Here is a 69,874-nt window from a genome sequence, read left to right on the forward strand (position 1 = left end):
TTTGAATATATATACCTCGAATGAAACATGAAAACGAACCATACATCATGTATTGTTAGATTGCCCATCAGCGATGCGTGTGCACAAACTTATTGTAGCTAGGCACCCTTTGATTCATTGAGCATTCATTCATAGACACAGTTGTCTGATCTGCAGGTGATTCCTATCGTGGTTCTTTGAGAAAAGCAATCGAAGCGATCAAGGTATGCCGCATGTAAATGCGTTTGGCATTGCACAGCATTTTGCAAGGAAGTGAAATAGGAAAGTCTTTTCTATCTTTATATATGTAGGTGAGGTCAGGCATTGGAGAGCGGTCGGTGCTTGGAGCTGATGGTTCCAACAGCGAGCAAGTAGGAAGTAACACGACCGCCGTGTACACCGCCGAAACCCTAGTAGCCATGGACTACCTAGATGCGCACCCGGCACCGGCTGTTCACAACAGGTAGCAGCAGCGGTGCATCTTCAGGCAGACAAGCCACAACAACAGGGGGATTTTGAAGAACTGCTGGGATATCCTAGTCAACGTTGATATACAGCATTGTTAGCAGTTCGGCAACTGCCTGAACTCAGCATATCTTGTGTTGTTGTATAGGAAGATCGAGAACCGAGGATCATGTTCCATTGTTCCATGCTCATAAGAGCAATGGAGGGGGGATTTCAAGTTAATGCAGAGTACAAGTTCACAGCAGCTCTAATTCTTTAATTTCATTCCCCTCTCATATGTAGTTGCGCTTTTGATTGCTCTTTTGTCGCGCACAGAGTATGCATGATCTTGGTATATCATTTGATGTGATGAAATAACAGTGGAGAATTAGTGTCGGCAGCGCTTCCAGATAAATTACCATGACCGAACCATGTAACTCTTTGCTACAACAACCGAGTAACCACTGTTAATTTTAGGCACAAACTACAAAGCGTATTATTATATGCCTGGTTGTGGCAAATATCTCAATCTTCCCAAGAATGTCCCCTCCACCACATCAATCTAACAACAATCAGCTGTAAATAATGTGTCGCGAGCAACTGAGCAGGAATAGCCTGTTCCAAAAAAGACAGACATCCAAACCCCAGATCCAAGCAAACCTACTTGTATTGTGGTGTAACTCCATGTGATGGGTGGACTGGAGGCTCGGTAGAAATAAATGAATCAGAAGCTTCTCTTGGGTTGTACGACTATCATCGATCAGCTGCATTTCACCACGAATGGACTAAAGGCACTTAAGAATTGTGAGGTTCGCATCCCGAGCTTGAGGTCAACTTCTCCACCACCCAGCCAGAAGAAATCCTCATCCAATTTGGTGATAGCTTCATCTATGATAACCTGCGGAGGAAACTTTTTGCATCAGGTACCTTTGTAACTTTGTGAGTTCACTCATAAGGCATAAAGCCGTGCATTTTAAGCAAGTTACATAAGAATATCCGAAAGCATCGGTTTGAAAAGATGTTTTCTCCATACTCACAGCTGAGTGTTCAAGCCTTCTAACTAGTGGTTATTGGTTATTGATATTATGCATCACTTACTCTTATGTAACTGGAGTAGGACCATCTATCTATTAGCTGCTGCTACCATTCATTTACTCTTATGTAATTGGATTGGAATAGGATAGTAGCTGTAGGATTGGAAAAGCTAAAGAGATGTTTACTACAGAATGTCATGCATGGATATGCAACATACACAGTTTGTCACACATAAATATATCAATTTTAATCTAAACCTAATAGCTGTATCTTTGCAATGTACATGCTTCAATAGCTGCAATGTAAATATAAATTTACATTACCGGTATGTTTGTTTCCATCCCAATGCAAGTGACAGCGTTATGCACAAACCCAGTAAGTTTGTGTGACTCCTCTTCTGGTGCCAACCTCACTGCATCAAACAAAAGTAAACAGCAAGGCTGGTTTCAGATGACAGAAATAGTAGGCCTGCAGCCATTCAAATTGCCTAAACTATGGTAAGAGCCACTGCTCATTAGTAGCACTGAAAATGTTTAAATAGAAAAAGAAGAAGCAGAATTACAATGGCATAATGAAGAAAACAGTTAGCGCCAAGGAATTTTCTTTCAGTGCCTATTACAAAATATGCCATGCACCAATGTTTCAGAAATCAGTAGTGAACCAGTTTACTTGTTCCCCGGCGGCAGGTTTAGGTCAGTTCCTCATAGTACCAACAGCGATAAAGTAAAGGGCACAAGAAATAGCCTGCAATTTGGCCAGGAATAGAGACACACAACGCCTATTGTGGAAGTTGTAAAAGCTAAAACTTTACTGAAATGTGTTAGTAGCAAATTCAACATCTTTTCATTGTCAATGTTAAGACTCTAAATCCATCAGGAATATCACTGTAATCAGCTCGTTGCAATTTGTACATGATTTTAGTGCATTCATTATTTTTTATGATGACAATTTCTGTTTATAAGAATTCCTCATATATGAACCAAACAGTTCTACTTAGAGACCATCATCCACATAGAAAAAGTGCTTGCCCTAGCAGCAGTCAGACATAAAAAAGAGATACACCACCTGAGAGTGCACTGATAAAAAGCCGAGGGATCATTGTACACATATCAGCTTAACCCCCCCCCCCCCCCCCCCCCCCCCCCCCCCACACACACACACACCACCCACCAAAAAAAAGGAACTTCAAATACATTGTAAAAGAATCTTACTGTTAAATCTCTTTTTGGGTATTTGCTTCTCATTTAGTTCATACAGGAAGTTCTTGATGTTTTCAGCGTTAAGCCGTGCATTATACTACAGGAATATACATTACGTCAGTATAAATACGAGGTATATAAATTTTAAATGGTACATTGCATATCTTAAAGCTTACCTGAACAACAACGACATAGTATTTTGAATTCTTTGGATTACTGCAATCAACAACATCTGCAGCAGCTTGGGTGTTCACCTAATAAAAGATGGACAGAATTCATCACAACTAATGTTAAAGATAGATTATTAACAGATTTTGAGGCAGAATCTTCTTAATGAAATGGCGTGCAGCTCTCCTGTGTTGTTCGAGAAAAAAGATTTTGAGGCAGGATCATAAAACTGTAGTTCTATGCTTCAATGTTAAGTAAATCAATGCATGTCCTTCCCAAGATAAAACAGTACTCGTTTTGTGTTCAACCACTCCATTAAAGCTGATAAGCAGTGATGCCCCACTGCTTCTCAGATTGCATCTCTGATTCTCAAAGAACTGTAGAATTTAAATAAGCCCAATGCAATTAAAAAAAGTTCCGGTTCCGCAAATACTTTAAGTAGGCGAAAATTCTAAAAGAATCTCATGAAGCACACAAGCATGTTGGTCTGTCCTTAATATTCAAAGTAGGAAGTTTTTCAACACAAACTTTGAGGCGTTTGCAGATAATGGCCTCTATCTCTTATCCATGCCATATAGCAATCAAATCTGATCAACAAATTAGCAAACAGCTACTTGCACCAAAAATCAAGGGAAATAGACTCAGGTAATATAAGCATGTTATAAACAATGCTAGTTATTTTGGAGAAAAAAAAACTGCTTCTGATAAACTTAGCGCTGATTATCTCTGATATAAGCTAGAAATGCCATAACAGTTTTTGTTGCAACTTGTCATAGCTCATAACATAGTAGCATATAAAACAACAAACTCTACTATGCATCAGCCTACATGCAATGAAATCATGAGAAACAGCAGCTATGTACTTATTTTGAATCTTCAACAGGATACCACAGTACTGCTAAATCAAATCACTTGCCAAGTTATAATGCCATGACAACAACTAGCATAACTCATGATCTTTACTCAGCCACCAACTAACTATAGCAATTGCGCCCATGGTACTATTTATACAAACAAATTCAACACAACTATTTGCAACCTTCAGAGAGTACGTGATTCATTGTTCAATAATCAATAGCAACAATCATCAGTAAATTATGCTATTCAAGCTATCCTATGCGCACAAAAATGGCTATAAAAATACTACATTAACGTAATTGTATTCAACCTAGCAGTTAGGCAGGCCCAGTGCTCGACGAAACAGCCACAAGGAAATGGAAAGGGGGCGAACCATACCATGACGATGCTCTTGCAGAGCTGGGCGACTGAGTCGGCTCGGAGCAGGCCGCGGCGCTCCTCGAGGGAGCGGTCGTAGTAGTCGGCGGGAACGCGACGTAAGGCGAAGTCACGCACGCCGCGCGCGGCCAGGAGTGCCGAGAGCCTCGCCTCGGTGGCCCCCGCGTCGGCCTCACCGTTCTCCGAGGGCGCGGCGGAGATGGAGAGCGCCCCGAGGCGGTGCTGCTGCGCGGCGAGCTCGAGGTCAGCAATACGGCCGAGGATGCGGAGCTGACGCGCCTCGAGGTCGGCCGCCGCGGCGCCCATGGTTTGCCGGACCTGGCGTCGTCGGAGGGAGTCGTCCACTCGTCCTTTTTTTTTTTTTGAGGGGAGTCCACTCGTCCTGCTGCGGTATGTAGAAACCGGATGCAGGCCGACCTGCCTTCTGACGGGCCCAATTGAAGCCATTTTGTAAAAAGGGCCTGATAAAAGACTGGTTGGTCCACGGATTGAGAATTCATCAGTAGTACCAGTATGTCCTTTTTTTAATCAAAAAAAGAATGTTCTTTTTTGTTCCCTACATCCCAAATTGGAAGTCATTTCAATTTTCTTAAAAAGACAAAGCATCTCAAATTTGATCAAATTTATATAATAAAATAATAATATTATGACACCAAATAAGTATCATTAGATTTTTTATTAATTATATTTTCAGTATACCTATTTGATGTCACAAATATTTCTAATTCTCTCTATATTTTTTCATCTCCAAAAATGTATTTTTGGGTCTCTTGACTTGTCTTGAGGTGTCATATTAGATCCAAAACTCTAAAAATACCATTTCCAGGTCCTAAACTTATCTAGCGTGTTATGAAGGTCTTAACAAGGCCCAACTCGCCTAAGCATTGGTGGTTTGTATGTTCATGGTTATTATGTTAGTAGACGGAAAAAAAAAACTAAACCAGCCCTTGTGATCAACAGCAGAGCTTGACTGAACAAATGGGGGAGGGGGCCGGGTGGGGCTAACTAAGCTCCGCCCCTACTTGTGATGTTAGTAATATGATATACTCCCTCCATCCCTAAATAACTGTTGTTTTCACTTTCTGAGAAACAACTTTGACTAAATATATATGAAAATAATAATAATATTTATGGTATAAAATTAATATCATTAGATAGATCGCGGAATCTATTTTTATAATAAATTTATTTGAAGATACAAATATTACATGTATTTTCTACAAATCTAGTCAAACTTACGGCACGGAAACAAAAGACATCATGGAGGGAGTACTCTCTCTGTCCCTAAATAAGTGTCGTTCTCATTTTTCGATGAGTCAAATACTTTTTACTTGACCAAATATATACAAGAAAATATTAATAGTTATAGTATATAATTAGTATCATTAGATAGATAGATTATTGAATCTATTTTTATAATAAACTTATTTAAAAATACAAATGTTGATAATATTTTTTTACAAATCTAATCAAACTTACAAAAAAAAAAGTTTAATCAGCATATACTCCGTATATCATAGCAGCCCTTGTCTTGCACGGAGAGACGTGAAAACCACACGGACCCGCACACGGTCACGGGCACCAAACTAGCGACGTGACCAGCGAAGTCTGGGCTAGCTGGAGTGGAGCCTGCAGGCTGCAGATGCAGTGCAGGGTAGGATTCAAGCATCGAGGTCTGCCTTGCAGGGACCTGCTGGCACACCGGCTGCGTGCCGGCGCGCTCTCGGATAGGTCGGGGCTCGTGTTTGTTGTCTGAGCTGTGTGGGGGTGGTGAGCTCCCACATGGGCACATGGCAACATCCTACTGCGGCTGCGCGCGCGCGCCAGTGCGCTGTACGCCGCCGCCCCCTGGTCCCGCTGCCAGGACGAGCTAGAGCCTAGAGGTTGGTGTGGTGTGGTGCGCATGATGGGCTGTGTCACGTCGGGCTTGTCACATGATATGCATGATCGTCGTCATGCCATGCCAACACACGTGAACGCTTCTAGCAAGTTCCTCAATCAGCCCGGCATTCTCTGTGTATATAGGTGCACATTTTAACGTTAATTTGTTCGTTCGTCAAATTACTGGCATGTCAATCGACGGAGAATTGCGCTACATGGCGCCATACAATAGTAGTCGAACCTTTCGGCCGGCAAATACGTATGGGCAATGTCCCATGCATCATCTCTATAATAAAAACGGTCAAACTCGGAGGGGTTCGACGACTTAAGTACACTAGTATAATGTCCGTGTTAACGCAACGGATTTATCTTGGAGACGCACATAAAAACAACCAATGATTTTTTCTATAGTTCAACTTTTACACAATATCTTTGAGCATGTATACAATCCAGGAAACTAAGAAGTTATAGTAAAGTTTTTTCTCATATAACCATTTAAGTTACATTATGTCTAAGTTACATTCTCACGACAACAGATAATCTCAACTGTGTTACCTTCGAGCCTGCACATCCTTGTCGGTGTACAGAACGCGGGTCACGGACGTCGCAGGCGAATCGAAGAACGAGGCCAGCTCATCAATCTGCGAAAAGAAGCACACGCCATTGGAAACCAACACCTCACTTCACAACCATAGCTTGCACATCACGAACACACCTGACACTGCAGGCCCTCGGAGTCGACACGGAAGTCACTGAAGGGCCCTCGCCATCGTTGTAGCCAGGGAAGCCGGCGAGCTCCTCCATCGTTTGCCGTGCCACGTCATTTTGGCCCTCGGTGACGCTAATGACGCCCATGGGCTTATTTTTCATGCTTCCGTTTGGCTTTCCCTCCATCAGCTAGTTGCTGCAACATGGAGAAAAAAGTTAGGAACTTGAATCAATCTAAGAAATCTAGAAAACAAGTGTGCATTGAAATGCAAGTTCATGACAATAGGAATTACTCCTCTTGAACCATATAAATACGCAAGCTTAGTTGATGGCAGACAAAATAAAAAAAATCATTTATACACATCTTAAATTCAAAGAAGGGGACAGTTGATGGCCATATAAAAAAAAAACTATCACCAATCTATGAAAGCTGATTTCTCCAAAATTTTGGTGACTCCTCCATGACCATGAAGACATGAAAAGGACAAGTGTAAAGATGATCCGCATTCGGTCATGAAACAGTCATGCTTAGATTGCCGAATGTGTTTGCAAAACATAGATTCTCTTGTCAAATATACATCATATTGTAAGTGATATATCTGACAAGAAAAGTGATAAGAGAAACCTCGCAATGCCCAAAGTTCATATAGATAAGTTGCTGCGCGATGCATATATGCCCAAAGTTCTCATTATATAGCTACTACGTTGTATCCAAATTGCCTGTCTTTCCTTTACAGCTAGAAGCATTTCTTCTTCCTTCTTCCTTCCTAGCAATACAATTTACTGCATGCTGGCACAGAGCTTCCAGATTCCTCACCCAGCCATCTCCAATTAGTAGACTAACCAATCAAGATGCATGAACAAACACATACTTTTCGGTGTCTAGTCGAGGGCCCTCGACTGTGGAACCGATCAAAAATTTCTATTATGCTAACTATTTTCTATCACACTACCATCTTTTATTGAATTTATTACTAATAATTTGACATTTGCATTGGTAAAAGGGAAACCATTTACAATGACATGAACTACAAACAACTGACCTGATCAACCTAGAACCAGCAATCCTGCTCCTTCAGTAATAGCACCATGGCCTTGCAACCACAACCAAAACAAAAAAATATTCATAGTGCAAACACATGAGAAGAGTCATCAGAGAAAGCAAGACACTGTTTCCCACTGGCTAAGGCATCATTCTCATTTGATGTTGGCTGCCTTTTCTCTGCAATTTTCGAATTTCGACCCTACCACTTTCTTGAGCAGAGATGTCTGAAACAGTAAGGCAACATCATACGGTGAGGCAAACGAAATCTAAAAAAGGACAATTAGGCAGCATATTCGTCGGCACCATGCCACCATGCCTTCAGTACCTGATCGAATCCATCAAAAGCAAGGATTATTGGGAACGAAAGTAAGAACCCGTGTCAAATAAGGGAGGCTGAATTTTCATGCGGTGTCAAATAGGGAATTGTCTCCAATAAAATGGTGACTTAACACTGGCAATATTAATGCAAGTATTAGAAATATAAACAAGTAAGCACCTTTGTTGCAATTCTAAACACAAGGATATTTTTCAGCAGCACAACTGAAGTTACATGATATCACAAGGATCCTCACAGACCTAATATCAATCAGGTCATTAGGTGATCTAGCTATCACTATTGCATCTATCTTCGGAAAGTAGTACTCCCCAATTGGGCACAAATCTAGCCGCAATGCACAGAACTCAAACAGGGAGTAGCAAATCTCACCCTCTTCCTCGGGACCTTTGAATAGCGCGGAATGCAGTTTGACCACTTGCATGAAGGGGATGCAGATCAGCAGCTGCTCGTCCGATTTGCTGGCGAGGTACAACCCCTCGTCGTCCCTCAAACTCTACAACCACCAAACAAGCACCACAATGCAATCGCTATTAGAGTTCGCAGTAGAGCCATGAGCGATCAGGAAGCCCACGCCAAAAAATCGTAGGAGAAGTTCCGGGGGAATACGAAAACCAAACGAACTGCCCCCACCGAAATCGCCAGCAGAGAAGAGTCTAAAAATCTATTGGAATCCTAGGGAGGGGCTAGTCAAGCTAGGGTTCAGGTTGAGGGGGAACATGGCTACCTGCTTGGGTTCGCTTTCGAAAGCTCCTAGAAGGGTGAGGCGGGTAGGAGGGGGAGGGCGTCGCGGCTGACCATGCCACAGATCTCATTCCTCCTCGTCGCGCTCCACACCCTTCCACGTCGTGCCGCCCTGCGGCTGTGTCGCTCCGACGCCGGCGGTTGCTCCTCCACAGCCCAGTCGAGCCAGCACTTCGCGTAGGGCGCCCAGCTCCTCACCCGTGCCCGCTGCGGGCCCCAAGCCCTGGCCGGCTCGCATTGGGAGAGAGGGGGACAGAGATGCGCGTAGGGCGCGGGTAAAGGGCTAGCAGCCACCAAGGCCCATCCGCGTCGGAGGGCGGCCACTACGGGAGCCTGGCGCCACCGCCGCCGCATGCAACCCTAGAGCCCCGCAGCCAGGCGGCGTAGCCTGTCCGCGCATGCCTTGTGTTTTTTTCGGAAAAAGGAATAAGATTGGGGGAGGTGGGAATTGAACACAGCATTTCATTTTTTCGATGTTCCCAGGCTTCGATCTCTGGTCACGACGTGCGTGCGTGGGATGGAGGACGCGGGGTGGGAAGCTCGGGGTGAGATGCCTATCCCACATCGAATCGCGGCGATCCGATTTGTCTAGGTGTTTTATTAGCCTTTAATTTTAATAGAGACGAATTCCTATATACATTTTTCTAGATGCACAATAGTTGGAGGCTCTCAGCAGAGGACTTTTTTCTGGGGGAACCTAGTATAATTTTGATTGATCCATTATAGTAGAGATACCTAAAACACCTTACATTTTGGAACTTGGAGAGGTACTACATTGTTGCATAGCTAATTTGAACTTTAATTATTGGCATACATATGGTCTCTCACCCTCTATGGCTATCTGTGTCGTCTGCTCAAACTTTCTTTTATCATTGTAAGATATTTTATTTTGCACTTCTATATTTTAGGTGCCTAGATTTTAAGATAAACTAGGTAGTGTGTCTGTGCGTTGCTACGAGACAACTAAATCTTTTGTACTAAAAACACATGGATCGCACGATAAGATAACAATACTGTTAAATTAAATACCGACGTCAAAGTGACATTTAATCTAAAAAGCAAAGTTCATGAAATTAACACGGTCATGGAGAGCGCGACGTCGTAGGCTCACAAACTCTAATGTATAGACTTTTTCCGTAATACAGCTAAGATAATATTTTATATCGGCAAAAAGAATTCTACGATATCCATTTCTTTCATGCGCTAATAATTTCATGAATAAGTTCCGCTGCATCTCCATATAATCATGTACACACAGGTTTGAGTATATATACAAATAGGTTCATGCCCGTGCGTTGCTACGGGACAGCTAAACTTTTGTACTAAAAACACACGGATCGCACGATAAGATAACAATATTGTAAAAGTATATGACCGACGTTAAAGTGATATTTAATCCAAAAGGCTAAGTTCGTAAAATTTACACAGTCACAGAGAGCGTGGCATCGCGGCTCACAAACTCTACTGTATAGATCTTTCCGTGATGCGGCTAAGATCATTTTTTACAGGCAGGAAGAGATTTCTGATATCTATTTCTTTCGTACGCCAACAAATCCACGAATAAGTTCCACCACATCTCCATACCATCCTGTACACGGCGCTGGCAAGTGAATTAGCCACAACTTATGTAATTAGTTTTATAATTAGCTCATATTTAGTGCTCCTAATTGATATCTAAAAAATCAATGTGACAGGGACTAAAGTTTCGTCCTAGGATCCAAACACCTCTGACTCTCGACTCCTGCTGGCTGCTCACTTGCACCACCATACCTATGTGTCTCCACGTATATACTCTAATGTCAGAACGTCTAAGATAGTCTTTATTGTCCACCCTTTGAAAATATCATAACTTTAAGGTTGCTATTTGTGTATGCTGTAGGATTGGGATGCTTTGCACCGATCCATGATGGTGTCTATGAGAGTCAAAATTTTTTATACCATTATGATGTCTAAGCTTACCAATCAGACATATACGAACTTGATTGTTAAAATATTTTCAACACTGCTTTCATATACTTCCTCTGTCCCAAAATAGAATTCATTCTCGCTTTCCGAGAAGTTAACTTTTTTTTAACTTTGACCAATTATATATAAAAAGAATATTAATATTTATAATACATAATTAATATCATTACATAGAACATTGAATATATTTTCATAATAAACTTATTTAAAGATATAAATGTTGCACGTATTTTTTACAAACCTAGTAAAAGTTGAGAAAGTTTGACCTGCGCGCATCTCATAACGACTTATATTTTGGGGGTAGAGAAAGTATATGCTAATGGGAGTAGTCAACTGAAAGTGGTGATGAACACAACAATACTTTCATATTATATGCTAATGGGAGCACGAAGAAACGCAGAGAATGGACCTATATACTAATGATGGGAATATTCGTTTAGGAAATTGCAGAAGGTTCACCAGTCTCATCATATATAACCTACACATCTTTTATTTGGCACCACTGATGTTTCCTTTCTTTGCATGATTATTGTTTCCTTCGATGATTATTGTTTCCTTCCATGCATGTAGTCTCAGGTGATCGATTTGTTTCCTTCAAAACAGGCGGAGATCGCAGGGATGACAGTTTCTTTTTCTATCGCACCTTTCCTTTTCTTGCTCGCCCGTTGGACAGCGTGGGAGGTGGGATCGATCGCATGGGGTGGCAGACGGACGAACCAAGACAATTGTCGCACCAAAACGGTGTTCACACTTTGTTCTTTTTAGTTGTAGAAGATTTCAGGCAACACTGTTGTACAACAAACTAGTATAAGTAAATTGTTAATTTTTTTATTTATTATTTGTCTCTGTACGTATTAAATTTTTAATCCTTATCTAACTATATAAACAATTATAAATTGTCAATTGTCTTTATGCCAGCATAGATTAGAGTTTATCGAGTTTGTGGTGTTGTCTAACAGGTTTTTATTCTTGAAATAAAAATTTGCAAATTATGCCTACATAAATTGCAACAAACTAAAGCTGTGATTTTAGTATAAAATATATGCAATAACCGTCGCATGAAAAAAGCTAAAATTTAGGTGAAGTCTCTTTATTTTGGTAGGGACTAAGAAAAATATGACACGCAGGACGAGAGAATATGGCATGCGTATTCTTGTTTTCTGTTTTATGACGTTGATTAAGGCTGAAAAATGGAGCCTCCGTCAAATTACAAGAGGTACTGAATATGACGATTGATAATAAGAAGAAAATGTTTTATAGACGAAGGACATTATTACAACACGAATATCAGATGACGATACTGCCAATAATAGCACAACCTTTTGTACAACAAAGATATTATCGATCCCCGACTTCTAAAGAAGACATTATTATTAAGAGCATGTTTAGAACGCGAAAAAAATTCTAGTTCTTATGCTTTTCTATAAATAAATTAAACTGATTTCTATGAAATTTTTGCATAATTCTTGTAAAATTATTCGTTTCAAACAAACTCCAAATATTAAAGTAATTAAAAGCGAGGTCGTACAGTTCCCTTGGAATCGAGGGTTACAAGCAGTAACTAAACAATGTATAGGAAACATACACCAATAGCACTGCATGCAGTTCCTAGCCTAGACCTTGGAGAATAATCTCCATATTTAATAGGCACACTTCACTCAAAAAAAAAAAAAAACCAAGCACGCATGATCAATCAAAACAAAAAAAGGAGATATGCAGTAGTAAAACACACACATTTGACCCACACTTGATTGTCTAGAGTAGTTCTACATTCAGAACCAACATAACAAAGCAAAGCAGACAAAAGAAAAAGGTAGGAGAAAGCCAGTGCATGCACGAAGTACGTCATCACGGGCAGGTATCAGAGTATATCAGGGCCATCAGGCGCATATGAAGCCACTGGGGAGGTTCTTGCCACAGTAGTTGACAATGAGGCTGAGCTTGACAGGGATGTCGATGGTGATGCCGAGCACGTTGGCCTTGATAGCGGTGCAGAGGCAGACGGCGGCCTCCAGGTCCGCGAGGCCGCCGAGGATGCTGCAGCACGGCTCGGCGGGCGGGTGGCCGACCTCGGCGCTGACGAGGCCCAGCACGTTGGCGCACGCCGCGAACTTGAGCGCGTGCTTGGGGCACTTGCCGCCGGTTGAAGGTGACGGCGGCGTCGGAGTTGGTGGCGTTGGCGTCGGGCAGCCGCCGCCGCAGGCGTTGGCCACTGCGAAGAGGAGCAGGATGAGGGCCACGAGGAACAAGGCCTTGGACGATGCCATGGCGGCTGAAAACCCCAACAGCTAGCTAGCGCAGGGATGCTTGTTGTGAGGAGCTAGCGCTGGGTGCAACTGGATGGGAATGAGCTCAGGAGGAGGGTATTCATAGGGAAGAACCGGAGGTTCTCGGGAAATCCTATTTACTTCGTTGTAACTACACATAGCACTTAGCTGCTTGCCGGACTAGAACAATATACACAACCGGCCGCAAACAAAAGTACAACACTACAGCAACGCATGCATGTCTCTTAATGATTTAGAATTGTGCTCATATGCACACATGCATGTTTGCAAATTTCTAGTTAGGTTTCGCTGGCGTTTTGGCAATACAACGTAGTACGTAATTTAGTTTGACCTGAAAGAAACTTTATATACTACAAAATGTGCATAAAAATGTTAATCGCTCAATGGTAACTGTACAGCAACGTACAGTAGAAGACCGACAGCACGCAGGTAACCAATGCAATGCAACTTGCAAACGCAGGGACACCCATGTCGTGTGGAGAGGTAATGAGCTGGTTCATGGGTATTGGGCGGGCGGTGAAACGTTGTGTTTGGAGTTTTGATGCATGTGGCAACTGGCAAGCCAGAATGGCAGTCACAAGCAGGCTCCAGTGGGACGCAGCTCGCCCGGCTGTGCTGCCTGCCAAAGTGGCAATGGGCCATCTCCCCAATCCCCATGCCGGCCAGTCTTCTGGCCCCAGCTGTGCCCCTGACCCGCTAGAGGCAGGATCGCAGGCATCAACGTCGCCACCTCGCTGGATCACTTTCGTCAGGGATCTATGAACGCGGTGGCTGGTGTGGCTGGCGCGGCGGCTGCATGCTCTGCCTCCCCGTGATTCACTGCTCATGACACCGGAGTGTGGGAGACTGGCCGGGAGAGATCGAGACGTACGTGATGGCGGAGGCGGAGAGTATACATGAGTACGACCGCATGGACCAAGCGACGACCACCCATGCTAGCTCCTAGCTGCACATGTAGGTTCACCACTACACACAGCACCTCATCAACGTTAGCTTTTGACTCTTTATCGTGTCGATTTATTTTTGAAATAAGTAGTAATATAAGAGCAACGACATGGCACTACGTAAAAAATGATTTTTAGCAACGGTTCGATTTTTTTTTGTAGGGGCGGCTGGTGATGGAGCCGCCCCTACAGTGGCGTGCTCGGGTCCCCAGACACCAGCCGCCCCTACAAATGGAACAGCAGAGGCGGCTAGTGTTACGAGCCGCCTCTACAAATGTGGTCTGATTTGTAGGGGCGGCTTAATCACCAGCCGCCCCTGGAAATGCTATTTGTAGGGGCGGTTGGTGATTGAGCCGCCCCTACAAATGGCCCCATATTTATAACACCGATTTGTAGGGGCGGCTCAATCACCAGCCGCCCCTACAAATGCCTCCCATATAAAACAGATGCAGCACCTTCTTCCTCCTCGGGTCACTCATTCCAACCCGTGAAAAAAAGATGGAGAGGCCTTGGGCACCTCCCAAAAATTGCTCTACTAAGGGGGAAAGGTTTTGGTCTCAAATCCTTTGGTGGAGAGATTGTAGAAGGTAAGAAAATGCTATTCCATACTTTTTTTAAGTTTTAATGGTTGGTTAGTGAGTAATTAGAGTTTTGTTTTTCTCTCTCTTCTATGGTGCTTGAGCTATTTATAAAGCAAATTAGAACCAACTTTTGAATGTACTAGGGTAAATTAGGGAGGTGAACAAGATCATACCCTTATTTGGTTCATGTTTCTTAATTTTATTGAACAATTAGTTAGTTTTATGGATATTTCATGTGCATATGGATCTAGATCTAGGGTTTAGTTTTTTTATTAATTTCGTTTTTGTAAATTTATGTTTGATGAAATTGGACTAGGGTTTGTATGAAAGATATTGGGTAAAGTATAATTCTTGCTAATTGTTGTCTTTGAAATTATTTATTGTAATCAATAAATATGTATTTTAATTATTTATGGATAAATGGGCCGTTAATTAATTTTCTTTTACCATGGTGTGTTTGTATGCTTTATGTAATTATATTAGATTTATATTCATATATATCTGAAGTATATACAATTATTCTCAAGTAATTATTAATTTGTTTTATTTTTATATATATCTGAATAAGTAGTCCTTTAATGTTTGTTTTGTTATTGTTGTAAAAGATGAAGTTGCCATTTAGTGAAATTCAAAATTTCAACTATTAAAATTTGGTCAAATAAAAATATGATCAAAATAAAAGTTGTACATATTGATGAGTTCTACAACTTTGGTATTCATAAGTTTTTCATCTGAAATCATTTACTCTTTCAAAATATTGTTTCAAGTTTAAATTGTTTGAATTTCAAAATTTGAATCGTTCAAACAAAGTCACATGACAAGATGACCAAAATAAAAGTTGTACATGTTGATGAGTTATACAACTTTTATTTTTACAACATTTTCATTTTATTTCATTTAATGTCATAAAATTATAGTCGAAGTTTTAAAATTCAAATTTTTAATTTTTGTTTTTTTTTGTTTTCTATATTGTTTTGACTACAATTATTTATATATATATTTCTTCATATATATAATAATACAAAATATTATATTTGTGCATATACACAATTATTTTTATATTACTTTGTGTTTTTATGATATAAAAAATACAGAATTAATAATTAAAAAAAATAGAAATGCATTTGTATAGGCGGCTGGATCAGGAACCGCCCCTAGAAATGCATTTGTAGGGGCGGCTGGATCAGGAACCGCCCCTAGAAATGTATTTATAGGGGCGGCTAGATCAGGAACCGCTCCTAGAAATCGTCTCGAGTATAAATTGAAGGGCGCACGGGTGTTAGCCTGTTGGGCGCTCTCTTCTTCCTCCGACGCCGTCAGGCTGCCCCATCTCCGCACCCGTGCGCCTGCTCCCCGCCCTAGGGTTTCTGACCGGCCGGCGGTGTCCCGACGCCGCCCGCGCCCCCTCCCCACACCCGCACGCCCCATCTCCGCACCCGCGCGCCCCATCTCCGCACCCACGCGCCTGCTCCCCGCCCTAGGGTTTCCGACCGGCCGGCGACGCTAGGGTTTCCGACCGGCCAACGGCGCGAAGACGAGGGCCACGTCCCCATGCTCGGCCACGGCCACGGCGCGACTCCGCCGCCTGGGTACGACCGCGGTACTGGAGGAGAGCGGCCGTGGTACTGGTGGAGAGCGGCTCGGCCAATAGCTAAATAATCTTGCCGAGGTACATCTCCTGCTACCCACCTCTGTAGTTTCGCCATGGTCTACTAAATCCATGCCGCTGTCTGGTCCAATTTGGTTGTATATATTTTGTGTTGTAGCTTTGCCTCTATCAAAACTGATGGTTTGATATGTGTATATACTTGATTTACTGGTTGACAAACTAAACTAACAGTTTCTACTTATAGTCAATCATGTGTATATTTTTATGATGTGTATATACTTGCTTTACTGGTTAACAAAGATAGATAATGCACACTAGCTTAATTATCTATGAATTACTGTGGGAAACCTACACTTGCCAAAGAACTAAAGAAACTATCACTTAGACATGAGCCACAAAACAGGAACCCGCTTTGATTTCCACAAGGAGTACTTCTGATGGAAAAAAGAATTAGTCCTGATTTCTTTAGTACTAGAATATACAGAAAAAATCACAAATTTTGCATAGAAGCAAACTGATCCTCCTCACAATATGTCCTATGTTTTCAGACAGCCATTGGTTACTACAGATATACACGTATAGATCATAGCTATTCATTGTATGCTAAGCATACAAGAGACTAAGGCCAACAATCTGAATGCATATCATTCAATTAACTGGTTGTGTTTACTTGATTACTAATAGTGGCGTTGTACAGAAATCATATATGATCATTCTTCATTTATGCCTCAACTGTTGAAGCAACTAGCATGCTGGGACTAATATGAATTAGGTTAGACAGTTTGGAGGCAGATATGAAACACTGTGTCATATGAAAATATACCAAGAATCAGTACTTGTTATTATTAACTAATAATCACATACAGTTTACCATGAGTTAATGTACAATACATCTACTATATATATTATATTTAAAGCTAGAACAAACAAAACTTAGTCGCAGAGAACAGCGAATCTATGGACTTGATTAATCAAGAGAAAAATGACTTGTTCAAGAAAAAGCAAATGGTGGAAACTGTCTGGTTTCTGGAATCGAGTCAAAATGCCACTACAATATGGAGGGCTTGGTATTCATGATCTGGAGTATTTAGGAGATGTCCATATATAAGCTAGTGTGCATTATCTATCCGGTGAGTGTGCTGATGCTTTCTTCCAGCTCTTTGCACTGTTTTTTTCCTTCAATTGCTCAATTAGCAGCAGTGACCTCTCATCATCATGGCCAGTGAGCTCTTTGCACTCTTTGTATATGAGTGCTACGGCAAGTTGCATTGGCTAGTGTTTTGGATCAGTTGCATTTGTGAAATCAAATTGTTGTAGTGTGCTTAAAACCCAATTCTACCAATGTTTAATTGAAAACCCATTGCACAGCATCTGATTTCATGATTTGTAGTAGCTAGCTGAGTTTAGTGTGGTTTTCATTTCCTGTGCAATGTCATTTTCATGATACAACAATCTACCTTTATAATTTGTTCCATGCTTAGCTGTTGTGTTTTTTTGTAGCTGTTTGTTTCTTATATTAGTCTCTTTTTAGCTTGAACTGCATGGATGCTTGGCCCGTTGGTGGATGGTTAGTTGTAGGTTAGTTTCATATCAATGTTTGAGTGGTTAGTAATTGAGCCTTTCAATTTTAAATATTTGAGAAGTGAATAAAATAAGTTTCTAAATAGGCCATTTGACATTGCTAACAACATTGCAAGTGAATCATACATATTCAAATCAGATTGTTATATGGCATTAAAATAAGCTCATATTTATCAAGTGCAAGCAGTCGATTCTTACTACATATTCAAATTAGTAGTAGCTAGCCATTTCAGGTTCCAGATCTTGACTGTAGCATTTCACTTATATGATTGGTTGTAGCATTTCACTACATACCTATTACTGCTATACTACTATCCTACTGTACTACTCTCTACTATACTGAACTACTACTACTCTACTTGCTACTGCTAGCTACTCCTACTCCTACTAGCTGGCTGCTACTCTACTCTCTTCCCTTGCTGCTGGCTGCTACTCTACTACTATAGTGTCCTCCTGCTCTTCTCCTACTACTCTACCACTCCTCTTCTACTACTACTCTCCTCTACTCCACTCTACTCCTCTCCTCTCCTAAGCAATTGTTGCTTTTTTTTCTACTTCTACTACTTCCTTACTACTACTGTTTACTACTTCTACTTCTATCTTCTATCAACTACTTGTACTTCTGTCAACTACTTATACTACTTCCCTACTACTACTGTCTACTACTTCTGATTTTCCGATCTATCTATTAGGTTCGGAAGATATTAAGCATATGATGTTAAGTCAGTATGGCAGCTGTTGCTTTTTTTGGAAGCAGCGCCTGCTTTTTTTGTCAAATCTCCCCTCTCCTCTATTTTTGTCACCTTTTCTATCCTCTATGTTTGGGAAGCAGCAGCTGCTTTTTTTACACCTTTTCCTCTCTATGTTTGTTAAGCAGCTGTTGCTTTTTTGCCAAATCTCCCCTCTCCTCTCCTCTCCTTTGTTTTGCCGATGATGAAATTGTCCAAGTCCATACATTATATGGAATATGAGCTGATGATCAAGAACTTGTGAGGAACTTGGCATCATTAGCAGCCGCCCCTACATTACCTTCTCCTCTCTTCTCTGTTATGATGCCTTGATGCTCCAAGTTCAAGATCAGATGATGTTTGACATGTTTCTGAGGCCTCTACCACTGCTACTTCTCGTTTTTTTATATATTGTTGTTTTATTGGACTACTTTGGTTTATAGACCTTTTTGATTTTTTATACCTTCTCGCGTACCTAAAGCACACTTTATTGCATCTATTAGAACAAAACACGAAATAATGTCACGAACACCAGACAGTGCAGCCCGATGCCCCGAGCATGATGAGCAGCCAACCCTTGAGGAGCAAGCACTAGAGGACCAGCTTACTCAGGAACAGTTCAATAAGGAGGTACAAAATGATCTAGAAGTGATGCTTACTCAGGAGCAGTGTGACGAGGAGGAAGGCCCCGAAGGAGAGGCTGCTGAAGGCGAAGAAGAAGAGGATGATGCTGATGATGACTCAGAAGAGGGATATGTAAGTCCCGAGGATCCTTTCCCACGTGAAGCCAGAAGGAGGCTAACGGAGGAAGATTTGGACAAAGACTTTGACCCAAACGAGGAGGTAGAGAGAAAGCCTTAGCTTGTAAATTTTGCTAAAGCTTTGGCTGTGTTACCTCTGCTAACACTTTGACCTGTCGTATATACAGGTCCCTCCTGAAACTTGGAAAAGACAACATCGACATCCGCGACATCTCGCTGGACAAGACGGAGTAGAGGAAAGGAGAGTAGAGGCAACAGCCACAGAGACGGGTCACGATGCCTCTGCTCCACAACCTGAAGACACAACCATGACTACCAAGCCTAAGAGGAAATGAGGGGATAGAAAAGGAAATCTATATCTAGATAAGGCATGCTATGTGATAACGGAGGTCAGGCCAGCAGGGGAGGTCCTTGAGCCGAAGGAATTAAGAGGACGATTCCGTAATGCGGTCGGGGCCCTAATAAGAGATAAATTGAACCCAGCAATCTCTAACTGGAAAGAGGCACCAGAGAACAAAAAGAATGAACTATGGGATATGCACCTGAGGGTCAATTTTAGATTTCCAGAGGGTAAGCATGAACTGGTAAAAAAAATGCTTTCAGGATGATGGGAGAGGTATTCTGATGTTGGAGGTCGGAGCTCAATACGAAGTATATCCAAAAGGGGTTAACTCCCTTCAAAGAGTTCAGCAAAATAATTACTAGTCAATGGGAGGAGCTCGTGGCTCAGAAGACTTCACCGGAGGCATTGGAGCTCAGAGCCCGTAACACCGAGCTGGCGAAGAGGAACAAACACCACAATCATCTAGGCCCCGGTGGCTACTATGCCAAGGAAGAGCAGTTTAGGAAGATGAATGAAGAGGCCACAGCTACTGGGAATATCGATGTGATGAATCTGAAGGTACACTCAAGGAACTGGATATATGCGAGGAGTACAGAAACATCCGGTAGTAATCTTAAGTTTGATAAGCCGGAGACCTAAGAGGCGGTATCAAGGATACTGAAATATGTTGAAGACAAGGAGAAGGGCTCCTTCAATCCTTCCAGAGAGAGGGACGAGCTTAGCCTTGGCTTGGGAAACAAGGAGCACACATGCCACACCGGGGGGCTAGGGAAAAGGATGACCTGGAAGCAAGGATTCGAAGAGGATAGGCACATGTACAAGAAACATGGCCAAGACCGGGAGACTAGTCTTGAGCTTCAAGTGAAGGCTCTAGTTGCGAAGGCGCTGGAGGAGCAAGGACTGTCTACGGAGCCACGGATGTTAGTGACGCCGCCAGGAGAACTGGCATTAGTTGGCAGCCCTCTGAAAGTTCCTAGCAGCCAAGGTTCCACTACAGCCTCAACCCCCGTCGATCGCATACGGGAACCAACTAGTTGCACCTTGGTGTTTCTAAGCGGCCGACAGAACACTGTGATGGAGGTGGCAATGGGTGTGGCACATCCTCCCGGTGGCTTACACCACAATAATAAGATACCGCTGGACTACACTAGGGTCGAGGTGCATACCGTGAAGCCTAAGTTCATGCAGTGGAGGATAGACTACGCAACTCCCGAGGGGCTGGTGTTACTCGAAGACATTATTGGGCAGTTCATCCTCTGGCACAAACAGGACATTATATTGACTGCTTCTTCGCCGCCTCCCCCTCTCCCAAATTTGGAGCGAGTTGTTGAGGTTAGGGAGATATTTTCACCGTCTTGTGACCACCACGTACCAGAGATGCCACATTCTTCCCTGCCTTCTAGCGAGCATGTGCCTGATGAGATGCCACAACCTTCTCTAGCTCGTACCAAGCAAGTGCATGATGAGATGCCACAGTCTTCCCAACAAGCACAACAGATACATGAACAACGAGTGCCTCCTGAAAAAGGTGATGCACAAGAAGACGAGGACGTGCCTGAATGGGAACTTTGAAAGAAGATTCCAATCAACATAAGGCCAGTTTATGTTTCGGTGAAATACGTCTCGTCGGTGTCCAAGTGGTATTCACATGACCAGTTCAAGCCTGAGAACCAAGTTAAACAAGTCCCAGAACGGGGTTCTGAGGAGACCATAACTAGCAAACTCCACCAAATTGCAAAGCAGTATCCAAATGTTGATGACATCAAATGGTCAAAGGATTGCCCAAAAACATATGAAAGAGGCAAGCCCTTTATACCAAACCGGGACATCCAGCGCCTACCACTTGGAATGAGAAGGTTCCATGATTGGTACTTGCGTGTTCTCCCAATGAGCATAGATCTTGTACAAGCATGCTTTCCCACCGGCACATTTGGAAGCCCAGCCGAGAAAATTGTCTTTGACTTCAATGACATGCACACATGCTTTCACCTGGGAGAAATGGAGATGAATCTAATTCGCATGTGGTGCTTGTAAGTCCTTGTCCTCCCGATATGATATGAATATAATCTTTGAATTTTGTTGTAACTAACCAACACCGTGATTTGTAGAATGCAAGTGCACATTGTCAAACAAATGCCAAGTCTGAAAGCCGGGTATGTAGACCCTCAAGCTATAGCCCAACCAAATTTTAATTACCCTAACCAGTGGACATTGGATGCCAAAGAGCTAGCTGTTGCAAAGACTCTTCGGGAGAAAGAGCGCATCCGTACAGCGAAACTAAAGGAAGAGTCCCTTAAGGTTGCGGCATACATTGCTCTGGCTTTCAAAAATCTACAACAACACTCTACTATATGGCTACCATACAACTTCGAGTAAGTTCAACTATATACTTAAAGCTTTGTTCGATATATTTTATTCGATGCAAAAGAGCTTATCTAGTTCTATGATTAAATCCATGCAGCAACCACTGGATTTGTATAGCCGTCGATGTCGGGAGGAGCATGGCATGGGTCTTTGATTCAATAGATAAGGACCCGGTGACATACAAAGACTTCATATCGATTCTCAAGACGTATACATATCGACAATCCTCATTAGCTTATATGTTTGTATACATACTTGTAACGTTCACTTATGGATACTAACAAGTTATATTTGCTAAAATAATTCAAACAGGGCATTTAGGTTCTATGTCACTCATCATCACGGAAGGCATGATCCAGCGAGGAAGGAAAAGCTGGCTATAAAAACACTATGTGCGGTAAGTGTAACTTATTTCTTCAGTACTCCGTTACATGGCTATCAAAAGCATTACCTAACATTTTCATATGCAAAACACACAGTGCCCCAAGCAGAGGCCTGGGAGTGTACATTGTGGATACTATATATGTTCTATGATGAGTAACACCAGTGTCTACAGGAGACACCCCTTAAGGGTAAGTTTGAACCTCTTCATCAGTAGTATAAAAACTTCGTACATGGTATGAAATATTAAACCGAAACTTGTTCTCTTGTAGTGGAGAGAAGAGAAAGGAATGAAAAAAGACCCATACAAGGATGACCAACTCTTAGAGCTCGTCGATGACCTTTGCAACTTCATATTGGACCAGATTGTACACGTCAAAGGCGCCTACCATGACCGAGAGTCTGACTTAGGTACAAATCCTCAGTACCAACACCTTCGTGAGACTGAAAGGCTAGCTCTAGGACGTTGATAACAATGTTTATGAAATTTGTATATTAAATGATGGATTGTATATATCCTTACGAATTGGACTTGTAATTGTAGTTTATATAATACTATTGTGCTGGTAGTCGCGTTCGGAACGTTGGTCGCGGGGTGTTCGGCAACACGAACGCTGTTCGGAACGTTGGTCGCGGAGCGTTCGGCAACGCGAACGCTGGATGGAATACGCGGAAACAAACAGTTCTGGTCGAATTTGAATTGTAAATTTAATTTTTTTTTGCGGGAAAACGTACTGTAGGGGCGGTTCTAGATTGAACCGCCCCTACAAACAGGTATTATAGAGGCGGCTGGCACTACAGCCGCCCCTACAAATAGATTTGTAGGGGCGGTTGATGATTGAGCCGCCCCTACAAATAGATTTGTAGGGGCGGTTCGTCATGCCAGCCGCCCCTACAAATCGATTTTTAGGGGCGGCTCAATCACCGACCGCCCTTACAAATAGATTTGTAAGGGCGGCCTGAGAACCGCCTCTACAAATGCATGATTTGTAGAGACGGTTCGGTAGGGGCGGCTGGCCAAACCGCCCCTATAAAGGGTTACCAGCCGCCCCTAAAAATGCTTTGTGTAGTAGTGTGGATTCTCACGGCTATCGGTGCTGGATGCACAGACGGCATGATGAAAACGATGTCTGTGTTGGCTCATAGTACAAGCCGGCATGGAGATATTCAAATAAAAAGTTAGTAAAAACTGTGAGACCAGCCGCCACCACACGATCGAAGCATATGACAATTTGAAAACTTTATTATAACTTAATCATCCCTACTCGTCCATTTGTTCCAAATTTTGTAGGTCATTTTAGTTTTGTGTCCTAAGACAAACTTCTCTAACTTTACAAAAATTATACACAAATAGATTAACATTTACAAAACGAATAAATGAACTAAAATACATGTTGCAAGTTAATTTAATGAAATAAATTTGATGCGCTAGATATTGATCTATTTTCTACTAAAATTGGTCAAGGTTAGACTAGTTTGATTTAGAATAAAGATAGAATAACCTATAGTTTAGAACAATGGGAGTAATATATATAACACACCACGGGCGATCTCTCGCCAGAGCAGGAGAGGGAGGTGGACCAAAAATATGAGAATTGCCTTCACCGCCACTAGCATATCGAGGCAAAGGACAAGCTAACGGGTTCAAATGTTCAATTTAATTAAACCCTGAAAACCTACCCCTTCATCCCAATCTATAGATCCTTTTAGTTTTATTCTTGGTAAAAAAAATTCTAAAAAACAAATATATTAATATTTTTAATATCAAACAAATGTATTATCAATACATAACTTTGATTTTATAAAACTAATTTATTGTGCTAGCTTTTCATCCATTTTTCATTTAACTTAGTTAAAATTAAACTAGTTTAACTGAGAACAAAATTAGAATTATCTATATCAAGGTTAACAATCAGTTAGGTTCATACTTTCAAAAAAAGAAAGGGCTCCAACAAGGTGATCCTCTATTCCCCATTCTATTTAACATATATTGTGGTGGATATGTTGGCAATCATCATTGCTAGAGCCAAAGCGGATGGACAATTTAAAGGGGCAACGCCTCACTTGGTTGATAATGGTTTATCTATCATACAATATATGCAGATGCATTGTGTTATTTTTAGACCATGATATTGAACAAGCAAAAAACATGAAGTTACTTCTATGTACTTTTGAGCAAATATCAAGTCTTAAAATCAATTTCCACAACACTAAGATCTTTTTTTCGCTGATGCAAAAAATTGTGAACATCTCCATTCACACTTATTTGGTTGAAAGTTAGGTACTTACCCTTTTTTGTTACGTTGGTCTCCGATGACTTATCGCAAGTTAAGTAACAAAGGCTGGAAGAACCCTAAACCCTAGACTAAACCCTAAGAAATTGTCTAGAGTTCCATTGCAATAGTGGTGCGAGGATCACGAAGAGCTTGTGCCTGAGGCATACCGTAAGTTGAAGATTATGGCAAAGCATTTTTATTCTCGCATGGATGGCCATTTATTTCTATATAATTCAGATACGAGTCATGTTTATTTTGTAAAGTCCATCCAGTCGTATGGAGTGCTAAGTTGTAATACTGTGATCTGATTATTTCTCCTTTGGGTGCGTGAAGCCGAATGTTTTTTCATTATCTAAGAATAACAATATAAAAAGAAATATATGTAATGTAATTTAAAATGAAGAGTACATTGTACACGAGAGATGGATGGACCAAAGAAACAGGCTGCGGTGGCACTAGCTAGGTTATAATATAGGGCCTGCTGGCGGCACTAGGGACTAGGCCGAGATGTGGACGAGTCGTCTACCGACGAAGAAAGTGTTCGGCTGGCGCTGCTACAGCAGCTTAAAAACACTGTTTATGTTAAAATTTAATAAAAGAAAAACACTACTCCGGTTGTAAAAAAAGGCAGCCAGCCAACCGAAGCTGACCAGCCGAAGGCAGCCAGCCAACCGGAACATTTTTGCTATAGCCAGAGCCCGATCACTTGTGGTGGTGGGAATTCTTCTGGAACCTTCCCAACATATTGATTTGAAACCGACGAACACTCATCAGCACAGTTATTGGTTTCCCTAGCTGCCGATAACAACAACGACCCGTGACATTGTGTGCTGTGTGCAACTGTACATTATTGCTGCAAAAATAAAAAAAGGCAAAGTCATATACGACGCGTGGGTTTAATTAGCTAAGTGTTCATCGTCAGATATTTTTGCATGCATATACGTGTGTGGCTCATATCGATTCTTGATTTCTTTCGCGCTGCATGGTGGGTCCGGCACAAAAAGTTTACTGTCCTATATGTGTCATCGCGTAGCTAGTCGCGTTGCAGTTGTTAGACAGTGAGGCTGAATGAGTTCATCGCCCGCTGGTTTTTCGTCTTTTGCTGATTGCCGCCATAGAGTGTGCTTCATCAACTATTGTCACAGAGAGAGAGTTCATTTTGAATTGCCATGGACCCAAACCTGGAATCATGGACCACCAATGGATTATTTACAATTATACTGTTAGCATTAGGATAGCTGTGTGTAGATGCCTGATATTTAATTATATTAGTGCACACCCCAGAGACTGTATTTTCTATCTAAATAATTGAACAATTTTGAGCATGGTTGCAACTCGCAAGCACCTCCTAATATACTCGCTTAATTTTGTCTTTTTATTGGCTTATGCCCTCTGTTACATCTTAAAACATTACTTTATTTCATGCATGGATCAGTCATCCAACATTGGTAAGGTTTGTCTAAATAATCAAAGGTTAGCTTCAGAAATCTGCTCAATCACAAAAATAATGTAAGTATGATCACATATTGACGCAAGTATTCAACTAAAACAAGTTATATAAACAGAAGTACATAGGACCTTTGTTGATTGCCCATAGAAGCAGCTCATTGGAGAACTACACATGAAGCTCTCTTTAGGTCAGTCTCGATGGGGTTTCATGAGCAGCTGATGTGGCATAGTATTGATGAAGAGAGATATAATAAAAGTTTCATGGGATGAAATGACTTCTATATGGGGATAAAACTTGTCTACACTGTTTTCAACATATGGATGTCTTGCGAATTGATCATAGATCAGTTGGTTAGGTTACACGGAAGTCCTGAAAACAGTGAGATGAAACCCCACTGAGACTGGCCTTAATAAAAAGCTACATGTTTGGCGGGTCTTAATGTTTTTTACCTTTACATTGGCATTGATATATGGGAGTGTAACCCCACATGTCAACTCTGGTTGAATAGGCGTAGAAGGTACGCCGGGGCAACTCTTCACTGAATGAGATTCATTCTCAACGACGAGGAGTTGTGCAGTTTGGATTGATCCACTATATGCTTCCCTTCTTCTTTGATGTCGTGCCAGCATATTTGGGACAAACGGTGTCTTAGGTGGAGACTGGAGAAGGTGGTACGTGGAGGAGATATTAGGTAGAGGCGATCTCTCGAGCAGACATGCTGGAGGAAGAATGAACCACGAGTAGTGCAGATCTTGGGTGCAGGAGAGGGAGATGGTGGAGGAATGACGCTTGTTAGCTCATGGGGAAAGGATAGAGGTGGCAAAGCAGTGCAAGCATGGATGGGGCAGAGAGGCGGCGAAGAGGCGTGTAGTGTGCATGGGGGAGAGTGACGCATTAGCTGCTCATTATATTCATGGATTAGGAAGAGAGGAGGCGGTTGAGTGGCTCTTAGCTTGTACACCACTTAACTTAGAGTCTGGTTCAGCCGTGAACTGTTAACTGTGAAAAAACTTAGGTGACCTATGTGTTGTGGAAAACTATAAGTTGTATGAAACCTACCAGGGTTGGATCTAGAACCGGGTCGATCGAGGTCGAGCCCTTCCTATCTGCCACCGAAAGTATGGAGCCCTCCTACAAGTTTATAGCCATTAAAGTTTAAAAAGAAAAGTCTAAATGTTTCTTTTTCTCAAATACGCAAAAGATTTGTGTATCATTGTGTATTAATAAGAAGAGTTTAAACATACAGACAATGCGCCTCTATCGAGCGATGGAGGAGGTCGACCTAAAATAGTCGTAGCTGCACCATCCTAGCAAAAGACCTCTGGTTTCGATATTACATAAATAGAAAATAATCAAAACCGACGCAGCGGTACGACCTAGGAGGTGGCCTTGCATCTTCGCGGATGCCTGGATGAGCCCTTTCCATCGTCTAGGAAGAGCGCTTCCAACGCTTCAACGTTGGACGCAATCAGGTTGCTGTCGAAGATCTTGTCAAAGGCCTCCAGCTCCAACTCGGGTGGCGTTGATGGACCCTTGGTTCGACCCATACGCTATATGATCAGCACCTCACCTCGCTTGGAAGCAGGTACTGAGAGAGGCTCCGAGCCGCCAACCACCTGCTCCGCCACGGCAACACCAGCTTAGCAGGAGGCTGCTTGATAGGCTCACGAATAAGCGGAGAGTCATGCTTTAGCACGCGCCTGGTGAAGCTCTTGAGATGGCATGCAGCGAAGCTGTCGCTGACATCTACCGCACGGTCCTCCCGAGGTGACGTACTGAACATGTCTGCAACCGCCTTGGGCTCGGTCAGACCAAAGTCAGGTGGACCACCAACCTCGTCATGCACAGGCGCGTCAGCTCCTGAGGTGGTCTATGTGTCCTGAGGTGGCGTGACCTAAGACTGATCGTCGTGAAGTGGCAGTGGAACCAAGTCCGCTGCCAACTAAGCCGGGTGGGAGACCATCATCGAATTGGCGCAGGTGCTGGCACTAGTGGCTGTGAACGAGGCTACAACCTCCTCCAGCATCGGGTCCTTCGAAACTTCACGCGTGGCGTGTGTGGAGTCTAGGTATGGTGAGAGCAACAACGGATCAAGCTCGGAGAGGCCCCATATATGGCACGTCTCACTAGTCGGCTCGTCGTGACCTTCCCGGATAGCACGGTCGATGGCGGCAACAGAGGTTATTGTCGTAGCATTGCCATCCCTCCTCGATCGTCGTCAACGTCTCTGGCGTCTCCGACATCGACGCCCTCCGCCGCTGCCCCTAGCCGCACTCGACGTAGCTCCAACCGTGTGGGGCACATGCTGGGAGGCTGACGGGTTGATGCCACAAGCGGGGTGCCATGGTCGGTTGCCACCCATCATCGCCGATGCCACAACATGCCTAGGCCGCCTACAGTCCCTGGCGACATGGCCAAAACCATGGCAGCACAGGCAACGTTGTAGCAATCGGCAAGTCGCTACCCGGTGCGAGTAGGAAAGGCAGTTGAAGCATTTGCCGTGAAGCTCCGGGGGTACCTTCTGGGTCTCTAGAGGATGCTTTGCGTCGTGGCAAGGCTCAGCCGAAGCGGTTGTAGGTTTCGCCTCCTGCCGAGGGAGGATCTCTCACCACCCATCGGCGTTGGGGGTGGAGACCCGCCCACGATGGCCAAGGCACTGGCATGCTGGGATGTGGACATCAACTGGCCGAGTAGGCAGGCCACACACCAGTTGTGGGCACGGCCGACTACATTTTCCCTACCTTGGCCCATGACCCTATCGACCCGCCTCCGCTTTGCCACGGCCTAGAATCACGATTGGATGAGTCTGGGTGTGCGGCAGGGACGCAGTGACTGGCTTCGCCAGGCAACGAGCAGCGTCTAGGTAGCTGGTAGGGTGGTCATCGTATGACTCGTCACCATCGGTGTTCGCCCACCGGCGGTGCTTTGGGTGCCCACCTATGGGGCCACTCGGGTAGAACGGAGCTGCGTCTAGAGAGAGGGTGGGTGAGCTGGGGGCATCGGTAGCATCTCGACCATAGCACAGAGACATGGGTGGTGGCGGTGGAGTCACAGACCGTGGCGGCTGCTGCTATTGCCGTGTGGTGGCCTCGCCACCATCGGCGTTTGTGGAACCATCTACCCAGGGCCTGCCCCCATAGGAGCCAACTTCCTCTATGAGCTGTGGTGCGCCAGCGTCGGCTCTGATGAGTTGGGAGGCCATGGCGGCGGTGCCAGGCTCTAGCGGCGGAGGGAGGTGCGAAGGCGCCTACCGTGGCCGGGGCAGTAGCCTACGCCAGCGAGGTTGGTGAGGAGCCGCATGGCTGGGAGATGGTGGCTCATGGGGAGGGAGGGGTAGGGGTGGGGTAGGGGAGGGGACGGCGGGGGAGGTGGAGCTAGCCGTGGCTGCCTGCGCCAGTGAGGTCAGAGAGGGAGGAGTGGATTTGGGAGGTTGATGTGTTGGGGAGATGTGGTCCCAAGTGGAGCTTGCGAGGGAAGAGGAGGAGGGGGTGGGTGAGGGAAGGGGGCGGCGGACGCCGGCACTGCCGGCGGCGGTGGGGGTAAAGGCGGTGCCAGGGGCTAGTGTTAGGTAGGTTTGGGATGGGTCAGGCTACCCTCTCTCATTTCCCTTGAAACGCCTATTTGGAGCAGCAGAAAGCAAAAGGCAGCGAGGGTTTAAGGTGTTGTGAAAATTATATTATGTGAAAGCGCCACTTATGAAAATGTAGCTTCAGGTTCCATCAGTTTGGTTTGACATTCTACTTTTTAGCAACAGAGACACTTTCTAGCTTAACCAAACACAACCTTAGTTTCTAGAATCTGGAGAAGTGCTTTGGTGGCCGTGGCACATGGTAGAGAAGTTTGGTGTTTAGCTGCTTTGTGCTGTTTGTGGCTTTTTATTTATAGCTCAAGTGGAAGCAGCTCTAAACACGGATCCATATTTTTGCATGCAACACGTGTGACTCATATGGATTCTTGATTTCTTTCACACTGCATGGTGGGGCTAGCATAAAAAGTTTACTGTCCTATGCTGTCGGGGCAAAAAGTGACCAACACGTAAATATTTATAGTTTTGCCATACGTTGTGATCGGATGTGGCCTAGCACTCAATGACATAAGGTTTATACTAGTTCAGGCAACGTGTCCTACATTCAGTTTGAGTCGGTCAGTGACTTTATTCCTAAGCCTAGGTGCTCGAAGTTTGTTGTGGGGTTACAAATGAGAGGGAGAAAGATGGAGGGTGTAAGAGGCCTGGTCGGACTCTGGACTGAAGGGTCGAGAGTGATGGGAGCTCCTATATGCGCTAAGTATTCGAGCATGCGCTCTATGTGATTGATCATCCTTTTGTTGGGAGAGAGCGTATCCCCTTTTATAGATGAAGGGGATGGCCTTACAAGTGAGAGAGAGAGAGAGTATGTATTCTACTAAGTCTTGTTGCACACGCTGTCGGGTATGAGATGATGGTAGGTGCTCACAATGTTGTTTATGTCAGACGCATGTGGGAGGTTTCTACCGCATTCACCATGTATGGCAAATGATGGCGCCCATAACACCATTGATGCCTAGAGGCATGTGGGGGGTCTTACCGTGTTTACCTATTATCGGGATTGATGGCTCCCATAACACTGTAGGGTAAAGCGTCGGTGCCCACAACACTGCTTGGGTTCTAACATGCCTGGAAGGTTGCAGGGCACCCTTTTGACATGTCATGTCGGTACTGTAGGTGTACATGGTACGGTCCTTGGCATTGCGGTTGACTTGAGCGTCCTGCCTTACTTGCTCTGTCTGTTTCCTAGGTCCTCACTGAGCGAGTGTCCCCAGTTGGTTGGTCCCAGTCGGCTCCAACTATGCCAGTTGGAGCCGAGCTATAAGCATAGGTTCAATACATCCTCGGTCAGAGAGGCGGGTCAGAGTCAGAAGCGGCATTTAGCTAGGCCTTTCGGTCAGAGAGGTGGGTCAGAGTCGAAAGCGAGCAACGTTCCTCTTTGGCTAGGCCTTCCGGTTGAAGAGGTGGGCCAGAGTTAGAAGCGAGCGTTGTTCCTTCTCGGCTAGGCCTTTTGGTCGGAGAGGCGGGCCGAAGTCAGAAGTGGGTGCCGTTCCTCTTGGCCAGGCCTTCTGGTCGGAGATTGGATCACCCTTCTAGCATATCGTTAGGTATTTGGGCCGACCCAGGAGTTACGCATCATTCGCAATGTCGTCTACTAGGCTGAGCTTTTGTTGGGAAGCAGGTCCATGAGGGACCCTGGGTTTATGAACCCGATAGGAGCCCCCGAGCCCCTAGGCTATTCGGGTATAATCGTCTAGGGGATTTTTGTCTTGACAGCGGGTGCACGCAAATGCACCCACGGGTGTAGCCCCGAGCCCTCGGATGATTCGGGTAGAATCGTCTGGGGTTTTTTTTGTGTTGCTAGTGGGGGAGTTTTTCATTTCAACAGCGGGTGCGCTCACCCGCGAGTGTAGCCCCCGTGCCCCCGGGTGATTTGGGTAGAATCGCCTAGGGGGTTTTGTCAGTGGGCATGTGTGTGTGCACCTTGGTGGGCGTAGCCTCCTCCTTCTAGTTTCTAACCCATCATTTCTAGGAGCACGGACCTAGGCATTTGGTTGCAGCCAAGGGACTAGGCGGGACGGAGTCGTTAACCAGGGCATCAGGCGCGCCAAGGGGTAGCCGAGGGATCGGGCGAGATGAACTCATGGACCTAGGCGTCGGGCGTAGCCAAGGGATAGCTGAGGGCTAGATGGACTCATGGACCTAGGCATTGGGCGCAGCCGAGGGATTGGGCGAGACGGACTCATGGACCCAGGCGTCAGGCATAGCTAAGGGACAGCCGAAGGATTGGGCGAGATGGAGTCATGGACCTAGGCGTCAGGCGTAGCTAAGGGATCGGGCAAGATGGACTCATGGACCCATGCGTTGGGCGTAGCCAAGGGATCGGGTGAGATAGACTCGCGGACCCAGGCGTCGGGCGCAGCGAGGGATCATGTGAGTTCAAGTTATGGATCCAGGCGCTAGGCGCAACGAGGGATCGAGTGAGTCGGACTCGTGGATCTAGGTGCTAGGCACAACGAGGGATCGGGCGAGTCGGAGTCATGGATCTAGGCACTAGGCACAACGAGGGATCAGGTGAGTCAGAGTTGCGGATCCATGCGCTGGGTGCAATGAGGGATCAGGTGAGTCAGAGTCATAGATCCAAGCGCTGGGCGTAGCCGAGGTGTTTGGGCGTCAGAGTCATGGATCCAGGTGCTGGGCGCAACAAGGGATTAGGCGAGTCAGAGTCATGGATCCAGGTGCTGGGCGCAACGAGGGATTAGGCGAGTTAGAGTCGTGGATCTAGGTGCTGGGCGCAATGAGGGATCAGGCGAGTCGGAGTCATGGATCCAGGCACTGGGTGCAATGAGGGATCAGGTGAGTTGGAGTCATGGATCTAGGCGCTAGGCACACCGAGGGATCGGGCGAGTCAGAGTCACCGATCTAGGCGCTGGGTGCAATGAGGGATTAGGTGAGTCGGAGTCATGGATCTAGGCACTGGGCGCAATGAGGGATCGGGTGAGTCAGAGTCATGAATCTAGGCGCTGGGCGTAATGAGGGATCAGGTGAGTCAGAGTCATGGATCCAGGTGCTGGGCACAATGAGGGATTAGGTGAGTCGAAGTTGCGGATCTAGGGACTGGACGCAGCCGAGCTGTTTGGGCGTCCTAAGCCCCTAATCCCCATTGGGCTCAGTAGGGGTTGGTTTGAGTTTTCATGCATTACCCCATCCACGGTTTTTGTAATCGGAGGGGCTGAGCTAACATCGCTTGCCTCGATGGCTCGAGTGACATGCTCGGTGAGCTCGCAAATGGGCATGTTCGAGTGAAATCTAGGTCCGTCGTTCGTGATGGGGTCAGCATAGCCCTCTTGTGGCATTCCATTGCTCCTTAGCCCATGTCCCAATAGATGCCTAGGTCGTTTCGGAGACCGACCTGGGTGGCCCACTGGCCTCCCCTCGATGGAGATTCTATGGGCATGGCTCGATATTAGGATTGAACGAGAAGGTTGAGATGACCCTGTCCGCTTTGGAGTAGACTGGGCAAGGTCCACTGGGGCTCATCTATGTTTTCTTCCCTAGCTCTGTTTGATGCGAGGCAGCCTCGAGCCCTTTGTGGGCTGGCCTTCAAACCTCGATCAGTCGATGCTCATGTTGAATGAGGCAACTGCTGCTTTGTGATGCGACACAGAGCGTTATGATGCATTTAACTACATATGCGATGCTTTGGATGTATGGGATGAATGTGTGAATGTGTGTATGAATGATAGCAGATGAATGAATGATCATATAAAGAAATAGTGGGGGTTTGGTAACGTTACCTTGATGACTCGAGTGACGGGATTTGAGGAGCTCCTATCGGATATGTCCAACCAGGATCCATGCTCATCGTTCATGACAGAGTCGGCATGGCCCACATAGGGCATCCCTATGCTCCCTACCTGTCTCTCGGTGTTTGCCTGAGCTGTCTGATTGACTCAAGAAGCCTGTTGGTCTCTCCTGGGTGGAGATCCCATCGTTGGGCCCTTCCAAGTTTTGCCTAGGAAGGCAGAGGGCCGCCTGTGTGCGGTTGAGCCTTGTTTCCCACGGCCGACGTGTGATAGTGGTGGGCCATGCCTAGGCCATGTCCCATCTGACCAGGCACCATCTCGTTGGGTAGGGAGCGTCCCATCGATCAGGGCATGTCCCGTCGTATCCCATCCGCATTGAATGGGGGAAGGGAGAGGGGTTTTTGCCCTAATCCTTTGCATTTCCCCAACTGCCATGCCTCCACTTTAAATAGGGAAGGGGAGAGGGCTTTTTGCCGTAATCCTTCGCCTTTCTCCAACTGCTGCCTTTCCTCCTTCTTCCTTCTCGCCAAGAGTGCTTGTGTGCCATGGTGGTTCCTAAGTGAGAGGGAGGGTAAGTGAGGGGGAGAACTCATAGATCTATTTGTGAATCCAGAGCGCAATGTTGAGTTGGAGGCCATCTGAAGTGGTGTTGGCCGCCTTCGCCGAGAAGGGGCTGCTTCCACCGAAGGAAGTGGCGCACTAGATCCTGCGTGGGCTCCTTAATGAGTGGGGCCTAGAGCTATAGCACCTCAATCCAACTGGGGTGCTGCACATCACTGGCTTCGCCACCGTCTGCAAGGCCTTCATCGGGATGGAGCCGCTCGTGGATTTTTTCTGGCAGATCTTCACCAGGCGAGATTTGTCGGAGGGGAAGCCACCTAGGACCACGCCGATGGGGGGTTTTGCCCCTATAGTTGCTCAGGTCGGCCAGTTCATAAAGTTTGATGAGATGTTAGAGACATCCTACAGCTGTGGTGGCCATACTTCGGTAGGCAGCGTCCCTGTCCAGGAGCTGCTCCATTTGTATGGGAAAGTCTAGAGCTCCATGCTCTTTTGCTGAGCATCTATGGTTGCGACGCCCTTGAGGTACCCATTGCGCTCACCGAAGTTGAGGGAGTAGAACTAGGTGGGGCCCTTGCAAGTCTCTGAGTTGTGGGTGATGGAGGCTCGCCGTGCGAGCATGGCTAAAGGCATGCATCAAGAAGACATCACCCAACCTGCGGATGGAGCGTTGCCCCATCGGAGGGCGAACAACCTTTATCTTCGCTGGTCATGTTGTTAGCCAATGCCGCCGAGCGGCCACAGTAGAAGTAGCTAGCAGATGTAATAGTTTAAGTTCATGGGGGAACCCCGTGTGAACAGTTGTATTGATGAATACATCAATTTTTGTTTTGTGATGAATTACTTTGTTTGGGGAAGCTTGTCTCGTCTGTTCCTTATTTTTACGTTAGCATAGCTTTTTTTATTCTTACTTTTTTGCACCTGCCCGTTCGTTCCATAGGCTACAACCTTAAGAGCCCAGGTGTGGCCCGTGAGGCTCAGCTGCTCATAACCATAGGTAGAGGTGGGGCACGATCGGTCAGAATGTTGAAGCAAAGTTATGTAAGATAATTAAAGGAACGGACTACCCTTTCATTTGGGTAAAAAATGTATTTACCATATGATAGTAAAAAAGAGGTGGTATCGCACCCTCATGGAGCCCCCGAGTGACCTGGGCCAAAAGTGTTTGGGCCAGGGTGCTTTGTAGGAGCAAACATTGAATGTAAAAAAACAGAAAGACCAAATTTTAGGGAAAGAAACGACATAACCATTCGGTGTTCCATGTGTTGGTGAGAACATCACCATGGTCGTCCTTCAGTTGATAGGTGCCTGGTTGGATCACTTCGGTCACCATATAGGGTCCTTCCCATGGCGGAGAGAGTTTGTGCTTCTCCTTAGTCGATTGGGTCCTTCAAAGCATGAGGTCTCTGACCTCGAGGATCCTTCCTCTGATTTTCCTCTTGTGGTACCTATGGAGAGTCTGCTGGTAACGAGCGGAGTAGATGATGGTCATCTCATAGGCCTCCTTGAGTAGGTTGGCTGCATCTTGTTGAGCCTCCGTGGCTCGGTCATGGTCAGAGGCCTTCACTCTTGGGGCACCATGGTCGATGTCGGAGGGCAGCACTGCTTCAGTTCCGTAGGCTAGGAAGAAGGGTGTGAACACTGTGGATCGGCTTGGGGTTGTTCTCAGGCTCCAGAGGATCGCTAGGACCTCTGCAACCCATCGCCCAGCATACTTATTGAGTCGGTCGAAGATGCATGGCTTAAGTCCTTGGAGGACCATACCATTGGCATGCTCGACCTAACCGTTAGTATGTGGATGCCCGACCGAGACCCAGTCGATCCTGATGCCGTATCCATCATTGAAGTCTAGGAACTTTTTCTCGGTGAAGTTAGTTCCGTGGTCAGTGATGATACAGTTAGGAATGTTGAATCGATAGATGATGTCAAGGAAGAATTTGACCGCCTCTTCCGAGCGGATGTTGGTGATGGGCTTCGCCTCTATCCACTTGGTAAATTTGTCCACTGCTATGACTAGGTGAGTGAAGCCACCAGGGCCCTTTTTGAGGGGTCCTACCATGTCAAGGCCCCAGACCGCGAATGGCCGGGTGATGGGGATGGTTTGGAGCTCATGTGCTGGTAAGTGAGTTTGTCGAGCGTAGAACTAGCATCCCTCGCACCTGTGGATGACCTCCTTTGCATCTCATAGTGCGATGAGCTAGTAAAAACCTTAGCGAAAGGCTTTTCTGACCAGCGACATCGAGGCCACATGATGTCTGCAGATTCTAGCAAGGACCTCAAGGAGGAGCTATTTCCCTTGGTTGGTTGGGTTGCACTTCATGAGTACCCTCGATGGACTTCGCTTGTGGAGTTCATCAACGATGGCAATGAACGTCTTGGCGCATCGAGCAATCCATCGAGCTTCAGTCCTTTTGGGTGGGAGAACCTCCTCGAGGAGGTAGGCAAGTAGCGGCGCTCGCTAGTCGGTTTGATCGAGTGCCAACATGGCGGCGTTGGCGGGTGACGTCATCATGGAGGCACTAGGGTCGGAGCCCTCGAGCGCTGGTTTAGCATCAGGGTCGGAGCCCCCGAGTGATGGGTTGGCGTCAGGGTGTGTCTAGATTGGACCTTCCAGGATGCGGGCGGACGGCTCATGGAGATCATTGATGAAGACCCCGCTTGAAGACGGATCCCGCCTGGCGGTCAATTTTCCAAGAAAATTGGTGGCATTGCTGTCCTTTCGGGGGATGTGATGCAGCTCGATCCCCTAGAATTTGTCCTCGACCTTTCGCACCTCTTGGTAGTTTGCTGCCATGAGGGGCTTTTGTAGGGGGACTCCTTCATGACCTGGTCGACGACCAGCTCTAAGTTGTCATGAATGTAGAGTCTTGTAGCACCAAGCTCGATGGCGATGCGCAGTCCATTAATGAGGGCCTCGTATTCTGTGGTGTTGTTTGGGGCTAAAAAATGGAGGTGGATGGCGTAGCGGAGCCTACTCCCATCCCAGGAGATCAGAACCCCCCAACCCCCGAGCCAGGCGCCATTACGGACCCATTGAAGTACATCATCCAGTACTCATGGGTGACGTTCGGGGTCGGTAGCTGGACCTCCATCCATTTGGCGACAAAATCCGCGAGAGCCTGAGGCTTAATAGCGGTACGAGGGATATACCTGATGTCATGGCCCATGAGTTTGAGTGACCACTTGGAGATCCATCCCACGACATTGTGGTTGTGAATGATGTCTCCGAGCGGGTATGAAGTGATGACCGTGACTTCGAGGTCGGTGAAGTAGTGCATGAGCTTCCGGGTCACCATCAGCACGTTGTATAGGAGTTTTTGCACCTGGGGGTACCAGACCTTGGGGTCGATGAGTACCTCTCCAATGAAGTATACGGATCGTTGGACCTTAAGGTGGTGTCTCGGCTCCTCCCTTTCGACAACTAGGGCGGTGCTTACCACGTGGTTGCTTGCCACGATGTAGAGCAGGAGGGGTTCTCCCTGTTCGGGAGCGATGAGGATTGGGGCCGATGTTAGTGACGCTTTCAGGCTCTCCAAAGCCTACCGTGCTTCCTCAGTCCAGACAAACATGTCTGTCCTTTTGAGTAGCTTGTAGAGAGGCATCCCTCGCTCATAGAGCTAGGAGATGAACCGGCTCAGGGAAGCCAGATAGGCGGTGAGCCTTTGTACGCCCTTGACGTTGCGTATAGGGCCCATGTTGGAGATGGCTGTGATTTTTTGGGGGTTGGCCTTGATACCATGTTCGGACATGATGTATCCAAGCAGCTTCCCCTTTGGAACCCTAAAAACACATTTTTTGGGATTCAATTTGATGTTGAACCTTCGAAGGTTTGCGAATGTCTTGGCCAAGTTCTCGATCAGGTCGCAAGCTTGAGCCATTTTGACCACTATGTCATCAACATAGATGGTGATTGTTGTTTTCGGCCGCTCGGCTTGATCAGGCTGATCGAGCGGGTCGATTTGATCGGCGAAGCATTGCTGCATGCACCTTTGGTAGGTGGTGCCAGCGTTCTTTAGACCGAATGGCATGGTTACGTAACAGTATAAACCATACAGGGTGATGAATGAGGTACTAAGCTAATCAGTCTCTTTCATCGTGATCTGGTGATAGCCTGAGTAGGCATCCAGAAAGGAGAGGATCTCACATCCCGAGGTGGAATCAACTATCTGGTCTATGCACGGCAAAGGAAAGTGATCCTTTGGACATGCTTTGTTGAGGCCAGTATAATCAACGCACATTCTCCATTTCCCGGTCTTCTTTTAAACAAGAACAGGATTGGCAAGCCAGTCGAAGTGGAATACATCTCTGATTAATATGGCTGCTAGGAGTTTGGCGACCTCCTCGCCTATGACCCTACGCCTCTCATCATCAAAGCAACATAGGCGTTGCTTGGTGGGCTTCGAGCCTGGGATGAGGCGTAGTGCATGCTCGGTGATGTCCCACGGTATGCTCGGCATGTCAGATGGTTTTCATGTGAAGACATTGCAATTGGCGTGCAGGAAGTCGATGAGCTCGTATTCCTATTTGGTCGAGAGCTGGGTCCCGATCTGCACCATCTTGGTTGGATCAGTGGGGTCGATCCCCACCGTCTTAGCTTCCTTGAGTGGGCAGAAGGCCATCGAGGGGATTGGTTTGTTGCAGTCCATGACTGCGGGGGTCGATGACTCCTCAAGCGGGAGCTCAAATGAGTTGATGACAGCAGTGGAGAGCTCGAAATGCTCATGGTCGCACAGGAAGGCATGTGAGAATGTGCTACCCACAATGATGACGCCATTCGGTCCTAGCATCTCCAGCTTCAGGTAGGTGTAGTTGGGGACTGCCATGAACCTGGCGTAGCATGGCCACCCCAAGATGGCATGGTAAGACCCCGAGAAGTCTACCACCTCAAAGGTGAGCACCTCCGAGCGGAAGTTGGCTCAGTCACCGAACGTGATGGGCAGGTCGATCTGCCCGAGCTGGTATGCCTGTGCTCCTAAGATCACACCATGGAAGGGAGAGCTCGTCGGGCAAAGCTTTGACCAGAGGATATGCATGGTGTCAAGGCTATCGATGTAGAGGATGTTGAGGCCACTGCCTCCATCCATTAGCACCTTGGTCAGGTGCTTCTTGCGAACAATGGGGTCAACGATGAGTGGGTAGCATCCTAGTCTAGCGACGTGGGATGGATGGTCCCTCTGATCAAAAGTGATCAGAGATTCTGACCAGCGAAGCAAGGAGGGGACACCATTTCAGCGACGCACGCCTCTCGGTAGTGCACTTTGTGCTGGCGCTTGGAGTAGATGACATCGGTTCCCCCGAAGATCATGATGCTTTCCTTAGGGTCGAGGAAGCCGTCCCCATCCTTGCCCATTGTGCCTCCATTCTTAGTTGTTGCCTCCACGCCTTTTCCTTCTTTTGGCCCACCGGCCTATCATAGGAAACGCTTGAGGAGCTCACACTCCTTGTAGAGGTGCTTGACGGGGTAAGCGTGGTTGGTACAGGGGCTATCCATGAACTTGTTGAAGTAGTCAGGTAGGCCCTGCTGGGGCTGCTTGCTCGCACGATCAGCTACGACGACCAACGCGGAGTTGGCCGATCAGCGTCGATCCTTCTTGTTCTTTTTGCCCCTTTGTGTGGAGGGGCCCTCATCTTGGTCCTCGCACTTGGCCTTGCCTTTGTCCTAGCCTCCGTTGAAGACCGCTTCGACCACCTCCTCGCCAGAGGCATGGTTTGGGGTGACGTCGAGTAGATCACGAGTGGTATGGAGCTTCAGGCAACCAAACTTGTGGATCATGGATTCACAGGTTGTCCCAAAGAGGAATGCGTTGATGACGTCCACGTTGAGGACATCAAGAAGGGAGTTACACCGCTTTGAGAACCTATGGATGTAATCCCGCATGGACTCATTGGGCTCCTGCTGGTAGCTCTTGAGGTCCTAGGAGTTCCCAGGGCAGACATACGTCCCCTAGAAGTTCCCGACGAAGACCCTCTTGAGGTCCACCCAGTCGCGGATGCTGTCGTGTGGGAGGAATTTGAGCCACACTCGAACATGTTCCCCAACACAGATGGTGAGGTATTGAATGATGAAGTGATCATCATCCACTCCCCTAGCTCAGTAGGTGAGCCAGAAGTCTTTGAGCCATATACCGGGATTTGTCTCCCCGGTATATTTGGTGATGTTGGTCGGCGGTCGGAAGCGCTGTGGGAGCGGTGCTCTTTGGATGTGCCGACCAAAGGCCCGTGGTCTCAGGCCATCTAGGCTAAGACTCTAGTCGTTGGGTCGATGACCACACCTGAGGTGCGTTTCACCAGTCCCCTCGATGGTCCGGCTGGAGCCCGTGTCATCTACTCTCACCGTCACCCGATGGACATCATCATCATGCCGGGCCCGATGCCTATTGCTGATGATGCTGCAAGTGTCTTGGTTTGGCCCGAGGTGTTCGTGCATAGGCGGTCAATGTGGAGTGGATGCTGGGTCAGGCTATGGTGTAGCTGCGCCCTCATGTTCCACGCCCGATGGCTGTAGAGGCGAGCAGATGGAGCGATGCGTCTAGTCCATCCCCGCTCCCCTGGTGGGGAGAGATGTCGTGAGTCGGTGGCGCAATGTAGAGCTTTCTGCCTATTGAACGGTGGCGGTCTCCACCAGTGCCCGGAGGTTCTGGTTGATCGCCTGTTCCTGGGGGTTGTCTAGCTCGAAAAGGTCACGCAGAAGCATCGCTGCGGCTACAATGTTCTGGCCAGCCCGAGCAAACTATGGGGGATCGTTCCCCTCATCCATGATGTTGCGCTGGACCTAGCAGGCGTGACCCGAGGCGCCGCTCGCTGGGTTACATGCACGGGGCGCATTGTGTCGTGCCAAGCGTGCTAGCGTAGGTGGTGGCTGGTTCTGCCGCCTTTATCATAGCTCCTCACCATGCACCTGGGCACACGTGAGGGCATCTGCATGAGGGTCTAGAGGGGTGTGGGTCTATAGAGACTCCACCACCATTGGCGGCTGTCCTGGAGCATCCACCATAGCGCACTCGTGGGACAAAGGGTGGCTTGGTGCCACGACGTCGCCGATGCTGGAGCCATCACTCTCAACATCATCATCCATGAGGTTGTGAAAAGAGGTAGGAGCATAGCTTGCCATTCCCATGAATTTGGATGTGAGAGGGATGGCACCAGCATCCTTTGGAGCCCCCGGACATACGCGTCCATGGGGGACGCGAGGCCGTAGGGGAACCGGTCACATGGTGGTCGCGCTAGGGACAATGGGATCCCTCCAGAGAATCATTGAAAAACAGTAAATAGCGAGTAAATAACGAAGCGTACGTTACTCACAATTGGGTTTGAGCCCTGCGCGGGCTCATAGCGAAGCGCAGGCGCCTCATTGTTGAAGTCGCCGGGAGTCTCGAAGCTGACAAAGGACGTGCCTCCTCCGACGGGCTCCAAAACGAGTGTCTCCTCGCAGAGGTGTAGTACGTCGAGCCGATCAGCGATGAAGTCCAGGCTTTTGATGAGGAAGGCCTAGGATGGCTCAAAGATGGGTGGAACCCACATCCCAACAGGTGGGAGTGTAGGAAACTCTAGTGAGCCGAAGCGAGTCGTATCGCTTGAGCCCGCCATGGCGAAGATGGCAGAAAGGTGGGTCATTTGATGACCAAAAGCATGAACATACAACGGCGTCCCCATGGATGGCGCCAACTGTCGGTGCAGAAAGTGACCAACACGTAAATATCTGTAGTTTTGCCGTACATTGTGGTCGGATGTGGCCTAGCACTCAATGGCATAGGGTTTATACTGGTTCAGGCAACGTGCCCTACATCCAATTTGAGTCGGTTGGTGACTTTATTCCTGAGCTCAGGTGCTCGAAGTTTGCTGTGGGGCTTACAAATGAGAGGGAGAAAGATGGGGGTGCAAGAGGCCCGGTCGTACTCTAGACTGAAGGGCCAAGAGTGATGGGAGCTCCTACATGCGCTAAGTATTCGAGCGTGTGCTCTGTGTATCTGTGTGATTGATTGTCCTTTTGTTGGGAGAGAGCGCATCCCCTTTTATAGATGAAGGGGACGGCCTTACAAGCGAGAGAGAGAGAATACGTATGCTACTAAGTATTGTTGCCCACATTATCGGGTACGAGATGATGGTAGGCGCCCATAATACTGTTTATGTCAGACGCATGTGGAGGTTTTTACCGCATGGCAAATGATGGTGCCCATAACACTATTGATGCCCAGAGGCATGTGGGGTCTTACCGTGTTTGCCTGGTATGGGGATTGATGGCGCCCATAACACTGTAGGGCAAAGCATCGGTGCCCACAACACTGCTTGGGTTCTGACATGCCCGGAAGGTTGCAGGGCACCCTTCTGACATGTCCTATCGGTACTGTAGGTGTACAGGTACGGTCCTTGGTATTGCGGTTGACTTGAGCGCCCTGCCTTACTTGCTCCGTCTGTTTCCTGGGTCCTCACCGAGCGGGCATCCCCGTTCGGTTGGTCCTAGTCGGCTCTGACTGTGCCAGTTGGAGAAGAGCTATAAGCAGAGGTTCGGTGCATCCCTGGTCGGAGAGGCGGGTCGGAGTTGGAAGCGATGTTTGGACAGGCCTTCTGGTCAGAGAGGCGGGTCGAAGTCGAAAGCGAGTGATGTTCCTCCTTGGCCAGGCCTTCCAGTCGGAGAGACAGGCCAGAGTCAGAAGCAAGTGATGTTCCTTCTTGGCCAGGCCTTCCGGTCGGAGAGGCGGGCCGGAGTCGGAAGCGGGTGTTGTTCCTCTTGGCCAGACCTTTCGGTCGGAGATTGGATTGCCCTTCTAGCCTATCGTTAGGTATTTGGGTCGGCCTAGGAGTTACGCATCATTCGCAATGTCATCAGCTGGGCCAAGCTTTTACTGTAAAGCAGGTCCATGAGGGACCCCAGATTTATGAACCCGACATATGCAGTGTCCTCACGGTTGTTTGACCATGAGGCTGAATGAGTTTATCACCCCTAGTTTTTTGTCGTTTGCCGATTGCCCCCACAGAGTGTGCTTCAACTATTTGTCCCTGAGTGAGTGAGTGAGTGAGAGGGAGAGAGAGAGTTCATGTTGAATAGCCATGGACCCAAACCCTTGAGTCCTTGACCACCAATGGATTATTTACCATTTTAAGCATTATCGCAACTCGCAAGCATCTCGTAATATACTTGCTTAATTTTGTTTCTGTTCATCGGCTTATGCCCTCTATTACATCCTAAATCATTAATTCATTTCATGCATGGATCAGTCTCGGGCTAGACCGATTTTACCCGAAAACCGAACCAAACCGGCTGAGCCAAAAAGTCATTTTTTCGGTTGTTTGATTCGGTTTTGGTTTCTGCATCTATCAACTTCAGTGTTTAGATATGACTTCAGTTTTGGGGTGAAACCGAGACAAACAAGCATTGAAATCGAACTCACCACTCCTGCCTCCCAACCCAACCTCACCTCCAAGCCCAACACAAGCAGTGGCATAAGCCGTATAAGCCCTGTCCCTGCCCGACTGCCCCACCCCCACTTCCCCAAACCCCCACTCCATTCACACTCTAAACCTAACTCGTCAGTTTTCAATTTTATAGTAAGCCGATCGGTTACTGATTGTTGGGAATCGAACTTTTTAGAAACCGGATAAACCAAGCCGAAGTGCGTTTTAAACCGATTGCCCAGTCCTAGATCAATTAATGAACATTGGTAAGGTTTGTCTACATAGTCAAAGGTTAGCTCCAAGAATCTACTCGGACACAAAAATAATGACAGTATGATCACATATTGATGCGAGTATTCAACTAAAAATAGGTATATAAACAAAAGTACATAGGCCTTTTGTTGATTGCCCATGGAAGCAGCTCGTTGGAGAACTAGAGAAGCTCTCCTTAGATAAAAAGTTGCATGATTGGCGGGCCTTACTTTTTTCTTTTATATGGGCACTAATATATGTGAGTGTAGCCCACGTGTCAACTCTTGTTGCACATGCGTAGAAAGTATGCTAGGCAACTCATCATTGCATGAGATTCATCCTAAACGCCGAGGAGTCGGGCAGTAACTGGATCCACTATATGCTTCCCTTTTTCTTTGATGTCGTGTCATATTTGGGGTAGATAGTGTCTCCGGTGGAGGAGGGAGAAGGTGGTACGTGGAGGAGATATTATATTAGGGAGAATACATTGCAAGCTGTGTGGATCTTGGGTGTTGGAGAGGGAGATGGTGGAGGAATGACACATGTGGAGAAAGGATAGAGGTGGCAAAGTAGTGCAAGCATGGATGAGGGAGAGAGGCAGCGAAATGGGGTGTGTGTGTGGAAGGGAGAGTGACGCCTTAGCGGCTCATGCATGGATGAGTTAGAGAGGAGGCGGTTGAGTGGCTCTTGGCTCGCACACCACTTAACTTAGGATTTATTTGGTTCGATTTGCTGTGAGCCGTTAACTATGAAAAAGCTGATTTGAGCTTTGTGATGTGGAAAAACTGTAAGTTATTTGGTTAAAGCAACTATAAAACCCACCAGGGGTGGATCTAGCACAAGGTCAACTAGGGTCGAGCCCCTCCTATTGTTGCCGACATTACGCAGGCCCTCCTACAAGTTTTTAGCCATTAATGTTTAAACGGAAATAAGGAGGATGATCCCCTCCTAGCATATGTTTCTAGATCCATCTCAAAAACCCACCCTCTCTCTCGTCTCCCTTGAAACTATTGTGAAATTTCTCTCTATTTCCACCCATTTGGAACAACAGAAAGCAAAAAAGGCAGGGTTCTAGGCGTTGTGAAAATTATATTACGTGGAAGCAGTAGCTTCTGAACATGTAGCTTCAAGTTCCATCAATTTAGTTGGTGTTTTGGTTTTTAGTAACAGAAACACTTTCTAGCTTATGTGCTTAACCAAACACAACTTTAATTTCTAGAATCCGGAGAAGTGCTTTGGTAGCCGTGGCACAGGGTAGATAAGTTTGACGTTTGGCTGCTTTGTGGTATTTGCAACTTTTTATTTATTTATCTTTAAGCTCAAGCCGAAACAGTTGTAAACGTGGATCCAAACCTCTGTAACTTTGTGCTCGCTTCTGCACCTAGTATACATATATTAATTTGTTCCCAACTGAGACTAATAACTAATTAATAATAATGTATCTCTCTATCCCTGAATAAATAGATTTCTAGAGTTGTCTTAAGTTAAACTTTTTAAACTTAGACCGAATTTCTAGAAAGACCCGTCAAGATTTATGACTTCGAATTAGTATAGTTAGATATATCATATATTATATTTTTATAATGTGCTCATTTTTTATGTCATAGATGTTGCTACTCTTTTATATATAGTTAGTCAAACTTAAGATGGTTTGACTTGCACGGATTCTAGGAATTGATTTATTTGAGGACGGAGGGAGTATATATTGACACATGTGTACTCCATCCATCCGACAAAGAATATCATTCTCACCTTCCGAGAAGTCAAACAATACATATTCATACCCTCAAGTACGGCAAGAATATAACCAGAACATGCATGCAAAACACTGAAATAAACCGCAAACCAAACTTGATTGGAACTTAGCACCGGCATACAAGTGATCGCCGGCTCTTTACAACAAATGCACAGGGACGTTACAACAAATGCACAGGGACGAAAGAGGCTGGAAAATTACAAATCGACAGCACGGCCATATGTGCATGCATGCATATGCATGCAGACTAGTCGTACCTCGTACGTGGAAAAGCAATCAAACCATGCATCATTCAAACCGAACCGAAAGGAGAAGACGTGTCACGTACGTGCGCGCCCATGCATGCGTGCAAGGAGGCAACGCACGTCGAGGCGTTGGTGATCGAGGCGCTCAGCACTTGAAGCCGGTGGGCACGGTCTTGCCGCAGTAGTTGAGGATGAGGCTGAGATCGATTGGCAGGTTGAGGTTGATGCCGAGGATGTTGCCCTTGATGGCGGTGCAGAGGCAGATGGCGGCCTCCAGGTCGACGAGCCCCTCCAGCAGCGGGCAGCATGGCTCCTTGGGCGGCACTCCCACCTTAGCCTTGATGAGGCCCAGCACGTTGGCGCACACGCCCAGCTTCAGCGCGTCGCGGGGGCACGTGCCGGACGACGACGGCGTGGGCGCCGGCGGCGGGGGGCACGTCCAGGCGCTGGCTACGCCCAGCACCACCAGGTTCACGGCCAGGAACAGCGCGAACGCCTTGGACGCCATTGCTCGATCACAAGCTAGCCTGCTCCTTCTCGCGCAGATCACTCTAATCAATGTAGTTAGAGAGCTCTTAGCTTGTTTGCGATGCTTTGGTCACGGTGCAAATACCAGGGGTATTTATAGTCGAGCCTTGGGATTTAAGAAATCGGTGCACTAGGCACAATAGCGTTCATGTGAACCCGGCTGGCCATCATGAGCCCGTTCGCTTGTTGATTTCAGCCAAGGCTTATCAGCCAACCAACAGTGTTTTCCTCTCACAACAAACCGGCAATAGCCAGGCTTATCAGCCCAGAAACCAACTAGCGAACAGGCCGATGCATCCATGTGAACCCGGTTAGGAAGAGTCGATCTGGATTATTATGCCTACATGCGTATAACTAGTGTTTTCCCCTGTGCGGTCTCGAATATTTTGTGCACGGCTTCGGTTGGCTCCGCAAATGGCCAAGATCGCTGCATGGGCTGGCTCACTCACGCTTGTTTTCATATGATCATTGGGTGCTATTTTAGCTTGGGATCTTGGCGTATCAGACGGTGCGTAGCGTGCGCAAGTGGTGCAAAGGCATTGGATGTCAAGCAAATGATGATTAAAAATGAATGTGGCGTGGCTGCGATCATCCATAGGATGCGCAAGAACCAAGGCCAGAGGAATAGCATGGCGCAGGGCCACTGGAGACAGGAGTTCATCTATCTTTGCTCTGTCCTTTTGCAAGAGCTGTTTGGGACCAGGTTCTCTCCTGGGAGAATTTCAGGGTGCATCTCCCACGACAGGACCCTACATGCATGGCTAATTGGTGGGAGGAAGAGGCAAGCAAGGTGCCCAAATAGGAACGCAAGCGGTTCAATGGAATACTAATTTACATTGTGTGGAACCTGTGGAAAGAGAGGAATAGGAGGATCTTCGAAAACGTCCACATGACGGCGCAGCAGGTGGCCTCGTTAACAAAAGAGGATATAATGCAAAGACATAAGGCGATGACGTTTGCTAGGTGAATCCTTTTCGCATGAGGATTTGATCTCTCCTACTTGGGTCCTAGTACCGTCGTGTATTGCGCCAGTGGGCACCATCTGTGAATAAAACTCTAAACTCTTTCTCTTACTTAATTGAGTGGCAGAGCTCCTGCCTTTATTTCAAAAAAGGTATTACAGATTAAACTAGCACCATTGGACGAGAAGTTTCTAAGCCACTAGCAAAATCTACATAAGTACTATGGTTTCGTTTATTAGCTTGGAAATGAAAATGAATGAATTGAATATTTCAGACACAAATTTTTGGGCCGCCATTGATCATTTGTTCCTATGGGCCGGCCTATCAACTTTAATCTGAGCCACATGGACCGGCCTTCTTATAGCTCGGAAAAGAAGCGACCAGCCTACAACGTGGCAGGCCTAGGCCTTGGGGGACATATGAAGGGAGGAAAGAAGTGATTCCCAAGGCACTTGGCCGGCGTTGGACTAGAGACTTGTCAACACACTTCAAATCAAGATCAAATGAAAAAAAAATCAAATTTTGATCTGTGTGAGTTTTAAGTCTTCACATATGTCATTTCTTTTCATTTTTTCTTGTCAACAGTTGAAACCAAACTGTCTCCATTTTGAGCAAGTGACTTGAATCATTTCAACACATATGACATATGAGTTCACTTCATGATTTCAAATCTCCTCTTCATATGATCCAACAATTATTTGATTCTTCTTAAAATATGCCTCCTAGCAGCTTGATTGGTTCCTCAATTCAATGGAAGTACTTTCTTCTTCACTTTAACCATAGTGCTCGGTGCTCAAGCCATTGCTTGCCCTTCGCCTTAGTATCTTGAAGTTCTTTCTTTGCTATCTTCACTCTATTAAGCCATCCTCAAGTCATAGTTTTTTTGAATCAATATTAAAGACACAATTGAAATCCATTTCATCAAAAATACTATTCTTGCTTGAATATTTGCCAAAATATCCATGTTTTTCTTTTCTTGATTTGATTCAACAAGCACTTTGAGTGAGAACAATCCATAGACATTACCTAATGTCTCATTATTTATTTGATAATTGTGTTTACCTTTGATTCAACTTGAAATTCCAAGTAATCATTAATCATGTCTAAGTCATATTTCAAGGATTATGCTTCACAATGTTTGACTTGGCTCGTCTCTTCACTTGGTTCAATGATATTTCATAATATAAATGCATGCCAACACAATGAGACTATATATATTCATAAGTCCATGTCTCTTTTTCTTCACACATTTTGGCTTGCCATATCTTCACAATTATAAACATTTACATGTCACAAAATTTCTCCATCTATCCCAAATTAAATCCAGTTCTAGAGTTGTCCTAAGTCAAACTATTTTAAGTTTAACCAAATTTGTAGAAAAGAGCACCTATATTTACTAGTATATTGTCCGTGCTAACGCTATGGTGACATTTAGGGTAACACATTAAACAATCATTCATCAAACTTGGTAAACAACTAACCTTATCTTATGAATTTGAAAAATATGGTAAATCTAAAGCAATCTATTATACTTAATCAATGGTTATTACAGATGTGTCATCCTGCTTCCTCCTCCTCCACTGGGTCCACCAAACCGATGCCGTCGCCGCCACCCGTGGCGCCCTAATGCCACGCCCGCTCTCTGCTCCTCCTAGCCCGGCGTGCAACAGTGCGACCGCGCCGGCCACATGACCAAGCTGGTGCTGAAGGGCCTCAACCTCACGGGCTCCCTCATCGCTGCGCTCCTCGCACTGCTTGCCGAGCTGCACATGCTGAGCCTCATGTCCAACGCCCTCCTAGGCCCCATCCCGGACCTCACCGTCCCACGATAACTTGCACTTATCATGCAAAACAGGGGTGTTTGGATTCAGGGACTAAAGTTTAGTAGATGTCACATCGGGTATTTAGATACTAATTAGAAAGACTAAACATGAGTCTAATTAGACTTAATAGATTCGTTTCGTAAATTAGTCTCAATCTGTGCAATTAGTTTTATAATTAGTCTACGTTTAATACTCTAAATCAGTGTCCAAACATTCGATGTGACAGTGACTAAATTTTAGCTGGGGGAACCAAACACCTGGGCAGGCATTGAAGCTTCATATTCAACATTGGTCGGAGTATCATTATCCAAAGTTATGGCTATGTAAAAGTTCCAATTCAGTAAAACACAATGTTATAGTCCCAGCAACAGATATGACATCACTAGGAAATCATCATCATCATCAAATAAAATCAAATCAAATCTTTAGTTTCTCAGCTGTCACAGTGCCGGTCTACTCCCTGGGTCGTCCGATTCTTCCATCGACGGCCTCCGGCTTCCTACAGTAATACAGTGCCTCGTGCCTAGGGATGAAAACGGTACGGATATTTTCTGACCGTATTCGAAACCGAATCCGTTTAGAGGGGTTGAGATCTGTCCGTATCCGAGTCCGGATATCCAACATCTGATACCGTATCCGTATCCGAATACTCAAATCGCATATTTATGATGTCGATATCCAATCGTATCCTATCCGACATAGTTGACACTATCCGTATTCGAATCCGAATCCGGACAGAAATATGAAAACAAATGTAATATCGGTGATATCCGTCCGTATCTGATCCGTTTTCGATGCACGCTCCATTTGAATTGATGATGTATTTATTTATTATCGGGTATCCTCTCCCTGATCTCTGTTAATTGTCAATTTCTTGTGAAGGTTGCCACAGCACCTTTCCCCTCTTTTGTGACTCTGTCTACATTTTTATTTTATTTTTTGGTATGTGCCACCTGTTCTTTTTTTTTGTCCCCGCAAGAGGATGGTTCCTACAAATTGCATGCTGTGGTTAGTTCACCGCAAAAACATCAAATGCGGTCATCTTTTTTCAGGTCTGACACTACTCTTCCCTTCTTTGCTCATAACCAAAGTTCTGCTCCCCTCAATTCTGTGCTCCACTATATGTATAAAGCCCAACAATAGGGAGAGTGCTGGGAGAGCATGGAATTCAGTCTTTCATCCAGGACGTGTGATTACCTCCTGAATTGTGCCTTCTTACACCTACTTGCAGACCATATCTTAATTGCAGGACCATGTGTTACCTTTCGTTATTATGGAATTAGCCCATTTAAAGTTCCCACAATTTCCTCATTACTTTGCTCGATATGCCTTCGATTTTTCAGGCAACCAAACTAATGTTGGAACTGCTAGTACTAATATTTCACAACATTATGATATGTTGGAATGTTGGATTGATCCATTGAGAACCTCAATAACACATTATGGAATGTAAGGACTGCTCATGCTTACATCAATGTACTCCAAATTCGTTTATTCTGTTTACTAATCATAGTGAAATGCTACATGATTTTCATGCCTCCACCTTTTTGTCCCATACAAATTTGAGCTAAGAGACTCCAAACCTTGCTTACTGAATCAGTTTCGTATTCATGTTAATAGCAAGCCGCTGTTAAACAGAACCTTAATAGGAAACGGTGTGATCTTACTAAAAATACCTCAATGCAAAGGTTTACTGCTTTTTCCTCTAATTTTATATGGACTCACTCTAATCTTAATTGATTTCAGTAACCTTTTTGCATGATGGAATGTCCTGGCCGACCTTATATGCATAAAGGCACAGTTTGTTTGAAAATAGCATAGTACACAAGGGCTGATCTGGTGGCTTCCTGATGCTCTGACTATAGGAAAGGTAATATCTGCTGAAATATCATGACACCACAATTCCACATTCTGATTTTTGACCATGCCATTTCCTTTGACATAGGGACTGCATAGAGGAAGATGATGAATCTGTCTTAGAGAGTCAAAGGCTAACGAGCTGTGCAGAATGCTCAATGCAGACTTCAGGTTGAGGCTTAGCTATCGTTTCGATGCAATTTTTGCATTTCTTCAGAAAAATTTAGTATCATTTGGTACATCGCATACCTGAAATATGTAAACAAAGTACTAATTTTCTAGCTCATATCTGTTCAGATCAGTGCATTTATCAGGGCTTCCCTACTTTACATATAAATAATAGTCTTCAGTTACGTTCTTAAGAAATCGTTTACTTCATGATATACATAACCCACTAATGGGTATCTACATTTTTAACGTTCAAAATAGATAATGGTTGCCTGTTTTTTTAACAATATGTTGATGGCTTTAAACATAGTTTGGGGTATTTTTCCTCATTTGTCACAGCAGTAATATCTTACATGAAAGCTGACCAATGTAATCCAGCTACAGGTGACCATTGTGCTTACTATTTAGCCTAACAATATCATGTCAAGCAGCATTGTGTTAATAATGTGTCCCCCCCCCCCCCCCCCCCCCCCCCCCTATATTATAGTTCCTTTCATCCTTGTATATTTTGTACTGCTGCTTCCAGCCTCTCCATCTTCATTTTGTGGTTCACATGTGAGCATGGCAACTGATACAGGCATGATGTCTTTAACTACTGGAGCTAAGAGAAAGAACACTACCTACGTACCTTGATACAACCAATGTCATGTATAATTTCGTGAATAGTAATGATACAGTACGGTAAACAGTTCAGCGAGATGTTCCTTTGGTTATATCATGTCAATATCAACCACTGTTCGCAAGACAAGTGTAAATATTAACAAGGTACATGTTGCCCTTTTGCTTTGTGCAGCTCTACTGTAAACACAGGGAATGCAGACATATACACCTTTTATATGTGCATTATTTAATACAAAAGTTAAACTATAGTTCAGCCTGCCCGCAGCGAAGCGCGGGTTGCCATCTAGTTCCATGATTTTAAAACCCACTATTCCTCTCTGCAACTTCTAATCCGCATCAACAAAGGAAGCAGTGACACAAAGATAAATATCATCATTATAGTTATCACCAGTTTCTTTATACCTCCACTTATCAACAGCAAAATTCAACCCCCAAGATGTTTCAGATATGGATTACAGAGTACCCTTTCCCCTTGCATAAAGAGTCATGACATCTCGGTCTAAAGTTGAGCGGCTTTAGAAGATAAACAAAACGCTGAAAGCCACTTCCTTCAACAAGTGAAAGCAATTGAGATCAGGACCAGCATTGCTCTCAGCATCTTAATGAAAAGACTCCAAAGGATAAGTGCATCTATTACCAGAGTCAGCACTGCCACCATCTCATTTCAGTATCAAGAAACACCTGATGCCCATCATTGCTTCTATTACCTACACAAACATAAATCTCAACAATGTCTGCTGCACCTTTGTAAATTTCAAAACAAAAAAACATAATAGAACCTAAAGCAGAAATGGCATTGTTGTAGAACATTTTACAATATTAATTATGCCACTAAATCTAACCAATTGTACAGATTTCAGTACGAGCAATTCACAACACATAAAACAAGCCATAAAGAAAGTTTCCTTTTTAATGAAAGTACACATGTATGCAAACTTTAAAATGAAAAGAAGAAATTAGCCACCACCAGCAAGCCATAAACGACGAGTATCTTTGTTCCTACTGCAGATACAATCTTATGCTTCTCTTTGGACCACTGTGAAAATTATATTTTAGAATACTTACTGTAAGGGAATAACAATTTAGCTACTAACCTTTGGACCAAGATTCGAAAACAAAGACTGGGCATTTCAATACCAACAGCCAACTGAATCATATCTGAATAACAAAGACTGTTGATTACTAACCTCCTTGCACTGTCCATGCCGTGCATAAGCATTCAACATGTCCAAAACACGACACCTCTGCCATCAGTCTCCTGTTGTGCAAGGCCGAACACACGCTCTGCTTGGTGGATGAGCCCGCACTTGGCATACATGTCCACAAATGCACTGACCAAGAACAAATCCACCTCCGTACCTCCTGATCGCATGCCCGTGCGCCTGGACGCAAAGATCAACGTTTGCCACCTCGCTGCATGCCAGCACCACAGCTGTCATCGTGTACCCGTCGACCGGCAGCAGTAGCTCTGAGAACTCCTCGCGAACCCCAGCACGGGCGCCCACTTAGCCGCGCCCACGTAATTAGCGAGAACGGCGTTCCCGAAGACGCCGTTCTTTGCGGGACTTTCGTCGAACAGCCTCTGGGCGTCCAGGTACCGGCCGGACCCGCCGTATGATGCGGCGAGCGCGCAAGACACGAAGACGCTACCGAACCAGCCGGACTTGGAGGCGAGCGCGTGGAGCGTCTCCGCGGCGGAGGGCGTGGAGTGGAGCGCGGAGCAGAGGGCGTACGAGTCGAGGGGCACGCGGCCGGATGCAGAGGAAGGAGCCCGCAGGGGGCTCGAGCCGTACCATGAAGAGGTCAAGCTCCTCGTCGCCGGACGGCCCTCCCGCGGCCGCGACGGAGAGCGGCGGGGGGCACGCGGCGATCTGCGCGTCAATGCGGGGGAGTTAGTCGGAGGGCGTGGCGACGCGGATGCAGGCGACGTGCGCCTCCAGGGGGCGTTCGATCGTACAGCAGGTGCGACGCGATGGCCGCCTTCTCCCTCTCCCCGTCCACGGCGACCATAGGCGCGCGGAGGAGGAGGGCAAGCAAGCGACGGCCCCGCCCGGCCGCGCGGCCTCGCCTAGCGGCAGCGCGCCTCACCGTCCTTGCCGCGTCCCCGCCCTGCAACGCCTCTGCCACGGCCTCGCCTTGCCCGGCGGCGGCTGGTCGGCTCCTCCAGCGGCAGGGAATTGCGGAAAGCGTTGATGATTCATTTTTTCGGGAAAAAAAAGGCAACGTAGGCATTGGGTGCTTCTGGGATTCGATCCCTGGTGGCGGTGTCGGAGGGGCCTGCGGGGCTGGGGTTCGTTTGCGCGCAGGAGGACGAGGAGGTTGACACACGTGATTTGGACCGTTGGATTTGAGCGAGTTAGGACGGAGAAGGTTTATAAGGCCCTGTCTAGATTGCAAATCTGGACACCGTAGCACGTTTCGTTTATATTTGACAAACTTTGTCTGATCATGGACTAATTAGGCTCAAAAGATTCGTCTCGTGATTTACAACCAAATTGTGCAATTAGTTATTTTTTTTACCTACATTTAATGCTCCATGCATGCGTCTAAAAATTGATGTGATGGAAAGAGAGTGAAAAAACTTGGAATTTTGAGGTAATCTAAACAAGGCCTAAGTAAATCTGCACAGACTGTTTTGAAGGTGTCGATTTTCTAGGTATATTTTTTTTATGGATGGGTGCCTTTTCAATTTTTGGGTTTAGCAAAAAAAAAGTTGGTGAATTATGATGTTTCATCATTCATAATTCATAATTCTATACAAGCAAATTCCTTACTGCAAGGGAAGGCGTCTATGTTTGTGCCTCTGGCTCTGGCGCAAATTCAAGCAAGGGATGATGAAGTAGTTCGAACTGATTAGCTTGTTCTAAACATCGTATATTAATTTGTATAGAAGTATAAACGTGAACAGAACTAGCAAACACACACGTGTTCCAAAATTGAAGATCTGTTCATATGGACACTACTTCAAACCCAAAAACACCCTATCTGTATGTATTGTGGACTATTTTACTATTAATGTATTAATGTATATATATCTGTACTAAAAAATGGAGCAATAGACAAAAGACGGTAGAGCCGTGCCGGTGCCGCAAAATGATGTGCTTCCGTTAGCTGCTAACTTGCTAAGCTTTGCTTCCGAACATCAGGTATCCAAGAAGTGAAGATAACAAGAAGACGAGCAGCACCAAAGTCGCCGAGAAGCCCCCAGGAGACGACGCCTTTGTTTTCCGGAGGAGATCCTGAAAAGGAGCAGCTTCGACCGTTAGTGATCAGAAACCAAAGCTGGAAACAGCAAACAGAGTCGGAGAATGAGTTTTTTTTTTTTTTTACGCCGAGGTTGGAGGACTTCTGGTCATAGGCAAACAGCGACAGCTGCTGGTGCTGTTAACTTATTTGCAGCAAAAAAACAGCCGTTGCACAGTGCCAGCAGAGAGAAGCTACAGCTGCTGGTGCTGCAAATAAGCTGTAACTTATTTGCAGCCGAACAGTCTGATATTATGACTTACCTCATCTTGCATTATATAACCTTTTGTAGAAAAAAGATCAATCCCCAAAAATTGTTGAACTTGGTGGTTTGCTTAATGTAGCAATAATTTAACCAGCTTCTATGCATTATCAGGATGATAAAAACATATTGCTCATTAATTTCCTAAATTTTTAAATGTTACTTTTTCTAAAAGGATTAATAAAACTGTAAAGCGCCAAAAATATTATGGAACTCATAAAACTATCACATAAGAGTAAAAGGGAAAGATTCAAATTACTCACCTCAAGTTTGTCTTATGTTTAGATAACCCCTAAACTAATGTTTGATTTGATTTACTCCCCAAACTATTTCAACTTGGTCCAATTTACCCATTTGATTTTTTTCTCCATGTACAAGTGAAGTTTTAATTTCCAATTATGTGAGGTGATAGCAAACATCATAGGTTGTGTAAGCAAGTGCATCATAGCTTTTTATCATTATTTTGATAGTTGATGATATCAAATAATAATAAATTAACACTAGAGATACAAAATTGTATGAAACATAATGATGGAAAACCCAAAATGTACTTTTAGCATAAATTGTGATGTCCGCTATCACCTCACAAAATTTGTAAACTAAACTCAGCTTGCAAGTGGAGAAACAAAAAAAACACAAGTCTTGTTAAGGGATATAAATTGGACGGAGTGAAATAGTTGTGTGTGGGGGTGTTTAAATCGAACCAAATGTTCTGGTTATCCAGATATAAGCCAAACTTGTGTAATTTGAACTTTTCCAAAAATATAAAAGGGTTACTTAAGAAAAGTAATGTAAATATGAAATAAATAAAGCGACTAGTCTCTTCAATACTTTTATTTCTAGAAAATAGAGAGGGAAACACATCAGAAGAAAAAGTCCTACCAGCTCTTTCTGAATCTTCTTGTTTTCCTCTGCATATCTACTTTCCAATTCTAACTTGGATACAGAGTCATCCTGAAAAGGTCCTGTCAGCTCTTTTCTGAATCTTCTTGTTTTCCTCTGCATATCTACTTTCCAGTTCTAACTTGGATGTAGAGTCATCCTGAGAGTCACAAAACAATCAACGACATGTCAGGGGTAAAGTGAATGTTCAGGGCAGACAGTATACAAATATTTTGAAATTCTAACATCCTGGATTAATGGTGCCGATAATCATGGTGGAATTAATATAAGGAATCAAATTTCTCAATTGTCAAACGTTATTCTGGTACAAAAACAATTGTAAGAGAAAGGTATTCACATTACAATTAAACAGGAGCATGTTGTCTTCTTACGATAGATTTTTTTTTTCTGTCCTCTTTTTTTTCGGGTTGAGGGAGGGGTTGCAGATATTATGATAGAGTTTCATGAAAACGAAACTATTCAGTGAATCAATATCATCAAAGCACAGTATTTCCATGATCACTGAAGTTAAATCCGTTTTTTAAGATTATATGCTATGCAACAGGTGATCAGCACAACATCCATATTTGAATCTGAGAGAACACAAAGACAAACGATATTTAGGTGGAACTAGAGTCACCTCAGCATCTGAAGCTTGTGATCTACATGTATGCCCTTGTCCTGCTGCCTGAAAAACAATGGAAGGCACCATTCATATTACACTAGGAACGACCATGGCATCATTTGCTCACATGCAGTAAGGCTATTTAGTAATTACAGAGTTGGACGTCGATGGTCTCCCCACTTCATGGTCCACATCTGAATCAAGAGATCCATCCTCTTCCTCTGTTTCCTCAGGCACTGGTGAGGGAGGATTGGCAGGGACATAGACCACCCTCACCTTGAACTCCTCAACTAACTTGCCTGGTGCTTTACTGAACTATACAAGCCACAACGTTAGCGTTACACGATACTCTTTGACTGTAAAAATAAGCAATGCACAGTGCCACTGAGACTCCATAAACTCGAGTTCTGAAAGAATTTACCATGCCAGGGACAATGTCCTTCTGCGTTGTCCCCTCCTCCGCGGCAATGCTCTGAACAAGAAACTTATCCTTGCAGTGGTAGTCCGGGGGGATCTCCTTGGGCGCTTGCATCGTAACTACAACAATTTCAGCATAGCAATGAGAACGATCGATCAACCATACGACAAAGAAACACAAAGCATACGGGCGAAGCAGACGCACTTGTGATGCCGCAGGATCCCCTGGGCGGCACGACACCGGAGGCAGGCCGCACCGCGTACTTCCTTGGGTTCGTCGTCTTGACCTGCAGATTCCGCGAGATATACAGGCGGGGGGGGGGGGGGGGGGGGGGGGGGGGGGGGGGGGGGCAACCAATCGCTTTAGCCTGATTCTGATGCACAAGATTGCATCTTTCACCAAAACAAATTCATCAAATTTGTTACCTTGAAAGCCACCCACTGATCGGTCTTGTTGATGAGCTCAAGACATGCTGAATTGTGCTTCTTGGGCTCGACTGCTCACGGCGTCAAACACAGAGGACCCGATCAGTCTGATATGCCGAAAGCACAGGCAACAAGAAACACGACGAACCAGGATAAGTACAACTGTACAAGCACTTACATGGCATCTTCAACTCGGAAGGACAGACCCGAAGCAGCGTGTTACTCATGGCAGCGATCAAGAAACAAGGATCAGGAGGGGAAATTGAGCGCCCCGCTTTCTCCTCTCCTCTCCTCTCGAGAACCAAGAATTCGGAAGATCCAATCCAAGAACCCGAAAACTGATGAAATAATATCCAAGACGGGGGCCCCCGCGACGTTTCCTGCTCCCGGAAGCAAAAGTATCGGGACACGAGAGAGACAAATTAAAGCCATGTTATGACGAGTACGGCAGCGCAGGGCTGAGGGCTCGGTCCTTTCGGTAGAGGGAAGAAGAAGAACCGAATTGGAGGACGAGATGGGCTCGGACTCTGGAGGAGGGTGGAGTTTAGGTTGGCATAAACTAAGGTATAGGAGGCCGAGTAATGATTGGCTGCGGGCTGCGGCGGTGGCGCCGTCCATGGGTCTCCCCACTGCAATCCTTTCGCCGTTTCACGCGTTGGTTGGCAGAAGTGGTTGGATTCGGGCAACCCCAAGTCCGCGAGCACCGCCCATTGCCAGTTAGGATCGTCTGGTGATCGCGCCGCCCACCCTGGCGGACGTGTTGCCTTGTCACCTTGCGGCCGTCGACGAAAACGAGACACCAGAATACCAGAATGAAGTTTCATCAGTGAACCTTTTGCCGTAAACTGCAAAAAGGCCAGCTGCCACTGTTGGATGGGGATCTCTCATCTTTTTGTGAGCCTGACGGTGCCTGGCCTCTGCAGGCGCCACAGTGAACTAGGGCAGAGTTTTGCTGTCCACCTCATCTGAGGATCGGTCGTTTTACCTGAAAGTCTGTGTTTCCGCAGATTATCATTATCCCCGTTGCTGTCGGTAAGCGTTCGTTAGAATGATGATTCAGACGCCAAAAACTTGCTGTCCTTGTGAACTGCGTCCCACGATCTAACAGGATTGAAGATATTATTAGATGCACTGTTGTTTCTGCATTATTGGCGGTCTCGCAGACAATGATTCTAAATTTCGTAGCAGTCTTTTCCTTCACTCCCAGCTCTCTTGCCAGCGATAGCGTTCAATTCCCATGTCCTACTCTGATAACGCATTTGAAATAAAAATTACTCTGATACCCCATTTGAAATAATTTTTTTTGATTTAACCAGGTTGGTTTAGTTGGCATCTTCAAATCAACAAGCAGTTTAATTCCCATGTTTCATTTTCTTGTGCTGATTACACTGTGATCTACTTCGACTTTAACAGTTCCAGGGGTGTCCTCGCCTGAGAGCAGCACTCCGCATATACATGAATAGCACTAGTTTGATAACTACTACTACAAATCAAACTAACAGCGAGTGTATCACAATCATCTTGTTTACGGGTGCATCTAAATGAATTATGTGCGTTGCATCTATACACATGACACATAACCACTGATGCTGGATGTATCCAATGCAGAGCAACCAGTACTGAAGACTAAAACAGCCTAGCGATGATGCTGGATGTCTCCAGAGCAACCAGTAGTGAAGACAAACAGCCTAGCAGCAGGTATGTAGCCGCACCTGGAAGTGGAAATAAAATCATCACACTAATTGAGCATAAGATTATGACTGAAGAATATGGATACATGAGCTATGTAGGTTCATGTATCATATGCATCAAGCCAGAGTGAAAACATTGCTTGGTGGAAAAATTAAGTGCATCCCACTTTTTTGGTGGTAAGCCCTAATCCTAGAAAGTAGAAACAGCGTGCCTGCTCAGCAAACTTCAATTGCTTACCATATTTTTCGCTTTGTATTGAGAACAAAGCAATTACAAGCGCAGCAGAGGGCGCAGACAAGTTTGCGTAAGACCGCCACACTTAACGCCTGAAATGCTTACCGAAATTGCAACTTCGCAAACAGCAACGCTGTATCACAGAATGGCGGATTAGTGGTACTACAATAACAAGGATTAGCATACGAGGAAGGTGCTTCGAGCGCACACGAATCTCAAGAGCAAGTTGCTGAGCCAGGCCTCGAACACGCCGAGGCAAGCCCCAGCGACGACGTCGAGGACGTAGTGCCGGCCAAGGAGCACCCTGGACGCCGACGTCGCGGTGGCCCAGAGGAACAGCGCCTCGCGGGGGCGGAAGCCGCCGGCGGAGAGGAAGGAAGCGACGAGGAAGGCGCGGGAGGAGTGGCCGCTGGGAAAAGACCAGTGGTCAGCGGCGACGGCGACGTACATGTCCTTGGCGTTGTAGGCCGGGCGCGGGCGGCGGACGACGACCTTGACGAGGCCGACGAGGATGAGGTCCAGCACGAGGCCAGCGACAAGGCCTGCCAGGAGCGGGGAGGCCGCCCCGGACGCGTTGGCGTTGGCGGGGGACGCGGAGAGGAGGAGCAGGGAGATGGGGACGGGCAGCCAGATGCGGCCGTCGCCGGCGATCTCGAGCGTCTTGAGAAGGAGGCGCGGCACCGGGAGGAAGAGGGCGTGCAGGCGGAGGGATACGGCCGCGTCGAGGCCCCGGACACCGCCTAGGAGGGTGGGCTTTGACGGCGCCAGCGCCCGCGGCGAGGTGGTGGTTGCTGTTGCCATGCGCGCCGGCAGGGGCGATTGGGGAAGTTTGTCGAACTGGAATCGTGGCCGAGGGGAAATCCGACGAAGCAAGATCTCGTTTCGGTGGGTTCGACCCATTGGGCCTTCTTGTCACTTAGATATTGGGCTCAAAATGGCAGAGTTATACGAGAAAAGAAATCCATTTGACATCCCTAGTTTTCATCGAAGCCTGATTCGCCTCTTCTAATTGGAAAAAACGTTTGTCCCCTCCAAAAAAAAAAATGGAAACCCGTTTTTCTCTCTCTCTTTATTTCTTTATAAACCGTCTAAATGTGCTCCATGGATGGTTCCGAAAGCGATTTTGGTTGACCAAGGCTACGTCAACCACGATACATAGTGATAAATCAGATTATGTTAATAATTCAAAGCACGTCAGCCATACCGCTAAACGTGGTAAATCGCACTGCGTAGATAAGTGTAGGAGTTAATTAAACTTTTATTGAAAAATGTAGGAATAATTAAAAATTGTATAAATACTTTTAAAGAAATTCTGCAATTAACAATCCTAAAATCTACTTTAATCTTAGAAAAATATATACATTTGGCTTTAGCTCTAAAATTTGAAAGTGGTTCATATCTTCCTAAAATCATACTATACATTGTGGTGCTAAGCTTGAAATTATTTGAAATTTATATACTCTCCATTTGATGTTTATTTGTCTGTAGATGCTTTTGTAATCTAATTGTCTATGTTGCTAACCAGACCATGTAAGCTGTCTTCGGTCACAACACATGTCATGTGCTCACGTAACCACCTCATTCTCAATCCTAATTCATAGGAACAAATGGGGTCCCTTTATACGTGTGCACACCCACAACATGAACGCACACACATCCATCTCCAGTGAGCGTAAATCTTGATATTGATAAAGTCGTTATAGACATATGTTGAAGTTGATAGTTTCACAATGTTTTGTTAACTTATTTCCACATCATTCTTATATGTGATCATGTTTGATTTTGTGCTAATAAATCAAATCTCACCAAACTAGCACGTTTGTAAACAAGAAACATAAAATAAAAATGACATTTCTTTGTGACATGGTCACATCTAGCTAGTGGGCCCTGTCCGAGTCAACATAGACTAATAGAGCATCTACTAGCAAATAAATATCAAAAGGAGACCACGTAACATTCAAATAGTTCCAAGCTAGGTACCATATGATGGAGCATGATTTAAGAAAAACATTTTTATGACTTTTTTGATAAAACATTTGATCTGTTTAAATTATCAATGTAATCTTGTTTACGTCCCTCACGTATGGTGCGACGCCCACGTGGCATAGTGAGAGGCGAAGCTACTCATTAATTGTATGTATCACCCGTTAAAATTTTGAAAACAGTAATTATAACTAAAAATTTACCATATATGTATCACATATGACATCAGTCTATGCACCCATACAAGTGTATCCCTCTTCAATTCACTCTAGCTTCGTCACCAGGTACAATTGATGTGCGTTGTATTAGTTAAATTAAAACCACATTCAAAACCGCTCAGAGATCAAATTTGGACGGTTTTGAAAGTTAGATGAGGTAAAAAAATCCTCTTTCCGTCTGGAGAACTTCAACAATAGTTAGGGAGGTCATATGGATTTTTTTCCCCGATGCATGAACCTCTTCGTATTATTGTACTGCGGGTTTCGTGGCTTCCTGTCTCAAAATCCTATGGTGTGTACTAGCCCGTACCCGTAGTGCGTTTGAGCTCAGAGAAACCGTGACAGAGTTGAGCATATATACGAACGTTTGTTGCCATTCTTTTGCATGAAAGATCCGGGCAAAGTGGCGGTACAGCATAGCACTGTGCGTCTGTGGTCTGTGCTGCCTGCGTCTGCCGTCTGCGTGGGCAAGAAACGGCCAACGCTGCATTCTGCATTTCTGCAGAGCATTTGACGGGCCAGGACGAGGCCGCCGATATCGGCCGCCGGATCGAGAGGTCAGCGAGTTTGGCGCGCATGGGGCAGTGGGCGCGGCAGGCAGGCCGCCTCGCGCATGGGCCTTTTGGCACGGTCGCGCGCGCACGCAGGAGGAGGAGGAGTGGCAGCGGCAGGGCGTGAGCGTGAGCGTGAGCAAGCAAAGGCTGGGCCGTGATAGCGATGCATCGGAACTCACACCCGTCCGTTCAAATCCCCCTCGAACTGGTCTGGGATTCCAACGCCTAGTTGGGCTCTCCATTACGTACTCCCGTTGCTGGTCAGTGATCGCCCGTTGATTATGCGTCGATTTGACTTGGTTTGAAATTTAAAATTCATAATATACGGACTGCAGTGCGGTACTATCTGAAGCATTTAACTCGGGTTTCCTGATGACTGATCTCGCGTTGTCCCCCCACACATTATGTTAGTTTCACTCTCACAAGCTCAAATTGCAGTGTTTCCACAACTACTGCTATACTCATATATATATATATATATATATATATATATATATATATATATATATATATATATATATATATTTTACCACCTCCCTCCTCGTGGGATCAAAATCAAACCAAATTGAATCGACAGAAAGCGCACACGCATGAGCCAATCTGGTGCGAATGCGTCGAAAAAGTGCGGTGGCCATATATACCCTCTGCGCGCGAGGGCAAGAAAGGTCGCTTTTGGCACCATACCTGCCGGCCTTTAGTTCCAAACACGACTAGACGAACCAACCTACTACTACTACGTCAGGGTATGTACCGTGCCACGCATGCGTACTTTGTTCAGTGAATGACCCTGCCTGCCCTTTTGTTGACAAACAGCCCACAATTAACCGTAAATCCATCCGCATTTTCGGAGCGGCAGAGAGTACGACGTACTACTCCTAGTACCTTTGTCTGGCATGTAATTTGGGCATATATATGTTGCTAACTTGCTATCGGGCCTATTGGCTAATTGAGCCATGTGCAGAAGAAACACAAAGTAATCAGAGATGGTCGTGCACGGCACTAGGCCAGCATTTACAACTTATTTCATGAGCCGTACTTTTTCAGCGAAGAAATAGTTAAATTACTGATCCAACAGGTTTTAGGATTAATTAACGGAATCATCACGGATGCCTACTTCTTCTTCGCCCGCTTTTTTGTGGCCTGCCGTGCCGCCGGGTGAGAATGCGCATCGCCCGAACGGCGCACGCATGACGCGTGTGACAACCAGCGAACAGAATGCGCATTGCCTTGATAGGTGTAGACCCGTCCGAGGATAGTGCGAGCTTGCCAGTGGGCGAGTGCCATCAAACCGTCAGGCATCAGCTGGTACGTGTTGCGTGGCCGAGAACGATGACATGCACACAACGGTTGCGCGCGCGATAGGACGCCCGCTTCACATGCCACTTCCATGTCCTCGATCGTTCCTCCTCGTCCTCGGCCGTTTTTCAGCTGGTGCCTGCGTGCATGGCGTGACCTCCGCGGGTTGGAACGGAATGTCACGAGGGGTAGCATATGACGACCGATGGCGATCATGCATCATTCTGTGCCAATAATGCCGGTTCGGTTCTAAACATTTGATAGTATTTTAGGCTAGCTAGTACCAATGCAATGAAATGTACTGGATGTAAATACTAGTAAATTTTACTCTTATCAGGCGAGCTCTAACACTGACAGCTGCATGGGGTACCTAGCCAGTTGCCAGGATAAGCAGGCACTGAGGCACAGTCCACAATCAGCTAAGGCAGCACTAGCATAGTAACCGCTCTGTTTGCTTAACCATATATACGAACGTGTCCTAGCCACCACGGTAGCTTGCTACTCCTACACCACCCAGCAGGACAGCACCGCACAGCCGTCAGCCACAACGACCGCTGCATCTCCGGCCAGCCGGCCGCCGGGGCGCCTCATGCCGGAGAAGCCTCCACTGCTCCGCCGCCGCCGCCCGACGGCGGCGGCGGGGAGCTGGGTCCGGTCCCTCCACTGCAAGTCCATGGCGGCCGACGACGTGGCCGCCAGAGTCGCGACGACGGCGCCCATCAAGAAGCTCCTCCCGCGCGCTGGCTGCGGGAGCTCCGGTGACACCCTCAACCACGTCGTCTCGTCCAAGCTCACCAGCAGGCCGAAGCCCAAGCCCAAGCCCAAGCCGAGTCCCGAACCGGCGAAGAAGAAGACGGCCAAGCCGAAGCCGGTGTCTGTGCCGCCGTCGCCGCCTCCGGGGCCTCTCGGCCCGGTCCCGGCGCTCACCGAGCTCCCGGCGGGGCACTCGTCGCGGCAGGTGGTGGAGATCATCTTCCTCTCCTCGTGGTCGTCTCCGGTTCCGGTTCCACAACCTCCGCCTCCCCCGGGACCGCCCACCACCACCAACACCACCAGCAGCGGCGCGTTCCCGGGTGTGGTGGAGATGCTGTTCCGCGTGCACAACCCGGCGCGCGCCGTGGCGCGCTTCGAGGACTACCGCGCCGCGGTGCGCGCCCGGGCCGGCGGGGCCTCGCGCAGCGCCGCCGACGGCAACGAGATGATGCGCTTCTCCCCGGCGCCGCCGACGTACCGCTCCTCGCCCTCCTCGGCGGGTGCCGCGACGACGGGCGGCGAGGAGGACGGCCCCCCGCGCATCCGGACGTTCGACGGCAGCGGCGGCGCGCACGCCAGCGCAGCGCGTGGGCCCGCGGCCGGCCGCCGCGCCATGTTCCTGTGCAGGGTCATCGCCGGCCGCGTGGCGGAGGCGGCAGCCGCCAAGGACGAGCACTTGGACTCCGTCCGGGTCGGCAGGGGCGGCGAGCTGGTGGTGTTCGACCGGCGCGCCGTGCTCCCCTGCTTCCTCATCATCTACAAGCTGTAAAAAGAGAGGAAAAAACATCGCGTTGTCCATTAACCCTGCTGCTAATTCTTTTCTCACTTGCCTGCTAAACCAGTCCACTGCATATAGCATACTACTGTAGTGTAGGTGTGATAATCTCAGTACTTGCGTCCAATCAAATCAGCCCTCACGATCGGTAGCCTTCGCCATTACTCGTCTCGCTGGTGACTGCCGGAGTGCCCGTGCCTCCCTCGAAGAGTCGCAATTGCAGACACTGTGCGCGTGCAGTCCCTGCGCATGTCCGGATTGCGTTCGTTCTTGCGCGGGCGCGCGCACCGTGCAGTGCGACTGTGTGAGCGAGTGCACTGTTGTGCCTGTGCGGCGCCGCTGGTTGTTTATTCCCTGGAGTTGTCGCGTTCCATGCGGGCGGGAGGCTTTTGAGGCCTTCCGCCTGACCGCCTCCGACCCCGCCGGAGCAGCCAGGGACAAAAGGAATAGACAGCCGCGTTTAGAGGAAGGAAGCGTTCGGGTTTGGATTTGTCACCGCTCGCCTTCATTTCAGGCGTCGCCTTGTGTTCACCTGCATCATGTGAGCCACAGCATGCATATGCATGGAGCAGCAGCTTGCATGCAATGCCCACTACGGCAGCGCAGCGTCCTTCCATTTGCATCGCTCCATCTCGTAGCAGGATACTGGATACGGATGAAGTTCAGATGGACGATAGCAATAGCATACCTGGAAGGCTGGAAGCAAGATTTTGACGATCCTCACGTTCTGCTGCCGCGCATCATCGCCGGCGTAGCTTTCTTTGTACTGGGCTTGCGATGATGAGCAAGCGCTTTTTAAGTCCCCGAAAATGTTTAGCTTGACTGAAGTACAAGGCTCGTCGTTTGGATTGAGTTTAAGCAGCAGCCCATTCGCTCACAGCCTCAGAATCCTGCAAGAAAAGAGAGAAAAGAAAATGAAGTATTCTTCAGATTACCACAACTGAATAATCAGACGTTAAACTTACAAGAGCACCAGCAAGCATTCAGACCGTACACGGACTTTTCAGGCCTGTCCAAAGTTTGAATCCATCCATTCTTCCAATCGCCGGCCGGTAGTCCTCAAACAATTCCCTTTCAGATAGTTTGTTCTCGCTTTCTAGTCCAACTGAATCTGCACAAGCAAAGGGAATCCACGTATAAAGCGCACATGTTCGGCTGGTATTAAAGCCGACTGATAAGCCGGCTGAAGCTGTTTTATTGTGAGAGAACAATACTGTAGATTCTAAAGACCTCAAAAGCGCTTGGAAAGCTCAGACTTCTAAAGACCTCAAAAGGCAGGCAACCTGAACCAAACTCAAGGTGCCATGACTCACTCCAGTTTGAACCATTGCCATCTCCTTCTGTTCTCAAGTCTCGACAGTGCTGGGCGGGGCCTGCTTTGTGCAATTGTGCACCTCTTTGTTTCTTGAGCTAGCTGGGGACCGTAGAATGCAGCAGTCATTTGAAATGTCAGTTCCTGCTTAAATGTAATAGGGGAATATGCATAGCATAGCTTTGTACTGTGCAGTGGTAGATGTACGCAGTAGAGCTAGAACAGTGTGTCCTACTTCTCCGGTCCCCTTCTTTCACCACTAGTGCATGATGGAATGCACATCAGCAAATATTTTACTACTTGCAACATGATGCCATCTTCTTGCATGCATATATTAATCAGAGGAAAACACAGAATCATAGGCAGATTAAACTGACAGGGTCGAGGCAACATGACTGCACCTGCAGTGGAAGAAGCCCCGGTTTGTTTAATCCTTAAGATAACAGAGAGTACACAAGGCATCAATGGTCGAGCACATGAATCATGAATGCCCTTCAGTTGGTCTAAGCTACAGGCCTACAGCAACTGCCGGCACTGTTCTTTACCTGACCGGACGGCCTATCCTGCAGCCTGTTCGTTTGGCTGTAGCTTATCGTAAACGATCGTAAATTTTCAGCCGGAACAGTATTTTTCTCTCACACAAACCAGCCAACAGTACTTCTTCACGAATCAGCAACGATAAGAACCAACCAATTTCGGACCGAGAAAAACACTGAGCACATGAGCGGCCATGAGTTCATCGCATCGGCCCATCACATGGTCAACCTGTTTCCCCTGCTGCATGGCAGGTTGAACTGATTACTCGTAGCTGGCTACTGACACGCAAATGATTTCCCCAAATTGAATAGTCTCTCCCTGTCAAGTGCCCTCCCAGCAAACCTGCAGCGACCTCATTTATTGGGCGGCTATAATTGTGATCTACTTCCACTGTCTTGTCTACTGACAGGAAAAGCCAATGGTAAATCCGAAGCCAATCAACAAACAACCGCTAAACCTAACTGATGAGTGAGCTCTGCAAGTAAACCGATGGAATGCTGGTTTGCGACAGGCCATGAGCTCTTGCTTGGCATCGGAGGAACAGAAAGAGATCAAGGCTTGTAAAGCAGGGCAAAACTCAGGACCTCTGCTTTGAGACCGGAGCAAGCATGATTGCCTGAGTTGGGCGGCCACTGACCACAGTCCTTATCAGATACCACAGGAATGTCTCCGTGTACTGCTACTGTCACAACAAGCAGCTAGCTCGCTCGTCCCCGGCCTCGGCCTGGTCCTGGATGGACCAAGGGTTTGGAGAACCCATCATGGCGACCTGTTTCGGAGTACAGCCCACACAGCGGTGCAGATCGTGTCCTGAATTTTTATGGCTCAACAACTGCCCTGTACTACTCCCCGGGTTAATGGCACAACTGCTTTCACTCGCTTTGCAAATATATAGAGTCTAAAATTGATTAGTCGCTGTGACATTCGGTACAGCAGGTCACAGTCTGACGAGAATTGGTGTGGGCTCAACTGCTTTCACTAATCACTAGCTTACTGCTCTGGAGAGAATTCAGATGAACAGAAAAAGCATTACATAGTTTCAGTAGAGGTAAATGCACATGATGTTCAGATACGGAGCCTTTTGTTTTCTACTAATAAGTATGTGGGAAGGAAGTTAGAAGATTCAAAATGGTCACAGAAGGTAAATTCCTACGCATCTAATCGTCAGGTTTACTTACCGCCGACCGCTGATAACCTGATCGCACGATAACCCAGTTGCTTGGCCTTAAAATTCCATGCCCTTGTCTGCACAAATGCAAATATATGGCTGCAGGATGCAGAGGAAGGAACCGTGATGTACGTATTCTTCTGACGAGACACGAAGGCCTGACGGCCTGAGTACGGAACAGCAATATACAATATCGGTAGAACATACAATGTGGTAAGAAGCAAGCTAGATGAGTTTGCGTTTGTGTTGTCAAATGCAGCCAATCAGGAAGTCAGTGCAGATGGACCTAAAAAATGTGACGCCCCGGTGCCATCCAGGCCCATGAAGCCCAATAAATTAGGCCATACAGAGCCTGATTCCATCTGATGGTTAATCGTGATTCGTGCATCGTCACTCTATGCATGTGTTCTCCACTCCTGATGGATCTTTAGTGGTCATCCTCTCAACGGTGTGTGTGAGTGAGGCTTGCTTGCAGAGTTTACCATTTCTGTGAAAATGAAGCAGCTAGAGCTCCCATTCATTAACCAGGGATCTTGTAACTGTGGAGCGTAATGTGCTCCCTTTGAGGTTTTGTTAAACAATTTTGCAACCGGATATGGTGCTTTCGTTTTCCACACTAGTTTAATTTCTTCATTGGTTTAAAAGTCAATGATTTTCCTTAAAAAACAATAGAACTACGTACACGACAGCATCGAAGCTTGTTGTAAGTGTTCTTACTTCTTTCCCTTGTAACTTCTCTTTTTCATTGTGTATTTTAAAATAAGACATAGTTTTGAACATGAAACTTTGCATGCATGCAGAACATGATATTCAAACATAATTGTTGGAAGTTTCAGAATAAAAGGAAGTCTCTATATATAGACATGGTTTTTGACGAGTTTGTGCCATAGTTCCCAATAAGCATCCTAAACCCTAGTCACATCCTCCATGCACGGCCACTGTTTTTAGCCATCGTCGCCTTATCACCGTTGGCCTTAACACTTCGGCCTTTGAGTTTGGGTAAGGAAGCCACAAACACACACATTCTCTCTCTCTCTCTCTCTCTCTCTCTCTCTCTCTCTCTCTCCCCCCTACACTAGCTCACCCGTAAACTCGATCCACCTCTTTGAGCCCTCTGCACTGCATTTGGCTGTTCCCCGTCGATGAGATCTCCCTCGTTGAGTTCGCCAACTCGGAGTGTAATGGACAGATCCAATAGCTATTATTGTAAATGATAATTAAAGTTAATGAATAGATAGCAAGTTGTGTCTTGCAATAATTTTCAAGATTTATTGTGTCTTATATGCGACATATAATGTGGAGAGACTTGTGTGGAGCATCGAATCCAATCCAATTATAATAATAGAACAAGATATCGTCATCATCCTACCTCCGAGGTGTGGCAAACATATACGATCCTCAAGAGTTGGTAGGATCACAAAGGATCTAATTTTTCCTCGTATAAAATTGTGTAATATTTATGAAATTATGTTATATCAATCTAATTTGACGTATTTCTACATCTAATGACATGTCAAGTAACGTAAGTTTGAATACATCTGACTCTTCAAAATGATTTATATGCTTAAATAATGTGAAACATTAACGTCAACTGAGTTTGGCATGACTAAGTGGACTCTCAACTTTAGAAATTGATAAATTTATCAAAACCAAGGGCATAAATATTCCACTTTTAGCAGATATTTACTGTTTATATAAAATAAAATACATGCATTTTCAAAGTATGATAGAATCGTAATTCTGCAATTCGAGCATGTCAAACATAAGTGTCCTACTTAGGATCATGGTAATGTTAAGTTGGACAAGACTACGAGTCTACGACAAACAATATAAAACAGGAAGCCGTATTGTCTAGAAAGGCAAGTTTCGATTTGGAGTAGGGTGTAATTAATTAATTATGAAACGGCATAGGCTGATAGGCATATGCCATCTCGGTATTGCACCTCGCATGTTGA

At 46.1% G+C, this 69,874-nt stretch overlaps 7 protein-coding genes and 1 pseudogene across 11 annotated transcripts; 1 reads left to right on the top strand and 7 right to left on the bottom strand.

The window, feature by feature from the left end:
- Positions 1-819: 819 nt before the first annotated feature.
- LOC136467446 (uncharacterized) lies at positions 820-9,238 on the bottom strand. 2 transcript variants are annotated; one of them, XM_066466158.1, is made up of 10 exons: positions 8,757-9,238; positions 8,402-8,525; positions 7,694-7,744; positions 6,658-6,846; positions 6,498-6,583; positions 4,062-4,533; positions 2,834-2,911; positions 2,670-2,754; positions 1,782-1,870; positions 820-1,321 (listed from the first exon to the last, which is right to left on the bottom strand). In XM_066466158.1, exons 6-10 carry the CDS (start codon positions 4,506-4,508, stop codon positions 1,184-1,186), a joined length of 837 nt encoding a protein of 278 aa, XP_066322255.1. In that variant the 5' UTR covers positions 4,509-4,533; positions 6,498-6,583; positions 6,658-6,846; positions 7,694-7,744; positions 8,402-8,525; positions 8,757-9,238; the 3' UTR covers positions 820-1,183. The 2 variants fall into 2 exon arrangements, with proteins under 2 accessions (XP_066322255.1, XP_066322254.1); XM_066466157.1 differs by having other exon boundaries at positions 7,694-8,020.
- Positions 9,239-12,261: 3,023 nt separating this feature from the next.
- LOC136467448 (putative lipid-binding protein AIR1) lies at positions 12,262-13,070 on the bottom strand. Its single transcript, XM_066466159.1, has one exon. The coding sequence runs from the start codon at positions 13,003-13,005 to the stop codon at positions 12,619-12,621; it is 387 nt and encodes a 128-aa protein (XP_066322256.1). The 5' UTR covers positions 13,006-13,070; the 3' UTR covers positions 12,262-12,618.
- A 25,387-nt stretch (positions 13,071-38,457) lies between these two features.
- LOC136465968 (uncharacterized) lies at positions 38,458-38,760 on the bottom strand. The gene has a single exon (XM_066464497.1). It carries the CDS (start codon positions 38,758-38,760, stop codon positions 38,458-38,460), a length of 303 nt encoding a protein of 100 aa, XP_066320594.1.
- Positions 38,761-45,403: 6,643 nt separating this feature from the next.
- LOC136464009 (14 kDa proline-rich protein DC2.15-like) lies at positions 45,404-46,168 on the bottom strand. The gene has a single exon (XM_066462973.1). The coding sequence runs from the start codon at positions 46,089-46,091 to the stop codon at positions 45,729-45,731; it is 363 nt and encodes a 120-aa protein (XP_066319070.1). The 5' UTR covers positions 46,092-46,168; the 3' UTR covers positions 45,404-45,728.
- Positions 46,169-51,602: 5,434 nt separating this feature from the next.
- LOC136464010 (uncharacterized) lies at positions 51,603-53,930 on the bottom strand. 3 transcript variants are annotated; one of them, XM_066462976.1, is made up of 4 exons: positions 53,500-53,930; positions 52,730-53,413; positions 52,180-52,249; positions 51,603-52,086 (listed from the first exon to the last, which is right to left on the bottom strand). In XM_066462976.1, exons 1-2 carry the CDS (start codon positions 53,772-53,774, stop codon positions 52,978-52,980), a joined length of 711 nt encoding a protein of 236 aa, XP_066319073.1. In that variant the 5' UTR covers positions 53,775-53,930; the 3' UTR covers positions 51,603-52,086; positions 52,180-52,249; positions 52,730-52,977. The 3 variants fall into 3 exon arrangements, with proteins under 3 accessions (XP_066319073.1, XP_066319072.1, XP_066319071.1); XM_066462975.1 differs by having other exon boundaries at positions 51,603-52,090; XM_066462974.1 differs by having other exon boundaries at positions 51,603-52,249.
- Positions 53,931-54,449: 519 nt separating this feature from the next.
- LOC136464012 (vesicle-associated protein 1-3-like) lies at positions 54,450-57,943 on the bottom strand (annotated as a pseudogene).
- An 801-nt stretch (positions 57,944-58,744) lies between these two features.
- LOC136464013 (probable lipid phosphate phosphatase beta) lies at positions 58,745-60,183 on the bottom strand. 2 transcript variants are annotated; one of them, XM_066462977.1, is made up of 3 exons: positions 59,532-60,183; positions 59,327-59,456; positions 58,745-59,109 (listed from the first exon to the last, which is right to left on the bottom strand). In XM_066462977.1, the coding sequence occupies exons 1-2, from the start codon at positions 60,122-60,124 to the stop codon at positions 59,360-59,362; spliced, it is 690 nt and encodes a 229-aa protein (XP_066319074.1). In that variant the 5' UTR covers positions 60,125-60,183; the 3' UTR covers positions 58,745-59,109; positions 59,327-59,359. The 2 variants fall into 2 exon arrangements, with proteins under 2 accessions (XP_066319074.1, XP_066319075.1); XM_066462978.1 differs by lacking the exon at positions 58,745-59,109 and having other exon boundaries at positions 59,331-60,183.
- Positions 60,184-63,868: 3,685 nt separating this feature from the next.
- On the top strand, positions 63,869-65,087 carry LOC136464014 (proline-rich receptor-like protein kinase PERK8). Its single transcript, XM_066462979.1, has one exon. It carries the CDS (start codon positions 63,964-63,966, stop codon positions 64,894-64,896), a length of 933 nt encoding a protein of 310 aa, XP_066319076.1. The 5' UTR covers positions 63,869-63,963; the 3' UTR covers positions 64,897-65,087.
- The last annotated feature ends 4,787 nt before the right edge of the window (positions 65,088-69,874 follow it).

This window comes from Miscanthus floridulus, chromosome 7 (genome assembly GCF_019320115.1).
Source record: "Miscanthus floridulus cultivar M001 chromosome 7, ASM1932011v1, whole genome shotgun sequence".
Lineage (NCBI taxonomy): Eukaryota > Viridiplantae > Streptophyta > Magnoliopsida > Poales > Poaceae > Miscanthus > Miscanthus floridulus.

What these genes read in the sequence shown, in the direction of transcription:
- LOC136467446 (XM_066466158.1), bottom strand. Translation starts at nt 4,508, where the DNA reads ATGGCTTCAATTGGGCCCGTCAGAAGGCAGGTCGGCCTGCATCCGGTT. An exon ending in TCTGCAAGAGCATCGTCATG is followed by an intron (nt 2,912 to 4,061) that starts GTATGGTTCGCC and finishes ATCTTTTATTAG; the next exon opens with GTGAACACCCAAGCTGCTGC. An exon ending in GGATGGAAACAAACATACCG is followed by an intron (nt 1,322 to 1,781) that starts GTAATGTAAATT and finishes TTTCCTCCGCAG; the next exon opens with GTTATCATAGATGAAGCTAT.
- LOC136467448 (XM_066466159.1), bottom strand. Translation starts at nt 13,005, where the DNA reads ATGGCATCGTCCAAGGCCTTGTTCCTCGTGGCCCTCATCCTGCTCCTC.
- LOC136465968 (XM_066464497.1), bottom strand. Translation starts at nt 38,760, where the DNA reads ATGGCAGTCCCCAACTACACCTACCTGAAGCTGGAGATGCTAGGACCG.
- LOC136464009 (XM_066462973.1), bottom strand. Translation starts at nt 46,091, where the DNA reads ATGGCGTCCAAGGCGTTCGCGCTGTTCCTGGCCGTGAACCTGGTGGTG.
- LOC136464010 (XM_066462976.1), bottom strand. Translation starts at nt 53,774, where the DNA reads ATGCCTACGTTGCCTTTTTTTTCCCGAAAAAATGAATCATCAACGCTT. An exon ending in GCCATCGCGTCGCACCTGCT is followed by an intron (nt 53,414 to 53,499) that starts GTACGATCGAAC and finishes ATTGACGCGCAG; the next exon opens with ATCGCCGCGTGCCCCCCGCC.
- LOC136464013 (XM_066462977.1), bottom strand. Translation starts at nt 60,124, where the DNA reads ATGGCAACAGCAACCACCACCTCGCCGCGGGCGCTGGCGCCGTCAAAG. An exon ending in AACTTGCTCTTGAGATTCGT is followed by an intron (nt 59,457 to 59,531) that starts GTGCGCTCGAAG and finishes TCTGTGATACAG; the next exon opens with CGTTGCTGTTTGCGAAGTTG.
- LOC136464014 (XM_066462979.1), top strand. Translation starts at nt 63,964, where the DNA reads ATGCCGGAGAAGCCTCCACTGCTCCGCCGCCGCCGCCCGACGGCGGCG.